The sequence below is a fragment of the Apodemus sylvaticus genome, chromosome 7, assembly GCF_947179515.1.
Source record: "Apodemus sylvaticus chromosome 7, mApoSyl1.1, whole genome shotgun sequence".
Classification (NCBI taxonomy): Eukaryota; Metazoa; Chordata; class Mammalia; order Rodentia; family Muridae; genus Apodemus; species Apodemus sylvaticus.
In genome coordinates, this window is record NC_067478.1 from 74,120,210 (window position 1) to 74,191,640 (window position 71,431).

A 71,431-nucleotide genomic window follows, 5' to 3' on the forward strand; every position below is an offset into this window, starting at 1 on the left:
AGTTTAATTACCATAGATTCTCCTTCCTGTTTCAAGCCTAAATTGAAGCTCATTATATACAATTATTTTTGCTCTTTCTTCCATCTTTGGCTGTACCGTTAGCCATTATGTCTGCTGTTCAGCCTGTCTGGCCATACAACTGAGGATGTCATTTGGTGAGGTGGGCAGTTTAAAGGGAAACAGGGACAAGGAAAAATGTCAGGCTTGCCTGATGTGCTTATTTCACGTTTGGAACAGATGTTACACGGAAATTAGAATATAAAACAAGCATTAGTACCAATGACCAAGTACTCTGAAACAATGTCAGATGATGTTGGATTAAAGTCATCATTCTAACAAAGGCTCCAGATCCTCCTGTAGAGGTATATGAGCTTTAATAATTGTAATTCAATTTAAAAAATAATAGATTTTACACACACACACACACACACACACACACACATTTCTGAGTGGCGGTACATACTTGTAATCATAGCTCTCAGGAGGCTGTGATTTGGTGATCAACAACTTGAGCCCTAAACGGTGTAGACATGAAGATCAGACCTCGCCTTGAAAGAAAAATGTGTTCTTGTTAGAAACAGAGCTAACATAGGACATATTTTTCATCTGTTTCTCCACTACATGAGATTTGAGGTTGGTAGATATATTAGTACTTTTCTTGTTGATGTGACCATCTTATAATGTGACCATTATAAGAAGCAACTTAAGAGAGGGTTTCTTTGGGCTTTCTGGTCTAGGGAAAATGGTCCATCGTGCAGTCGTGGTGGCAGGAGTGAGGCAGATGGTCACACTGCAGCCATAGTCAGGAAGCAGAGAGATGAATGCTACCATTCAATTTACTCTCTTAATTTATTAGAGTAAGTACACTGTAGTTGTTTTCAGAAAAACCAGAAGAGGGCGCCAGATCTCATTACAGATGATTGTGAGCAACCATGTGGTTGCTGGGATTTGAACTCAGGACATTTGGAAGAACAGTTAACCACTCGTAACCACTAAACCATCTCTCCAGCCCCAAAAGATGTCTTATATATTAAATCAAATGGTTTCTCTAGATTTAATACTAAAAATTGACCCTTCTTCATGTTCCAATTTTCTTGTTTGTTTTTTTTCCAGATTCAAGATGATTGGAAGTATGTTGCCATGGTGATTGATCGTATCTTTCTCTGGGTGTTCATCCTGGTGTGCATTTTAGGAACAGCAGGATTATTTCTGCAACCCTTGATGGCCAGAGATGACACATAAACTGTGACCTGTTCGCCAAGGCTTACCCTGTGCTCATGCAGGGGTACTTTCTCAATAGCACCATACTTTATCTGATCACTGGCTTGGAGTTTCCTATTTCAAGGGTTATTTTCAATTCATCTTTTTTTGTAAAAAACGAAATGTGGGAGAATTATTATGGATAAAAGAACATTTCACTACCCCTGTGATTGAAACGTAACTAGCTACACAATTTTTCGGTTCATAAATATTAAACCCATTAGCTCAGGATCTCTATAGAACTCATTGGTTTGGCCCATAAACTTGTTGAAGTTGTAGATATTCCTGCAGTACCCCATAACTTCCGTTCTTTAGTATCTTTCCAAAGGCCATGCTTCCACTTCAGTATCTGTGTTGCTGCTAACCGCATATACCATACCCTGAGAAATTATACCTGGTCTCACGCTCATTGTTTGCAAACTACTCTAGTCTGCTCAAGTTGCTAATTCAGAAAAGCATCCCATAGAGCCCTACAAGACTTTAATCCCAGCACTCAAGAAGCAGTCAGAGGCAGGTGCGATCTCTGTGAACTCCAGGCCAGCCTGCTCTAGAGAGTGAGCTCCAGCCCAATCAGGGCTGCATAGTGAGGCCCTGTCTCAAAACAACAAGACCCCCACAAGCTGGACAACTACACACTAAGTTATTTCTCATAGCTTAGCAGCTTAGAAATCAAGGTGCCAGCAAGACTGTCTGGGGAGGAGTCTTCCTCATAAGACATACCTTCCAGTATATCTCCAAGTGGCTGAAAAGGCTAGACTTTCTGGAATCTTTTGTACATTTGTCCAGGCATGCCCTCATGATCTAATAACTTCCCAAACAGTATTGCATGGTAGGTTCACACAGGAGCTGCAGGGAGCCATCTGGACTCTAGGCTGAGCCGTCAGAGCAGGGCTTCACCATTTTAGCACTAGGGTTTGGGCTCCAGAGTCTTGCTGGGGATGGATGTGAGCTCTGTGGACCTCAGCAGACGACGGTTCCCGCCCACTAGAATGTCAGTAGCAAGCCTGTGTGCCTCGGCTGTGAGGGCGCCCAGAATGTAGGACGTTGTCAAAATTGGTTATGCTTGAGAAGCTAGTTGAACAAATTGAATTTCCCATATTACACTTCCGAATCTGAACCACTACTCCTAGAGACAGTTCACAGAGACCATTTGCGTATTCTCACTAGGTTTTCTTCTATGCAAAAATAAAACCTGACCATTGCAATTCACTGTGGATTATATTTCAGCAAGTCAAAAGGAAGAGTGTTCTATGGAATGCGTTGGCTTACAATACCTTAACAGTGATTAGGATGAGACATAAGAGATGAGCTTATATACAAGCTAAGATAGTGAACAGCAATTTACATTCTACTAGACTTTATTAGTGTTCTCTCATACTGTTAAGCACCTGAGATAATAACCTTGAAAGGAGGAGATGTGTACTTGGGCTCATGGTTTCAGTCCACAGCCACCCATGGCTTTTGGGCTTGTGATGAGACAATACACCATGGTGAGGAGCATATGATTCATCAATGGCATTCACCTCAAAGCAGCCTGGAAGCAAAAAGAATGGGGAAGAAGCTGGGCTCCTGTATTGGGCTCCTATATTTCCGAGAAGGACGCGCTCCCAATGACCAAGCTCCTTTCTTCCAAAAGGTTCCACCCCTCCAAGTAACGCCAACAAGCTGATGGCCAAACCTTTGGTCCACTGGCCTTTGGCACTTACTCATAATGTAGCCTGGTTTCCAAAGGCTTATGTGCATTTCATATTTTGTTTTTGCAAGAGTTCTCAAAGTCTTAACTGCTTCAGAATTGTTCCATAGTCCATGTCAAACTCAGTGGAGCTGTAAAAAGATTATAAATGCCCAGGACACATTGACACAAGGTAAACATTTCTGTTCCACAAAGGAGCACAGATGTGTTGAAAGGATCAGATCAAAGCAAGAGTGAAACCAGGCCAGGCCAGGGCAGACATCTGGCCTCTGGCACACACAGTGGCGGTGTATGAAATCCCAAGGGCTCAGACAGTCCCACTCCTACAGACTCACTGACTGTAGCACTGTGCCTGTACTCTAGGGCTGGCTGAACTAACCTCATACAGCATTCCTGGGCAGGCATTCCACAGTCTGTCACCCCTTACTTCCTGGGGTCTCCATTGTAAATTCAGCTTCACCCTTGTTTCTAACACATTGCTAACAAGACAGTTGATAACTTCTGAAATCCGTGTGAAAACCTCCATGACTCCATAACTCCTGCACTTTGCACATCTGTAGAATCAGCATTATGTGTATAGCACAAACTATACAGGACCCCCTGAACCACATCTGCAGTCATCCCTGAGCATCTGCACATGAGGAAGAAGTTTCAGGGGAACATCTTCTAGATTGCCATATGGAAGGAGGCTGTCCTGGCTCTACTTAGGAAGAAAACGTCCGAGTCCTTTGAGCTTACAACAGGCACGAGTCTGATAACTCTTGAGATGGCTTGACAGTATTTTATTATCCTGGTGCCAAGAACTTGACTTCACTTTTAAAGTATATTTTGACTCATTGAGAATTTCATATATCTTGATCATACTCATCCCCTCCTCTCACCTCTTACCTTTTCCCAGACCCACCCTCCCTTCTTGACTCATTCAACTTTGTGTCCTTTAAAAATGATAATAAAAAATACATTTATCAAGACCAACTTGTGCTGCTCAAGCAGCCTTGGGTATATGGCCTCCCACCGGAATGCGGTCCTTACCAGGGGCTACCCCCTCTTAGAGGAACCTAGCTCTTCTCCCAGTGTCTAGCAACAGCCAACAGAAAGTGGTTGGGTACTCTTGTGATGTTTATATACTATTGTACCAGAGGGTGACTCTTACCAGGCAGCCATTATTATAGTTCATAAGGTTCGCAGTCTGTTGGTGGCTACTTTTGTCCTCTGGTAGCATGCATAGCATCTTCTGGCACTATGAAAGCTGTCCAGTAGGGATGAGCCTTCCAGATCAGTACCAGCTTCATTTTTTCATGTTCCATGATTTAAGTATGTGCTACTTCAGAAATAGGGCCTTACCCTCAAGTTGTGGAGGGTGGCCAGACTATTGGTAATAGCATGTCTGGTCTGTTCTGAAGTCCTCATACAACGCCTGTTGATCCATGTTTACACATCCTAGGCTTTCTCTAGCCCATCTCTTCAAACCTTTCCAGATTCTTTCTACAGATCAAATTCAAAGGCTTCAGAGCTACACCATCATTATCATCACAATAACTGCCCTGTTGTGTGGCTGTTTCCTCTAGATTGAAACATTCCCTTCTACTGGGAAGAGGGACGCTCACCAGACTCATGAAACTCACAGGACTTACCAGACTCTCAAGATTCATTCCTGAGTTTATAAAAATAGCAAACAACTGCTGGGAAAGAGGAAACTGCAGGGCTGTTATCTACGGGTTGTAAGAGTTGTTACCCAGGCTAGGGTGGGCTTCCTGTGGTTCTGCTTCCCAAGTCACCCACAGCGCTGGGAGAAACCCCTCCCCTAACAGTCCTATAAGTAGCCACAGTAAACACATTGGTTTTCCAAGCTGAACTTATGCAGAACTGTTTCTTTGTTCTATTCCTACCTTTTAAAAGTCTAGAATAACTAGACGTAGACTCTGCATCAAAAGTCACACCAGAGACTCAGGGTACTAATATTCTATTAGCTTTCTGTTACTATGGGAAAAATACTTGAGATAATTAAGAGAAAGCTTTGTTGTCACTCATGCCTGCCTTAGGCCAGGACCGGTTGGCCCATTGCTTTGAGGTCAGTGTCAATACAGTGTATAACACTGCAACACAAGCGGAGCCAAGTCGGCTTCCTCGTGGTATCTGGGAAGCAAACGGAAGAGCTGGGGCCTCCATACCCCCAAGAGCACACCCCTGGAGACCCAACTTTCCTCTGCTACAGCCTCTCCTCCTAAAGATCTTGCCACCTCCCAAAACCACCATGACCACACTTTCAACAGTGAGCCTTTGAGGAACATTTAACTAAACTACAGTACAGACTTTCACTCACTGTAACAGTAGTAAACACAATAATCACAATAAAATAAAACTTGATAGGGTCCAGCCTGTCTTCCAAAGAATGCTGACTTGAATTTAAGCCATTTCTATATTAATAACTGAGGATGTTGCTAACTTTACAACTAAGAGTTGGGAAGCTTGGGCTGAAGTTTAACTGCTTTACCCATATTATACTGTACTGACTGATATCATACCTTGTAATAGGCTAGTTAGACTATATCTAAAGCATTTTTCTCTAAGATTTGACAATTATAACTGGGGTGAATGATGATTGAGACATTAAAAGATGCGACAGTGTGCTTACATCAACTCAGAAGGGCAATTTTTGTTTGTCTGACTTTTGAGACAAGGGTCTCATACTGTAACCCTACAACTCACAGCAATTCCCCTGCCTCTACCTCCTGAAAGTAGAGATGACAGATATGAGACACCGTATCCAGCCCAGAATGGTTTTTTTCACAGAACTATCAAGACAGAGATGTGGCACCCCATTTTGAGATGGGAATCTGTGCAACTGTAGTATTATTCTGAAATCAGGGAGAAATAATGTACAGAAGTAGCTCACCTAACCGGTTGGAGGATGTGACGCGGGGACTGACGTCATTACAAAGAATATGCCACTACAAGATTATAAAGTCATTTATATGTCTTCAGGTGTTGCCTGTTGTATGTTTTCAGTGGATGATAAGCTGTAAAATTAGTGAACACAGAAGCCATTCCGTATTACCATATGAAGAATAAAGTGGACTTAAGGAGTTTCTAGTTACCATTTTCCACTTATTAAAAATGTCAGTAAAGAATAGCATCATATCAAGTGTGGTTTGAATAGGAATGGCTCTCGTAGACCCACAGATTGAATGCTTGCTTGATCACCATGGAGTGGCACTATTAGGAGTTGTGGTCTTGTTGGAGAAAGTGAGTCACTGGAGGAGGGCTTTGAGGTTTCAGAAGCTCAAGCCAGGTCAGTAGCTCACTCTCTCTTCCTGTTGCCAGCCGATCCAGATGTAGAGTACTCTTGGCTCCAACATCATGTCTGCCTGGATGCTGCCATGCTTCCGCTGTGATAATGGACTAACCCTCAGAACTTGTAAGCCAGCCCCAATTAAGTGTTTTCCTTAATAAGAGTTGCTTGTCGTGGTGTTTCTTCACAGCAAAAGTTATTATTAAACCAAGTTATTGGCTTAGCTCTTATAAAAGTATGATGTATTTTATATCCATGAATACAGAACAGGGCAAAATGGAGCACACCCATAGTCCCAGCTACTCAGGAGGTTTAGGGCCAGACTGGACAGTTTAACAAGACCCATTCTGAAAATTCAAAACCACACAAATATATGCTTTTACTAAATTTGGGGAAAGTTTTAAAAAGTCTTCAAATATAGTTGCATTTTGCAGCACTCCAAAGATGGCCTTCACCACTGGCTGCAGGCTAGTAGGATTTGCCAGGATGCAGATGTTAGGCCTTCCCTAGTACAGGTGGACAATGATGCCCCTCAAGGTTATTACTGCAGTTCTAATGGACAGCGTTAAGCCAATGTCAGAAACGGCTAATCTGTTACAGCCTATATCAAATTGTAAATATTCATGATGGCCTATGTGTCCTAAGAGCTGCATGACTGCTCACTACATCCACAGTGCAATTTCTGGGTTTCACTTAATTGTGTTTCCAATGTGAACTGGAACTAGTATATTGGCCCATTTGTAAATAACAGGAACAAAAAGCCCTAGAGTCCCAATGATTGAAACCAGAAGAAATGTCCATAGAAACATTCGATCAAGAACTTGGGCTATGAATTTCCAATCTTCAACAACCTGTTAAAAAATAAACACATATATAAGGCTGTATTTTAAGATTAAAAAACAGAATTAGAGATAATCATTTGCTATGCCCAGATTTCTAAGACAGACTAGTATAATGTATTAAATTTCATTCTAAATTTAAATTTGGAATTTATATTCATTAAATTCTTTTTTTTTTGCTTTTGTTTTTGTTTTAGATCAGGCTGGCCTTGAACTCAGAAATCCGCCTGCCTCTGCCTCCCAAAGTGCTGGGATTACAGACGTGTGCCACCACCACCCGGCTATTCATTAAATTCTTACCTTTTAAGATTCCATCAATATTTTAAACCCTTATGATAATTCAATTATACTGCCACAGAATACTACAGTCAACAAGTATTAGTTTATTAGAAGTAAATTGGCCACAGTGGTATAAGGATATAGTGCCAGCTCCTTGGAAGGCCGAGGCAGGAGGATCAGAAGTTTGAGGCCAGCACCTTGGAACATTAACAAAGAGTTCGTTCAAAGTCATACCCTGCACATAGCAGTATTTGCTGAAATCCCAGGAGGCTGAAGTGAAAGGATTGATAGTTCAAGGCTAACCTGAGATACATAGTGAAACTGTCTTTAAAAGAGCGGGCGGTAGAGGCTTTGGCATGGTGGTACACGCCTTTAATCCCAAAAGGTGAATTTCTGTAAGTCTGAAGCCAGCCTGGTCTACATATCAAGTTCTAGGCTAGCCAGGACTATAAAGTGACTGTCTCAAAAACAAAAAAAAAAAAAAAAAAAAGGAAGGAAGGAAAGAAGAAGGAAGGGAAAGAGGGAAGGGAAAGGGAAGGAGGAGGGGAAAGAGGGAGGGGAAAGGGAAAGAGGAGGGGAAAGAGGGAGGGGAAAGGGAAGGAGGAGGGGAAAGAGGGAGGGGAAAGGGAAGGAGGAGGGGAAAGAGGGAGGGGAAAGGGAAGGAGGAGGGGAAAGAGGGAGGGGAAAGGGAAGGAGGAGGGGAAAGAGGGAGGGGAAAGGGAAGGAGGAGGGGAAAGAGGGAGGGGAAAGGGAAGGAGGAGGGGAAAGAGGGAGGAAAGGGAAGGAGGAGGGGAAAGAGGGAGGAAAGGGAAGGAGGAGGGGAAAGTGGGAGGAAAGGGAAGGAGGAGGGGAAAGAGGGAGGAAAGGGAAGGAGGAGGGGAAAGAGGGAGGAAAGGGAAGGAGGAGGGGAAAGAGAGAGGAAAGGGAAGGAGGAGGGGAAAGAGAGAGGAAAGGGAAGGAGGAGGGGAAAGAGGGAGGAAAGGGAAGGAGGAGGGGAAAGAGGGAGGAAAGGGAAGGAGGAGGGGAAAGAGGGAGGAAAGGGAAGGAGGAGGGGAAAGAGGGAGGAAAGGGAAGGAGGAGGGGAAAGAGGGAGGAAAGGGAAGGAGGAGGGGAAAGAGGGAGGAAAGGGAAGGAGGAGAGGAAAGAGGGAGGAAAGGGAAGGAGAAGGGGAAAGAGGGAGGAAAGGGAAGGAGGAGGGGAAAGAGGGAGGGGAAAGGGAAGGAGGAGGGGAAAGAGGGAGGGGAAGAGAAGGAGGAGGGGAAAGAGGGAGGGGAAAGGGAAGGAGAGAGGAAAAGAGGGAGGAAAGCAGCAAGGGAGGGAAAGAGGGAGATGTCAAATATTAATTAAAAAATTAGAATTTATATACCTTAGTGGGACCATTAAATGTAAATTCAGTATGATAACATTAATAGTCAAAACTTTAAAGATAGAATACAAATATAATAGAAATTTATTTATAATAGAAATAAAAAACTGAAAATTGGAAATGTATTAAAAAACAGTTCAACACTTTAAATTGGTAAAAACCACATCCAGTTTTTACATTTCAACTATAAATTATCCTTAACAAACCAGTCAAACTTATTTTTATGTAAGGCATTAAACAAATTTTGTCTTAAGCAAATTAGGTACTATTACTGCTTTATAGGAAAACTCTGAAGTATAAAGTAGTGCATGAGAACACCTTACTCCTTCTCTTCATTTTTGTGGTTATTTATTTCACTTTGCTTTGATGAGACACAGTCTCCCTATGAAGCCCATGCTAACCCTGAGCTTGATAAAGTTCACCAAGACAGACTCTAACTTTCAATCCTCCTGCCTCAGCCCCTGAATGGCAGAATTATAGCCATGCACCTTATTCTTTTCAATTATACTAATATTCTTTTGTAAACAAGCTACAAAAAGATGTCTTTATGCAAAGCATCTTGGTTGTACTTTACAGGTCAACTCCGTGGGGTGTTTATACTCGCCACAGACCTCGCGTATGTCGTTCTCTTTCACGACGTGCCTCGTGATGTAGCGAATGCAGTCGAGCGCGGCTTCCAAGGTATTCCGGGACTTAGGCCCACCACCATTCTCGGCTTCCTCTCTCTGAGTGAAGTACCTATCCGTATGACTTCTCATGCAGAGCAGCTTGGGAAGCTTGTGGAGAAATATCTTACGAACCCACGGTGCCATTGCATCGTGTGTGGAGGAAGAGCGGTGGTGGATGTTGATGGCAAAGACAGTCACCATAATGGATAGCGTCACGAAAATCATGGTGAACACCAAGTACTCTCCAATCAGAGGTATGACTTTGGAAGATGAGGGTATAATCTCCTCAATAACCAGAAGGAAGACAGTCAGAGAGACAAGCACCGAAGTGCACAGGCTAATCTTTTCACCTTCGTTTGAAGGGAGATAGAAGACAACCACTGTCAGAAAGGAGAGCCCGATGCAGGGTATAATAAGAAACAAGGTATAGAAGAGAGGCAGCCTCTTGATCATGAAGGAGTAGGTGATGTAGGGGTACCAGCAGCAGCTGTCTGTCCGGTTCCCCTTGCTCCCCATTGCACTCACGATCTCCCACTCTCCATTGTCAAAAAAATCTGTTCTGTCAACATCTTGGTCCTCTAGGATTATATCAACCTGGGACCCATCATACGTCCACGAGCCAAATTTCATGGAACAATTTTGGAGATCAAATGGGAAAAAGGTAACGTCTATAGTGCAAGAACTTTTGTAGTTTGCTGGCTGCGTCCACGTGACAGTACCATTGTACCTGACAACTGTTTTCGTACTGGCCCCTTCAAAACGTCCGTCTGCACTGAAAGAAACACAATAATTGTGCCAAGATCAAACAACCCAAGGACACATTTTACAAGCCTAATATAAAAGGAACCTGTGGGTAATAGTGTGAAATAAGTTTGGAATTGCTGTCTGTCCAGATGCCTGCTCCAGCCATGGAGCTGTGCTGCACGGACATTGTTCTGTCATGTCATTCTGCTGGGACTGAGCCTATTCTTCCCTTTGTTGTCTGAGATGGGCAAATCCACATTTCTCAAAATGTTGAGATTTTAGTAATTGGAAAGATGCCACCTTACATACAAATAGGATCGAGCTATTTATATACTGGGCATGCAGAAAGGCAGAGCCTGAATCCACATTCCTAGACTTCTCTTCCACCAAAATAATAGATGATTTCTACCCTAAAAGGACAGAGTATCTACACCCTGTAGGGCACAGCTGGACTCTCCTGTGCTGTACAGGCACAGCTGCAGGCAGAAGCACCTGATTCCTTCCCAGTACTGCTCTGTATCCTCAAGTCCTGTGGGGTTTGCTGTGCAGCTGTCCAGTGCTGTGCAGGGTACCTATGCGGAGTCCTAAAAGTGTGTGCAGTGCAGCGAGCAGCCGCTGCTCCTGGAGCTGTGTGTGCTGTTCCCCAGCTTCGTCATCCTTTCAGACTAATGTGGAAGCAAAAGGTTTCAAAAGGTTGGTGTTTGCACTGCATTTGCTCTGATGGCACGCCAAAGCTTTTGGGCAAATAGGGCAAAATGCTTTCAGTTACTGAGAGTGAGAATGTGCCAGAAGCTGCCTCGTGTTACCTTACGAGCCTTCTTCATCCTTCTATATCAAGGAACACAGAAGTAAAAGGCTTCAAAAGATCATTTTTTTTTTTGCATAGCATTTTCTCTAAAAGCCTTTGTGCAAGTAAGACAGAGTACTTTAGCAAACTCTCAAACAGAGATGGCAAACAGAGATGGCCCTGGGAGGGGAGGGGAGGGGAGGGGAGGGGAGGGGAGGGGAGGGGAGGGGAATACAGCTGGTAACTGACAATCATCCTCAAAAATGAACCCCAAATTCCTCACCTTGGGAAAATGGATTGCACCATCATGACAACATATTTACATAATATTTAAAAACAGGGTTGACCATAAACTGTAACCTCAACTAAAAAACAAGTCCACCCAAACCCAGAAGTGTGACTTGGATACGGGTAAATAGACATGCCAGTGTCTTGGGGTAAAACCTTACTGTACCATATGAAAACTTTGTGATCAGAGACAAGTGTAACTACCTTAGGCCAAGTAAGACGGGTGGCGCCCAGCACGTAAGCTTGCTGTGAGCACACAGCCAACCACATAAGGTAAAATAACTACAACTGGTATCTCTACCCCTACTTTTCTTTATTCCACACTGGCCACGTCCTTTTTATTTCAGAAATCATATAACACTTTCATGATTTAAAAAAACCCAACACAGCAAAAAAGGCAAAGGATTCACAGCACCCATGCAAAGTCATGTCATTTGATTTCAGACCTAAACAATTTGCAGATGAGAGAGAAAAAAATTACTAGTGCCTAGTAGCAATACAAGTTTTCTTTTGGAAATGGAAAATAATATTTAGAACATAACTTACTTATCAAACAAAACGATGTCTGGGATCCACAGAGAGTCTGAAGGAACACGTATAATTTTTATTCCACCATAGTCATCAGGATTCCATCTTAATTTTACATCTATCCATTCCTTTAAAATGAGAAATTCACCTTCATTTCAATCAATAAAAAAATAAGTTTAAGCTATACTCTTGTCATATCTAGGAACTTCAGGCACGAGTCACTTCTGCTCTAATTCAGTAAACCTTGCCAACTGATTACAACCTGCCCCTCTGAGCCGTGGTCCTGATGGGGCTCAGGTGAGGATCCAGGCTGAAACATTCACACTTCTACTCAGCCCCTCTTCTCCCCACCCCCAGCTGACCATACGCAAAACTTGAAGCCATGGACCAGTTGCTAAGGTCCAGGTTTAGGGTAAACACTCTCCTTCCCAGCTGAACTGCATCCTGAGTTAGTGGAAGGAGAGTAGTGTAAGCTGAATAAACCCTTTCCTCCCCAACTTGCTTATTGGTCATGATGTTTGTGCAGAAATAGAAACCCTGAGACACCCCTCTACTGGAACAGTCTCGTCTCCCAGGTGCCCGTAAGGCTTGCATCATCTCCCCTGAGACTTTGTACGTGCCTTTTCAGTCACATTTTTATGGTTTGGCTGGTTGCTTCTTCTTGCTTACAAGTACAGTCCCCAGCACTCTCCGTGCCTTTCCCTTGGGGCCCTCTCTAAGACTGTTGGTCTCTAAGGCTCTATCGCTCATTTTCTTCCCACTAGGATGCCATTCCCGGGGAGCAGTGAGTTGTCTGCTCCATTACTGAAGTTTCTCCAGCACATATTAGACCCACAAAAAATGTCAACTGAAGCGGACACAGTGGTGTTCCCAGAACTAGGGAGGATAAAGAAGACTGAAGCTATACAAGACCCTGGTTCAAAACAAATATACATACACACATGCACAAGGAGTACAGGAACTCCATCTATTCTCAGGTTTTTCAACCCGACAATCCACAGGGCACACACACTCATGCCCCTCCCTGCTGTAAGGCCTCGCTCCATGCCTGTGTGATTGCTGTACAAACCTGCTTCAACCAGACGTTTGTTGTCATTAGCTGGTTTTTCTCATCCTATTTAAAAAAAAAAAAAGTAAGGTTGCTTATTTCTGTGACAGAGAAATAATTCTTTAAGAGTGTTCACATTTGTGGCAGTTGCTGATATAGTGACAGGTGTCACTGCTAAGCCTGTCCACTTTTCTGAGTCCTGACCCCCCAAAAATGTAACTTCATTTTCTCCTTTCTTGTTCTTCTTTGAATATCAACCGGAATCCCAAGTATGCTTTCCCTGAGATTCTGGCCTTCATGCTGATTCTGTGAAGACCCTGCCCTCTATCTATAGCTGCCCACAGGCCATCACTGCTGACCCTAAGCCAAAAGGCGTGCTTTCCTCTCCATCTCCCTCCTCCCTGCACCTGTTGAGATTTACAGCCGCCCTGCCCTGCTTTTCTCCTACCCTTTCCTGCTCTCTCCCCCTCTCCTCGCTCTCTTCTCTCTCTTCTCTCCCTCTCCCTCTCCCTCTCCCTCTCCCTCTCCCTCTCCCTCTCTAAGTTTAATAATATGGTCCTTAAGCCTTAAAAAAATACAATCAGTACATTTTAATACAAATGTTTCTCTCCACATGGAATGAACATTCTAGACATCCTGTAGTTCAGGTAAACTACCCTAAAGCATACCGCTAGTGATTCTCTTTGGTTTTCAGGGTCTCAGCTACTACATTTCCTCAAATTCAAGAGAGGGTCTAAGATATGAGGATGACACCCCCTTAGCTCTAAAAGGGTAGGAGGGAGTGTGCTACCTGCTGCGCTCAGCCTGCCCACCATTCTTAAAGGAAGGAGAACTCAGACATCTATGTACAAACATGGTGTCATTATAAGAAGACTAGACAGTTTTATGCAAATAGAAATACGAGTAGATTATACGAGAATTTAAGCGAAAAGCAATCAGCAAAATTGTATCAAAACACATTCCAGGGGCTGGAGAGTTGGCTCAGCAGTTTAGAGTATTTGTTGTTCTTGCAAAGGAACTAGGTTCAATTCCCAGTCCCACACAGAGGCTCACCACTCCCTTAGGCACCAGACATGCACGTGATGCACAGAAATGCATGCAGCCAAAGCACTCATACCCATAAAATAAAATAAAGAAATAAAAATTCCAAGTTTGTAAAACAGGCACAAAGAAAAAAAGGCAATAAATAGAACAAATTGGATTTTTTAAAATACAGGGTCTCAGGAGCCCAGGCTGGCCTCAAACTCTGTAGTACAGGATAACCTGGAACTCCTGATTCTCCTGTTTTTACCTCCCAAGTGCTAGGGTTATTAAGTGTGAACCCCCTGCTACCTCAGCTACCAATTGTTAACATTAGTCACCAAATAGATGGTAGAATATGAATCTGTTTATTTTATTTGTACTATTTTTACTCTTTAAAAACTCTCTAAAAATTATGTGTTACTTCTGTAATTATAACATAAAGGCACACTGGTGTTATTTTTAATATAAGTATTTGTTCACTATACTAAAAACAATTGTTGGCATTATCAGAACAAGAAGAAACTAGTTTTTAAAGTGTGACTTTCTTAGGGTAAACACTGAGAAGCAGGAAATTCACCTCTGATGAATGACACATAAAATCTCTCTGGAGATATTGTTTTACTTCTGTGTATCGGTGTCTTACCTGCAAGTATGCATATGTACCATGTGCATGCCTGGTGCCTATAGAGGTCGGAAGAGGGCACCAGATGCCCTGAAACTGGGGTTATCAGTGGTTGTGAACATTACGTAGGTGCTGAGAAGTAATCCTGGGTCCCCTGCAGGAGCCGTCCGAGCTCTTAGACATATCAGTCCCTGATATGTTTGAAGTATGATTTTTTTTCTTGAGATAGGGTTTCTGTGTTTAGCCCTACCTATCCTGGAACATGCTTTGTAGACCAGGCTGACCTTGAACTCAGGAGATCCACCTGCCTCAGCCTCCCTAGTGCTGGGATTAAAGGCATGTGCCACCACTGCCCATTGAAGTGTGATCTTGAAACAATGTTAAGATACTCTCTGGTCCTCAGAATCTATAATCCTATTGTTAGACTACTAGTCAGACCTCCCAGCACAGGCTCACATACATTTAAGGGGAACTTCAATACAAAATGTTTTGATATGTTTTAATTCCATTAAGGATAGACCTTTTACTAGCAAATGAGACAAAACAATTTTTAAACTTCATAACAATGTATACACAGGGTATTACTATGCCTGTGGCATACTAGTAATTGTTTCCTGAAGAGCCTGAGCAAAGGGCTACGTTTGGTCACCTTGGTAACCTTCAGTAGCTGATTCACACCTGGAAAAAAGCTGATTTTCCCTACGTGTGAAGTGGAACAGGTATGTATACTTACCACATCCACTAGCTGAGATATTGCGAGGCCAAACTTGATTTTTATCTTGTCACTCAGGTGTTCCACAGGACGAACCCACCTTTCATAGTCTTCAAATAAATCCCTAAACAAACTGTCTTCATGTTTTGCAGCAGAGGATAGTTCAGGCAACCCTGCACAACAAATTTTTGGGAATTAGTATGCTGGCTGCTCTCCCCCAAATACACATACGTTAAGAAAATCAACATATCAATAATCCAATTAACAGTTGTTATTGTTTTTGGTTTGTTTGTTTGAAACAGGATCTCAAACAAATTTGTTTGTTTGAAATAGGTTGGCCTTGAATTCCCTATGTAACCCAGTATAGCCTTGAACTCCTGATCCTCCTGCCTCCATCTCCTAAGTACTGGGAGTACTGCATCCACCCAGGTACTTTTTAAGATTTCTTTTTATTTTAAATTGTGTGTGTGTGAAGTGTGTGTGTAGGGTGCTCCCTGAATACAGTGCCCAGAGTGGTCAGAGGGGTCAGATTTCTCCTGGAGCTGTTGTTGCAGACAGTTGTAAGCAGTTACTGAAATCAAACCCAGGTATTCTGCAAGAACAGTGTATGCTCTTAACAGAGAAACCATCTCTCCAATTCCCTAATGTGACTTTTAAAATGAAATACTAATGCAAACACTATGGTCAAGTTAGAAGACACTCTGGTTCACATATAATTATTAGTTAAATGAGATTAGTCACTATGAAAATATTCTGAATTGGGGTGGCAAGGGTGAGGGAGGGACTAGGAGGGAAGGAGGGAGGGGAAGCAGCAATAGGGATGTAAAATAAACAAATAACTTAATTAAAAAACTAAAACTAAAAACAAATCAAATAAAACCATATAAAAATGTGAGAAAAAATAAATATCCAGAATTTCTTAGCAACAATTCAGAATACAGAGTAACTTAACATTTAAATACAAGTGGCTGGTTCATTTATTATTTATTTAATTTGTTCCCTAGGGTAGACTACAAGAGCTGTAATGTAGCTTTGGGTCTGTACTGGCTGGGTTTGTGTGTCAACTTGACACAGGCTGGAGTTATCACAGAGAAAGGAGCTTCAGTTGAGGAAGTGCCTCCATGAGACCCAGCTGTGGGGCATTTTCTCAATTAGTGATCAAAGGGGGAGGGCCCATTGTGGGTGGTGCCATCTCTGGGCTGGTAGTCTTGGGTTCTATAAGAGAGCAGGCTGAGCAAGCCAGGGGAAGCAAGCCATTAAGAGACATCCCTCCATGGCCTCTGCGTCAGCTCCTGCTTCCTGAGCTGCTTGAGTTCGAGTCCTGACTTCCTTTAGTGATGAACAGCAATGTGAAAGTGTAAGCTGAATAAACCCTTTCCTCCCCAACTTGTTTCTTGGTCATGATGTTTGTGCAGGAATAGAAACCCTGACTAAGACAGGGTCCAATGCCTCACGATGTCAAAACAAAAAGTAAAGGCTTTCCAACAGTCAGGGATATATAGATAGGGACCAATGTCAAAATTCTAAACAAATAGACTTAATAAATGCTAACTTTGCTTCATTAAAAAAAATCAAACAGACATAATGAAGTAAAGTCCATTGATTAACCAGAAATATAAAGGCCTGTACTTTAGTTAGCCTAACTTTATATATGAAAATATTGAATGAATTATTTAGATGTGTTTGCTATATATTTGTATAAGACTACTTTTGGCCCTAGGTCTTACGGAAGCTCAGCAGTGGGGGGTCCTGGAAACTCTGCTCTCTATTATAAAGAGAATCCCAAGGGCATAATCATAACCTTCCCCCAAATGGCCCTGCCAGTTTCCCTATCGCAGTGATTGGCCTGTCTGAAGTCTGGTTCTGTAGTCTAAAAACTATGAGTGACACCGTTCTCTCCCTCAGTAGTTAAATAGACTTTGTCCCTAAAAATTCTCAAATGCATAAATTCTGTACTTTCTCTGCTATTACCTGCCTAGCACTGAATCTCCCTCCAGAACTAGAGAAATTCTACTAAAAGCAGTCTCTAAGGGCTGTTGAGATGGCTCAGCACTTGTTACTCTTACAGAAGACCTAGCTTCAGTACTCAGTACCCATGTGCCGGCTCACTCCAATTCCAAAGGATCCTGTGCCTCTTTGACTTCCCAGGACACAAGGCACACATGTGGTGCATATACATACATGCAAGCAAAACACTCATAAGCACAAAATACAATAAATGAACCTAAGAAATAATCAAACTGATACAGATGAGATCTCCATTCCTCTGAGCACTGAGCAGGCATTAAAATGTTGTTAAATCAGTTACCATTAGTTAACACTAAGGTCTTACATTGTAAGCACCTCTTCTGCTATCATCGTCTAATAACTAAGCTCACACTGGGGCATGAAGATATCTGAGTTCTAATTAGTTGCCCTCGGACTCTCCCTTGCTCCTCTGGGTCTGATAGATAACCAGATAGCCCTGAACACTCAACAGATGCTTTAAGAAAGCTACTGACTGCAGTTCATCACTCTGGCTCCTGAAGGGGCGACCCTGGGATTGCCTAAACCATTTGTTCCAGATGACTTGCTTCCACAAGCATCAGTGAACCCTAGACCACCTTGCAACCATTTCCAAAGACTCCTACTGTTACTAGAGCAGGGGGCCTTCTGTGACTGATGAGATGGCCTAGGTGGTAAAGGCACTTGCTGCCAAGCATAATGGCCTTGGGTCTTGCATGGTGGAAGAAGGTGGGCTCTCTGATAGTTGTCTTCCTCAGTAGCTCCTTCAAGCACTCTATTCTCCCTGGAAATGGGCACCCTGAATGGTCCCACCAGTGGCCGAGTTGGGGCAGCCAAGCTGGGGCAGCAAAACAGTTCAAGAGTATCCAGAGAAGACGACAGAAACGACAGAAGATGACAGAAATAACAAGAGAACAGAGATCTGAAATGAGTAGATGCCGGGAAGGGCCAGAGAGAACCTGTGGGCTCGGGTTGAAGAAGAGTTCCAGAGCGCTGTCACGTGTTCAGGGCTCAGCCCCCAGGCTGAGAGCTGTGACCACGGCCATGCCAGAGACAAGAGTTCTGATACCTGAAGCCGGGCCGGAACACCTAGAGGATACTGCCTGATACACTCTGCCAAACACTGCCAGAATCAAGCTGCTGGACAGCAGCATCTGAGGAGTTCCTCTGCCTGCCTGAGACTCTATGCAGGTGAGAGAAGAGCCGTGGGGCAGGCGATCGATCAGCTACACAGCCATCTTTGCAGCACTCCTCTTGCTTGCCATGGCTTGGTTCTCAGCAAAGATCCAGGTGAGCTTGCAGGGCTCAGCTTCTGACCTAGACCCCTTCCCATCTCAGAGGCACACGTTCATCCTTCCCCACGCCCTGGCTAAGTCATCCGTTCTTCAGATCTCAGCCAACAGATCTCCCTTGAAAACTTTCTGCCGGTTTACTGGGTTTCTGCAGGGGCTTGTGCTCTCATGCCACTTTTGTTACCCAAAAAAACCCGTTTGCAGTGTCCCGTGCATAGGCCCCCAGTTGGCTCTGACTGAGAAATACAGTTGCCAGTGGCCAATGGCTGGGCAGGGAGACTTTTGGGATTCCAGGCAGAGAGAGAAGGAACAGACGCTGCCATGAAAGGGGCACAGGATGGACCATGCTATGAAGGAATAAGAGGATAAGATGGCTGAAATGTAGGTGCAAAGGGACAGTGGCTCTGTGGGAGGGCTGCCCAGAAGGAAACAGAGCAACAAAGATAAAAATATAGATTTAGAAAGTGTTGACTCATGAATACTGGATATGTGCTAGCCTCAGAGAGGTTTGGAAGTGCCCAACCATTAAGCAAGTTAGACATATTAAAATATAAAGGTTGTGTGTATTTGTCTTTTCGTTCACGAATCCAGAGCTCTTGGGCAGGTGCAGAGCCAGGAGCACAGAGCAGATCATTTACATATTGACCGCTACAGTTCCTCCACATAGAGCCGTGTTCCTCATCTCTACTGCAGCTATGCAGTCTTTTTTGTTTGTTTGTTTGTTTGTTTTTTGAGACAGGGTTTCTCTGTATAGCCCTGGCTGTCCTGGAACTCACAGCTATGCAGTCTTGAATGTTTATGATTAGAGTCCATCTTCCTCGCTGTGTGTTTTTCTCACCCCTCTATCTCCACACTTAATAGCAGAGATGAAGAGTAACCATTCAGTCAGTTCAGTGAACAAACATATAACTGAATAAGTGAGGCAGTACTTATTACCATGAGCTAAACCTCATTTTTCTCTAACGATTTAGAATGTTACCTCTGGTTGTGGAACAACTGGCATGAGAGCTATCTTCATTTTCTCTGAAGCTTACTAGACTCATCTTCTGAAAATTATAGGGACCTTGCCTGACTCAGATTTGAACATAAAGAACAACATAACACACTTGCCGAGAGCTCAAAGCCGAGGCTGGCCGAGGAGCACGCACCTGTAGTCTCAGATGCTCTCAGCAGAACTTCTCAGCCTTCCTAATGCTTCCCAAGATAGTTCATGTGATGACCCCTAATCATAAAATTATTTTCATTGCTACTTCATAACTGTAATTGTGCTGCTGTTATGAACTGTAATGTAAATATCTGATATGCAGAATATCTGGAATGAGACGCCTGTGAAAAGGTTGTGTGATGCCCCCCAAAGGGGTCGTGACCCACAGGTTGACATCTGCTGTTCAAGAGGCTAAGATAGAGGATCACTTCAACCCAAGAGTTTAAAACTATCAAGACCCCTTCTCAAAATCTAAACTTAGAATTTTAAAATATTCAGTCTAGATCCCATTCTGGTCCCTAATATTTACTATGTGACCACATGGCCAGTTACCTAACCTGTCTGCAAATGGATCTCTACACCTGTGAAAACAGGTATAGAACAGTGCCTACCTCAAAAGGCTATTGTGAAGGCTGGAAGTGTGTGTGTGTGAGCGCCTGCACCAGCTTGCTCTTATTCCACAAATAATTGCTACGGTAACAGAAAGCAATAGGCCTCTATGGGCAGTCATCCAAAAACAATGCAATAGAAGCAAGCAGCTCCTGCAGAGCCTTTCTAAAGCCTACCAACATCCAACAAAGAGAGTTTCCAGGCACTCCAAGGCAACAGAACCCTGAAAGATACAGAGGAAAAATGTGTGTGTGGTAAAAGACACTCTTAGTGTGGTACAATGACAAAGCTTTCTCCACGTTCCCTGGGGGTGGGCTGGGGGTGGGGTTGTTCAGGGGGAAGTTTGGTTTGGGGAAGGTTGTCTGGGGAAAGGGTTGCATGGGGAGGGAGTTGTTTTGAGGGGTTCTTTTTTTTTACCTTTGAGTCAGTGTCTTAATCCATAACCTAGGTTAATGTACAATCCTTTCTCTTACTGACTTTACTTCCTGGGTGCTAGAGTCACAGGTATGTGCTAGCACACCTGACTTCAAGTCTAGTCATTAAAATATTAAGTACATTATCAGTGTACTAATTGCCATAAATCACAAATCCCATAAAAAACAGGGAACCAAGTAGTTAAGTTAAGCAGACTTGGAGAAGCACAGAACCACTCCATGCCACAACTCCCCTGAGTCTTTGAAAGTACAAGAAAAACTAAGCTGAACAGCTAACACGGGGAACCATATATGTCATTAACATCTCAAAAGATTCACAGTTTGGTTTTGCACATTCAGTTTTAATTCTGAACATCAACTGTCTCGAGTTGAAGAATTGGAATATGACATTTAAAATTTTCCATAAAACCAGGGATGGCGGCACCCATATGGAATTGTAGCATCCAGGTAGCTAAGGTGGGAACCTCAAGACTTCCAGTCTTGCACAGGCTGCACAGCAGGTTTAAGGTCAGCTTGTGCAGTCCAAAGACAAAAACTCAAAGTCAAGTAGTTTAGTAAAAGTACATTTATTTTCAAAGAACCACTCTTGTTCCTTAATTTTTACTATGGTGAAGAAGAAAGAACAGAACTGTGGAGCTGAAAACCTTCCCTGAAAGCTTGGCATTCCTCCAAACCTCTGACCTCTACAGCTGCAATTTCTAATTTTATATATATATATATGAAATATATATATATGAAATATATATATGGTTTATCTTATTGGCAAAATATAATTGTTAATAATATATGGCAAGAACTCTCAATTCATTATACTAGATGTTCCCTCCCACTCAAGCACCCACTCCCCAGGTTCAGAGAGTTGACCCTAAGGCCTTCTGCCTGCTAGGCAAGTATCTATTACCAAGCCACACCCTCAGCCCTCCTCTTGCTTTCTGAGACAGGCTCTCAATAAGTTACTCTGGCTGAACCTTAACTCACTCTGTAGCCCAGGCAGGACCAGAAACTGTGACCTCCTGCCTATGTTTCTCATTTGGCTGAATCTACAGGCCTGGGCTACTAGGACTGACTACACTGGGCCACTTTTATATATTTTAATTTTTCATTAAAAACATTGATAAAGTGGATGTGGTGATATACACCTTTAACTCCAGAATGAGGGGGGGCTGAGGCAGGAGGATCCTGAGTTCAAGGCTAGGCTGGGCTACATACAATGTAGGACTCTGTGTCTAAATAAATAACATTTTTTAAAATAGATAACCTCTACTTAGCTGTTTTACTCTTGTGTAAATCAAATAAAATTAAATAACTTTCCTTACTATATCAGGTAGTATCTAAGTAATTTAAATATGTATTTATTGTTATTTTTTCTCTATGCTTGCCCAAGTGCTCAGCTGTGAAACATATGCATGCAATGCCTGCAGAGGCCAGAAGAGGGCATCAGTTCCCCCGGAAATCTGAATTACAGACAGCTGTGAGCCACCCTGTGAGTGCAGGAAATCAAATCGCAGTCCTCTGGGCGAGCAATGATCTTAGCCACTGGATCACCTCTCCAGGCCCATGTCTAAGTAATTTGTTAAGACTTACATCTTCCCACTATTGATCCTATATAGCTAAAAAGGCAGTTAAGGACTGTAAAAGCCACTTCTAGGGATGCTTCAGAGTGTTCTCCACTGGCATTTTGCCATGAAGGATTATTATTTTTCTTGTTAAAAAGCAGGAAGGGATTCTTGAAAAAGTCACCAACATGGTCTGCAACTAAATACGGCTACTACCAATCTTTTTCCAACCTACAAATTAAGACTTCTGCTGCAATGGTTAGTTTCTTCCGGAAGTTTTTAAGTCTTCAGCATCTGCCACAACTTGGAAACACCAGAACCCAAGGTTGTACCTACCTCAGTGTATCCACTCAAGAGATCCTGGATGGCTGTGACCAAGGTAGCCTCTGTATTAGGGACAGAACGGAGCACAAGGACACGGCACACCCCCTACTGGGGGATGCAAACTTGTACACGTCATACTTAGAATTCTGTGGCCATGCAGAGGACACCCCACAATAAGAATGGCGCCTTCTGGAATGTGTCCAGTACACAACCTGCAAGCTTAAACAAGGATACAACCTTCTAATCTAAACATAAGATTTCTTCACGTGGCATGACTGACATTTTGAGACCAGTGATCCTTTGCTGTGTGGGAGCTCTCCTGGACCTGTATATGTCAGCTTCTATCCACTAGATACACTGTCTTTATGCAGCAACCATAAGTGCTTTTAGACACTGCCCAATGGGGGGAGGGAAACCAAAAAAGTCCCCTCTCTGAGAATCACTGCTCAAACAGTAGCAAATAAGAAGCAGAGGCCTGACTTGTTTTTTTCTCTGAATGATACTTTCATTATAAAATTACAAAAATAAGGTCTGATCATAGTTACAACTCAAACCTAGAAGTTCATTTAGTAGGGAATCTACCTCTCCTCTCTTTCTGACTCTAGAGTTAATCACTGATAAGTCTGAAGAGTACACACCTTAACTGCAAACACACATGCACATCATGCATGCATAGAAGAACACTTATTTCCCTTTTAAACTTCTTTGGCTTTATTTCTTCCATTTAAAGTATGTTATGGTTACCCATCCATCTCTATTCTTTCCTTGTAAGTACAGAGTGGTCTGCATTATGGTACTCATCATACTTTAAGGTTTCACAGGTGGGCATCTATGCTGTGTTCATTTGGGTGGGTGTTTCCAATGGCAATACTATGTAGCTAACATCCATGAGTATCTGTCTTCCCCATCTTATGCAGGGGCTGACTCTTAGGAGTGGGACTGCTGAGTCAAGGGTACACACGCTTTTAGTTGTGCTAGGTATTGCCAAGAGCCTTCCCTAAACTCTTCACAGGCTACGTAAAAGTGAAATAAATCATGTACCTAAAAAGATTTGTAATGATGAGAGATATACTCTATTCCCGATCCAAAATGAAGGCATCCCCAGAGTTGTTAATCCTCCCCTCTAAGTCTCCTTGTATCTTTTTTTAAGTTAACAAAAAAAAATGACTTTAATACCTTTTTTTTAAAAAAAAAATGCTCCTTACTGCAGACCAAGGAGAGCTATTTTAGGAGCTATCAGAGAGTGCAGGGAACACAAGCATTTAGTTAATTCAGGGACTAAGTAGCACTAACTCAGCACTGTCACTGTGACAAATAAAGCCCGCATGCTTACTAATCATTGTTTCAGTATTACAGATGAGTGCAGGGGGTTGCTTTCTATTGATTTTTAACACAAAATTGCAGGGCACAAGTACACTGCAACTGCTATTACAAAGCTCAGTTCTACATCTTTCCCTGATTCTCAGATCCCGAGGATAGCACGATGTCCTCAGGCAGTGTTAGGTTCAGGCCCAGTCAACAGTCCTCAAGGAGTTCAAAAAGAGGTTAAGCACTTCAAAATCAAATCAGTGCAGAGTTTACTATTTTAATTTGGCATTAGAAATCTTTCAATGAGTAATAAATACGTATTTAAGTGAGTACATTGATGACGTTAGGAAATGAAACATCTAATGGGCGTAAGAAGCTGCAAAGTCTATGTGACCTTCATAAGACTCCGGCAAACCTCTTCCCCTAGAGCCAGGGGTGGGGGTGCCACACCCCCGTAATCCCACACCATGCTGAAGTCAGGGCAATCAAGAGTTGAAGGCCATTCTTACCTACCTAGTTGAGACTGAATCTTTTTTTTAGAATTGTCCAGTTACGAGCAAATGATGACTTAAGGAAATACAGAAAAATGAAGATAAAAACCAGGCATAGTGGCACATGCCTATAGTCCCAGCACTGGGTGGCTGAGTCAGGAATTCTTCAGGAGTTTGCTGTTGCTAGAATTTAAATTTTCATGTGTATGTGTATTTTGCTTACATGTATGTATGTGCACCAAATGAGTGCCAGTAGAGAGCACTGGACCCCTTGGAACCGGAGGATGTGAGCCATCATGTGGGTGCTGGAAATCAAACCCAGGTCCTCTTCGAGGGTAAGTGCCCTTAACCAAAGAGCTGTCTCCAGCCCCAAGACCTTGAGCTTGAGGCCAGCCTCATCGACCCGAGTTCAAGGGCAGCCTAAGCTGCGTAGTCATAGGAGACATTGTTTCAAGAAAGAAACAAGAAAAGGAAAAGGGGGCAGAGAGCTGCTTTGTGTGAACAGGGAATAGTGCTCGTTTTCTTGGCTTCTGTAGTGTTTTCAGATTTTTGTACATCTATGTGTCTGTGTGTGCCACGTTGGGAGTGTGCATACAGAGGCCAGAGGAGAGCACTGAGTTCTCTGGAGTTGGGAGTTTCAAGTGGTTTAACTGCTTCAGGTGGGTTCTGGAAGAGCAGCAGGTACTTTTATTTCCCTCTGGGTAGCCCTGGCTGTCCTGGAACTGCTGTAGATCTGCCTGCCTCTGCCTCCCAGGATTAAATTGTGTGCTACCACAACCCAGAAGCGAGTATTCCTAACCACTAAGCCATCTCTCCTCTCCTGCCCTAGGCTTGCTTGTTTCTTTCTTTCTTTCTTTTTTTTAAAAATCAGACTTATTTATTTTATGTATATGAGTATACTGTCTTCAGACACACCAGAAGAGGGCATCAGATATCATTACAGATGGTTGTGAGCCATCATGTGGTTGCTGGGAATTGAACTCCAGACCACTGAGTCATCTCTCCAGTCCCAAACCCCAGGTTTCTATTAGTTTTATGTCATTTAGGCAAACATTCACTATTTTCATTGGATCCTGAGAATGACAGTAATTGACACGAATGGGGACTTACCTCAATAGCTCTCTTACTTAAAGTGTGTTACTCTTAGCAGTAGTGGCTACATGTAAAAATGACATCAACCTAGGCTACAAGAGACCCTGTCTTAAAAGCAAGCTGGCTGGTGGGCGGTGGTGGCGCACGCCTTTAATCCCAGTACTTGGGAGGCAGAGACAGGCAGATTTCTGAGTTTGAGGCCAGCCTGGTCTACAGAGTGAGTTCCAGGACAGCCAAGGCTACACAGAGAAACCCTGTCTCGAAAAACCAGCACCATCACCACCACCACCACCAAAACCAAACAAGCAGGCAAGCAAACAAAACTACAGCCAATACAGCAGGAATTTCACAAACTTCCCTTGGAAGCTTAGAGACATTTGAGCCTCAGGTCCTGCCTCTGACCTTCTGAACCCCCATATGCCCTTAACAAACCCACAAGGGGTCCCTTCACACAGCAAAGTAGGTGAGGCTTTTCAACAAAACTACAAGTGGGATCCTCATGAGTCAGGGAAGAACAGTTCTGGCCCACAGGAAACTCTGAAAGACTCTGGAGGCATTTTTCATTAGTGTGCTGGTGGTGGTTCACAAATAGAGGTGAGGGATGCTGTGAGCACCCTGGATAGCCAGGACCCTCTCCTACAGGGAAGCTGTTAACATGCTACACAGCCAGGACCCTCTCCTACAGGGAAGCTGTTAACATGCTACACAGCCAGGACCCTCTCCTACAGGGAAGCTGTTAACATGCTACACAGCCAGGACCCTCTCCTACAGGGAAGCTGTTAACATGCTACACAGCCAGGACCCTTTCCTACGGGGAAGCTGTTAACATGCTACACAGCCAGGACCCTTTCCTACAGGGAAGCTGTTAACATGCTACATAGTCAGGACCCTCTCCTACAGGGAAGCTGTTAACATGCTACACAGCCAGGACCCTCTCCTACAGGGAAGCTGTTAACATGCTACACAGCCAGGGCCCTTTCCTACAGGGAAGCTGTTAACATGCTACACAGCCAGGACCCTCTCCTACAGGGAAGCTGTTAACATGCTACACAGCCAGGACCCTTTCCTACAGGGATGTTAACATGATATATGGCCAAGACTCTCCTACAGGGATGTTGTAAACACATTAAATAGCCAGGACCCTTTCCTCCCAACAACAAATACTGCTCAAGTCCAAGGTTTCAGGGGTTGAGAAACTTTCACACAGAAGAAAAGTTCTAATTCAACACATATCACTAACAATCTTTAAGGAGAATTTTTTTAAAGCCAAAAGTTCATAATTTTCTTCTTGTCAGAACAACTGAATTCATATCTCTATTTTTACTATTATTCCTTTCCTTCTCTTCAGACCTGATTTACAAGAAAATAGCATGAGGTCAAAATTAAAGGCATTGGAGAAATTATGCCATGTGGTTTTAAATCATAAAGAAGGGCTGGAGAGATGGCTCAGTGGTTAAGACTGCTGTTCCAGAGGTCCTGAGTTCAGTTCCCAGCAGCTCACAACCATCTGTAATGGGATCTGATGCCCTCTTCTGGTGTGTCTGAAGACAGCTATAGTGTACTCATATACATAAAATAAATAAATCTTTTAAAAAGTAAGTCATAAAGAAAACATTTAAATGAAAATTATAGCTGGGTAGTGGTGGCAAACACCTTTAGTCCCAGCACTCCAAAGGCTGAGGCAGGGAAATCTCTGAGTTTGGGGCCAGCCAGGTCTACAGAGTGAGTTTCAGGGCAGCCAGGGCTATAGAGAAACCCTATCTTAATAAACATATTTTTCCCCCAGAAACAGGGATTGAGTACTTACTGCTCTTCTGGAGGACCTAAGATTGATTCCCGGCACCCACACTGGAAGGCTTACAACTGCCCATGATTCCATCTTCACAGAGCCTGACATCCCTGGCCTCTTTAGGCACTCACACTCATGCACAAATACGCAGGCAGGTAGGCACGTGTGCATACACACACACACACACACAGTAAAAGATTTTAAAAATGATTTACTAATGTTCAACATCCTTAGTCACCAGGGAAATGCAAATCAAAACAACCCCGAGATTTCACCTCATTCAGTCAGAATGGCTAAGATCAAAACCTCAAGAAACAGCAGGTGCTGGTGAGGATGTGGAGAAAGAGGAACACTCTTCCACTACTGGTGGGATTGCAAGCTAGTACAACCACTCTGGAAATCAGTTTGGCGGTAACTCAGAAAATTGGACATTGTGCTACCTGAGGACCCAAGTATACCACTCCTGGGCATATACCCAGAGGATTCTCCAGTATGTAATAAGGACACATGCTCCACTATGTTCATAGCAGTCTTATTTATAATAGCCAGAAGCTGGAAAGAACCCAGATGTCTATGAATAGAGGAATAGATACAGAAAATGTGGTACAGTTACACAATGGAATACTACTAAACTATTAAAAACAACGAATTCATGAAATTATTAGGCAAATGAGTGGAACTGGAAAAATATCATCCTCAGCGAGGTAACCCAATCACAAAAGACATGGTATGCACTCACTGATAAGTGGATATTAGCCCAGAAGCTTGGAATACCCAAGACACAACTCATGACCAAATGAAGCTCAAGAAGAAAAAAGAACAAAGTATGGATACTTTGGTCCTTAAAAGGAGGAACAAAATACCCACAGGAGGAGATACAGAGACAAAGTGTGGAGCAGAGTCTGAGTGAAATTCCATCCAGACTTCAGCATGTCTGCATCTGTTTGCTTATTTAATTTTAAACTAAAAATACCATCTAAAAGAATTTAATCCCAACTGTTACAAGAGAAAAACAATGCTACCAAAAGAAAAATACGCTGAAATTATTGTACTAAAAACTCAGCCGAATTTTTTAAAATTGCTAGGTAGATACTGTAATCACAGAAGCACAGGGACCCACTATTCTGACTACCATATCAGAGTGCCGTCAGCAGGTACTTTTTATAAACTCAGGCGCGAGCACGAGTGAAACACAACTGTAATCCTAGCAGTTAGGAAGTGGAGGCGAGATGGGTTCAAGGCCATCCTGGACTACACATCCAGTTGAGGCCAACCTGGGCTACATGAAACACATTTCAGTGAATCAATAACTACTTGGGTACAGCTGCACTGTCCAGTGAATTGTGACCCTACCCTCCAGCTGTTCACACCCTAGGTCAGAAGGCACATTCTACATTTTCAAGAAAACAATGATTTTCTTTTTATAAGACAAGCCCTTTTTAGCCCAAATTGACTGGGAACTTTAAAAAGGTTTTGTTGGTGTCAAGTCACCGTGGATGGTGACCGGTTTTATGGAAACATTTTCATTGAATATGTCATGTACCTTGGCTACACGCATCTCCAAGTCCTTTTGCTCCCCCATCCCTCGACACCTCCCCACCCCCGCTAGCCCCTTACTTTTCCCAGTCTCAACTATCTTTTCATGTCTGTCTCTCTCTCACACATGGTTTTATGCAGCTTTTATCTACACAAAATTTAGAATCTAAGATGAGAGAGAGAGAAAATGATATTTGTCTGAGTACTCTTCAATAAGCTCTCCAGTTGCATTCATTTCCCTGCAAATGACACAATTTCATTAGTTTTTAAGGCTGAAAAAGATCCATTGTGTGTATTACATTTTCTTTATCCATTCGTCTGTTGACTGAACGCAGGCTGATTATTCCATGACTGAGCTACTGTGAGCAGTGCTGGGATGAACCCGGATGTGCAAGTATTAAGGTGCTATGCTGATGGAGAGTCCTGCAGGTATATACTTAGGAGTAGTGTATCCAGGTAATACAGAAGTTCTATTAGTTTTCTTGAGAAATGGCCACACCGATTTCCATAGTCACTGGACTAATTTACATTTCCATAAAGGTTCCTCTACTCTTCCTGACAACATTTTTAAAGTGGTGTGTGTGTGTCCGCGCACGCGCACAGGTACTTGTGGAAGTCAGAAGAAACGATCATATCCTTTAGAGTTGGGGGTGGTTGTGAGCCCATCAGTATGAGTGCTGGAAACCAAACTATGGTCCTTTGCAAGCACTCTTACCTCCTGAGCCATCTCTCTGGTTTCCAGCATTCATTATTTTCTTAGTGGCTTCCTTTCTAAATAGAAAGGATATCAATGTAGTTTTAATCTGTATTTCCCTGGTGGCTAGGGATGGGAGACATTTTTTTTTGTGCTATTTGTTATTTCATCTTTTGACAAGTCTCTGATGGGCACTAGCCCATTTAACAACAGATTGAGTTTTTTATTTAGGGTTTTTTAAAAGTTCTTTTAATAATGTAGGTATTAATCTTCTATGAGATGAATAGCTAGCAAAACTTGTCTTCAATTCTCTATAGCCTTGAACTCCTCTTACCTCTGCCTCCCAAGTGTCATGGGTTGGCCTGATGCTGTTCATATTCTCATGTTGATGTCAGTTCCACAGAAGGCTTGCCCCCAATAAGCAAACCATCAGATACTCAGGTGAAGCCATGTGAACCTTCTCTTCATTTTAATTTTGGTCAGTAAAAGGCTAGAGCCTGTGATTGGGCACTGGAGGGGAAAGGTGGGACTGGAGGCTTGAGAGGGTAGCAGGTAGAGAGGGAAAGAGAAGCTGGAGGAAGAGGAGGAGAGAGGACAGAGGAAGAGGAGGAGAAGCCACAATGGACCAGAGCTACATGGCTGGGAGAAACCACAAGTAACAAGGGGTCTCAATAGCTGGGGGAAAGTTAGAATAGTACTAGATCTGTCCAGTCCAGGCATATAGCTTGTAATTAAAATATCTAGATTGTGTGTCTTTGGTACAGACTGAACCTTGGTACAGACCACATGTGGTCCTTTCTGTGGAACCCCTCAGCACCGCCTTCTGGCTCATTCCCATTCCTTTGTAGGTTCCATTCACTGGAGACTCCAACTCCTGATACAGATCCTCCTATCCCTTTCATCCCTGTCTCTCCAGACATATTCTTTGTCTTACTGCAATCTCCGTGAAGGAACCCTTTATGCCACCACACCTCAAATCCCCTGGAGACCGTTGCTTGGCATGGGACAGGATCCCCTAAGCTTTTTTCCCAGAGCCCTCTCAGACTTTTTTTCTTTCTTTGTTTTTTTTTTTTTTTTTTTTTTTTTTTTTTTGTTGTTGTTTTTCCCCGAGACAGGGTTTCTCTGTGTAGCCCTGGCTGTCCTGGAACTCACTCTGTAGACCAGGCTGGCCTCAAACTCAGAAATCTGCCTGCCTCTGCCTCCCAAGTGCTGGGATTAAAGGCGTGCACCACCACCACCACCACCACCACCCGGCTCAGCCTTTTCTTCTAAGCCATCTCTATTCCTCTCTAACACCCACCAGCCTGGAGAAGCACTCTCTACCAGGGAACCCACTGCCACCATACTTTCCTAAGTTCCAGAAAGGGCAGTGGTGGAACACATCTTTAATCCCAGCACTTGGGAGGCAGAGGCAGGCAGATCTCTGAGTTCCAGATCAGCCTGGTCCAAGGAGTGCTAATTCTAGTACAGCCAGGGCTGCATAGGGAAACCATGTCTCAGAGGATGGGCACGGGCAGGTGGGGTTGGACAAGTTCCAGAGAGAGCAATAGAAACCAAGGAAGGGAACACCCAACTAACAAAGACAATGCCAGATATCCATCCAGTCCTAGAGTCATCTCAATCATCATAACTCCATACATATATGAAAAAAATCTAAATGGACTTTCCAAATAATGAAAAGTTACATCTAGCTGAGTCATTGGCCAAAGCGATATCATGGAAACCCACAAACATCTCAGTCTATTGTCGAGGCTTCTGGTTGTTTCCCACAAACTGATAGTGAGGCTCTATCGCTGAAGTCAACACTTATATACCTCATAGAGCTCAGAGAAGTCAAGCTGGCGTCTATCTAGAGCCTTCATCCCCACTGGCTGATGTTCATGGTGCTCATGATCATGGAAGATATTCTACTACAAACTGCAGTCTCCAACAGTGACGTGCCTATATGACGTGCTGGTGCAGTGGTAGCACAAACACTGCAGGAGTGACTAACCATTCGCTAACTGGATCTAAGACTGACTACACAAGACAGAACCCATGCCTGACACTGCTCTGGTGGCCCAGAACCTGACACTGGATAGGACACAGGCCTAGAAGAAAACAAATATCATTGTTCCACTAAAAGGACAAAGTAATAAATGACTCCTAATGACATTCTGCTATATTAACAGATCAGTGTCTTGCTCAGCCACCATCAGAGAAGCTACCTTCTGCAGTAGATGGGAACCAACAGAGACCACAGCTGGGAAATGTGTGCAGAGAGAGATATTTTGGAACACTTAGTCTGATATAGGATGTGTTTATTAAACCACTCTCCTAATGGCTCAGGGAAACGATACAGAAGCAGCGGTGGGAAGACTGAGCGAGCTGGAGGAATGGACTGTCTCCACCTTCCAGGGTCTTTCTTCCATGTCTGGTAGTTCCCATGTGTGAGCTTACGCCTGGCCTTCTGTTGCCTGATTAAAATATGAGGTTAGTTAAGAATAGCGACTAAAGGCAAAGCCCCAGTCAGACTCTCCAAGTTCAAATCTAGATTCTCTCATTCATTAGCTGCAGCCTAGACCAAATCATATAAATTACTTGTATGTCGACCTCATCGTCTGATGAATTAAGCTCTAAAAAGGCTGGGAATTGTGTTTATAGTCATTTTGCCAGCACCTAAGACACTGATTTGTCCTGAGTGAATCCTGCAGGGTGAGCTGATGGAAATAACATTGCGCACACTGCGGGTTGTTTCGCGGGAGTTAAAAGCACACAAAGCCAGAGCACTGAATAAATGCTCAATAAATGTCAATACTTTCTTTAAAAATAGAGAACGATAAAAGTGAAGTTGAAGGCCACATGAGTATATGTCTATGAATTATTTTACCTTTCTTTGACTGAAGAGCATATACTAAGATAAAGTCTCAACCATTTAAAATGCTGCACAGCTAAGAACTATACCTAACTAATGACTGTTTAATTTCCATAAATGTCCTCATCTTGGGTCAGTTCAGAGACCTATATTATCTTAATGTACTAGTAAATTATATTTCATGGCAGACAAAATTGCCTTCCAGGCTAGTTTCCACAGCTCTGTGACCTTCAGTTAGCCAAATAGATATGGCTGCTGGCTGACGAGACGAGAATTTTTTTTTTGTTCTGGGAATTGGCTCATAGGAAACCGTTAGAGTTATGGTGAGAATCTAAGATGAATATGAGAACAATAAAACATAAATATAAAATCAGTTCTCTCCCAAACCTCAGGAGCACCTCCGCTTTGTCATCTTAAAGGGGGAGAGATAAGGAGTCAGCAAAGTTGAATATGCCAAAAATTAAAAAATTAAAAAATTAAAAACCACAGCCAGTTCCTAGGGCTCTTAACTCCACTGAGAATTCAAAGGTAGTAGAACACAAAAGCATATTAACATTTATTTGCAAGTGTGCAAGAGTGTCACTCCGCATCACTGTTTTCATCAAGACAGTCATTTAGAATGCACAGAACTTTAAGTTTGGAGCTGTACAGGGGAATATTTAATGACCTTTTCTTTCAAGTGAGAAAATATTCAGGGTAACATTATTATTCCATCCACTTATTTATAAACATCTACTGTCTCCTATAATAAACCAGGTATTAAGGACACAAAGATAAACAGAAAAGCGGAGGTGCCCCTGAGGTTTGGGAAATGGCTCAGCTTGTCCAGTGTTTGCTGCACAAGCACAAAGACCTATAACCCACAGCAAAATGTAAAAGGCCTGGCAAGGAGGCCTCTCAGTCTGTAAAAACTGCCTTAGTATCCCAACACTAGGAAGGCAGAGACAGGCAGAATTCAGCAGGAGTGCTGACACTTATTTAGCCTATCCTAATCCACCTGCCCCAGGTCACAGTGAGAGACTGCCACAAACAACAACAAACAAACAAATTGGACAGCAGCCCACCCCCCCAACAACACCCCTTGCTGACCTCTGCACTCTACCAGCACCTGCACATACCCACACACAAAGGAATTGTAGATCTTAAGGAGCTCACGTAGGGTTATTATTAAAGAAGTCCCACCGAGTGGGAACAGAAAGGAGTAGGTCATCAACTCTGGTTAAAACACCAAGACCAGCAAAAGAGTTAGCTATTTACACCACAGAAGACTCGGCAACAATGATTTATCTTAAAACAGAAACCTTTTCAAATTCCCAGCTCCATAAAAAAAGAGGCAGGGATACCATTTTCTAGGCTGTCAGGCACTGCCTGGCGTTTTAGATGCACTAGTCAGTCAATCCTGCAAACGGATGGGAAGTAAGCAGTGCTGTTCTCATCTTTCAAGGGACGAAAGCGGCGGAGAGAATTCTATCCTAAAACACTACACATTGGAGACACAATGTGAGAGAAGGACATCCCATTCTTTCTCTAAACTTAACACTCTGCAAAGATTTCGTCGCTTCAGTAGACCCATCCTGTAATCGGGAATTCTAGTCCTCGAAGTTACCACTTCCTAAAGAAAATCAGGACTCACAGTTTAAGAACCTTACAGAAAGAAAGGCAAGCAAAGGTCCTCCAGGTTTTCTCTTCTCATTAAAACCCAGCTTCAGGTGCAGCTGCCCTCCACTAAAAGGAGCCGCACCTTCTCTAGAATAGGACACACCACAGGTGCTCCAGAGATAGTAACATTTCTTTTCTTTTTTCTTCCCCCACCCCCCAAATACTTAAAGGGCTGACTAAAATATGCTAAAGCACTGGAAAGTCAAAGTACTAGCTAGTTTTGTTTGTTTCTATCCCAACTAACAACATCTGAAACGCTAACTGGGGGAGGGAGACTGGGATCGGGATCGGGGTGGTACGCGCGAGCTGGGTTCCAAAGGAAAGTGGAACCAAGAAATAAGTCATGAGTCCAGAAGCCTGGGGATGTGAAGTGCCTAGCATTTCTTCAGCAAACATTTGCTTCTTCTAGCAAAGATGCTTCAGGAGTGAGGAAGGAGACAGTAGGTTCTAAAGTCTCAAAGGTGAGCATTAAGCCCAAAGTCTCCACACCGAGAACCAGCCACCAAGTGGGAAGCCCGATGACCGCGGCAAGCTCTTGGAAAGTTATACCGAGGCACGCCCTACACCAACCACCCAACGGTGACAGCCACACAACGCCAAAACCGGCCTTTTCTTTGCATTTGGGTGCTAACCTGGAACCTCATCCGAATTTTTCAGAAGAAAGGGAACCGGAGAGGAGACCCGCTGCGCGGCCCCGCGACTCGCAGCCCCGCCCCGGCTCACCTCCCCGCGCGACCCGCGCCGCCCCGGCCGGCCGCCAGCGCCCCGCCAGCAGCTGCACCATCAAGAGCAGGCGCAGCGCGCGCCGCCGCGACCCCCGCGCCGCCATCGCCCGCCCGCCGACGGCTGCCTCGCGGATTACGCCGGGCCCTGAGGGACCGAGCACGCGGGCCGCCGAACTCCGCTCGTTCCTCAGGAGCGCTCGCCTCTCCCTCTTCAGCTTCCAAACGAAGCCCACCTCAACGCTCTGTGGAAGGCCCGCGGAGCGCGAGGGCGGAGCCGCGGCGCTTGGCCCCGCCCCAATGGCCCTCAGCCCCGCCCCCGGAGCCCACACCCTGTTCTTCTAGGCTCCGCTCCGGGTCCAGCCCCAACAACTCGTAGCTCCGCCTTTCCCACATCTGGCGCTGCTTTGTCAACCCTTCTTGGCCTTCTGCAAGAATTGTGACAGGTGCGAAGACTGTCCTGACTTTTGTTTTGGTAAGGTTTTGTTTCCTTTGGTACTGTAAACTCTGGATTCCCACGTGAGTCAACAAGACTGGCCTCCCTACTGCCGCCTCTCAAGCCCCTGTTGTAGATGCTAAGTGATCCGTATCAAAAGACTGTATTCGAGATCTGCAAGACCATCCTCATCAAATCACCCTTCCTTTGTGCGTCTATTTCCTCTCCCTTGTAAATGAGATGGATAAACAAGAGGACTCTGAAGGACAGCTGTGACTGACAGCTCTGACATTCATTCAAGTCATCCGCGAAAATGATAGGCAATTGCTTTCAGAGTAGACCATGCTGCCTGTGCCGCCTATCACTTGGCATTGTAAATATTAGTGCCTTCGACTGCCACAGTTCCCTTACAACTTTGATGGAGATCGATGCTGACTGGGTCGCAAATCCCTCTAGACTCTCCACTGGATCTCATTGTTTCTGTTCATAATTGATTAGAAAGCTTCATTTGGTTGAAGAGATTCAGGCAAATTATCTTTAAACTTCAGTGGCAAAGCATGCCAGACTTTTCACAGAAAAAATTATGGAGTTGGCACCTCTACAAATCATTATAGGCAGAAATTTCACTCCAACCTTCAGACTGCATAAATCTGTTAAAAGTGAGACCTGGTTGCAAAGAATCTTAAAGGCAAAATTCATTTAAGACTTTCCCCCCCTGGATCGAAGTGTATCCAGAGAAATGGAAACAATGTTTAAATGAGCTAGTGTATTTAAGCAGGCAAGTGAAGGAACCAGAGAGTAAAAGATGTGCATGGTGTTCACAAGGCCAGTTGTTAATTACACCTCTGCACAGGAATGAGACATATATACCTTGAAGAATTTATCGGACTTACAGCCGCTCATACTGTTTGTCCTAGCCAGTGTTTGGATAGCTTTAGAGTGTTGTTCTACTTTTACAGCTAAGGGATTTGGAGACTGGAGTTGAATAATTGCTGAAGGTCACGATACCTGTCAGTGGTAAAGCTAGGTAAATGGTTGTTAATTCAGCCTCAGTGAGCATAATTAGAACTTGGATTGCTCGGGAGTGTTACATCTACAATCACGGGAGTACAGTTACCTACATCATCTCTGCACCACCATTGCCAGTTAAGCAGAAGCTGTGGCCTGTAATGTCTTGGGCACTTCCAAACCTGGGCAAATAATCTCAGTTCACAATGCGTTCGTCTTGGATGCTTTCCTCTCTAGAATGATGTGCTGATCCTTCACATTTGCCAGCTGTGTAGCTGCACCTAAATTGTTGACAGGCATCTCCACATTGCTAGGACACACTGGCTGACCAATAGACAATGAAGACTATTGAGCAGCCACTGCCAAAATTCTCCTGACACAGCATCTACCCACTAAATGTCTAACATTTAGTTAAAGGAACTATTGTGTAGTTTATTTTTATCTTGTATTGCCTTTGCTTTTATTTATGTCTATGTCTGTGTGGGGGTATGCGTATGTGCATATGGCATCCTGAGGAGGCGAGTGTTGGGTCCCTTGGAGCTGCAGTTACAGGCAGTTGTGAGCTGGGAATGGGGTTTGGTGCTGGGAATTGAACTGTAGTCCTCTGGAAGACAGCGAGTGTTCTTAAGACCTGAGCTTGGAACCCAGAGTCCTTATAAAAAGCTGGTGTGACTGCATAAGCACTCCTAGAGCTGTGTGTGGTGGAGTCAGGGGAGTGGTCGAGGCTCTCTGGCCTCTAGCCCTAAGTCTAGCTTCAGTGAGAGCCTCTGTCTCAAAGGAAAGGGGTGAGTGACATAGCAGGACAGCTGATAGCCTTCTCTGGCCTCTGAACTCTCAAGCATGTGAATATATACTCATGTGCATATACCCAAGCCCCAGAAAAGAAATCAAGTAGAATTTAATAATGATCTTACCTACCTGGCTGAGTATGGAGATATAATATGTATTTTAAATATACAAGTTAGTTAACTCTCCAGCAGCAACATTAGGAAGGTACTTTTATTGCCCCCATTTTGTCTTGACTGCCTCTCCTTCCCCTTGCGTGCTCCTCCCTTTCAGAAGCCCATTGGCTTCAGTAATCTTTTCCTTTTTCCTATGTTGATACCACCTGCGTGCTGGGCGGAGCAGTGCATGACTGCAACCTTAGCACTCAGGAGAGGATGAGGCAAAGTCATCATGGGTTCCATACTAGCCTATGTTGCACAAAGAGACTGTCACACACACACACACACACACACACACACACACACACAAGACCAAGTCAATAAATCCATTCTTATAAAGACAGTGCCCAAATGCATGCTCAGATGTTAATCTTACCTCTAGGCTCTAGTGAGCCTGACAATGAACTTGAAATCATTAATGTTAAACACCACTTATTATATCCTAAATTATTCCTTCCTGTTAGCATTCCCATTACTATCCAACAAATTGCTCACACTCAGAATCTGGAAACCACCCCAGTGTCCCCGCCCCCAGCTTACTTACTGAGTTCTCAACCTTAAATGCAGATGGCAGCACCAGGAACATCTGAGAAACTGAATCTTACATTCTTGCTGTGACTTTTAGAACTATCCCATTGCCTTAAATAATTCTGCACCACCACCTCACCTATTCTCAGGTTTAAAGACACTGGCTCCTTCACTCAACAGAACAAGCAATTTGGTTCTATCAGGGGACTTTCACACATGCCATTAACTTTGCCTGGACCTTTCCCTGTTTTGCCTAATTCCTAGTGCAGCTTCTGCCACCCCTTGAAAGACAAGCCAACCTATGTCGAGTCTTCTACTCACTCTGGTTGTCTCCATCATGATCCCATTTCCCATCCTTCACTACTGTGTGAGTCAGACTGCCATCCTTGGGGTAGAGAGAGAAAGAAAGAAGGAAAGAAAGGAAGGAAGGAAGGAAGGAAGAAAGAAAGAGAGAGAGAGAAAGAAAAAAGAAAGAGAAAGGGAGAAAAAGAAAGGAAGGAAGGAAGGAAGGAAGGAAAAAAGGAAGAAAGAAAGAGAGAGAAAGAAGAAAGGGAGAGAAAGAAAGGAAGGAAAGAAGGAAGGGAGGGAGGGAGGAAGGAAGGAAGGTGTCTTAGTTAGGGTTTTACTGCTGTGAACAGATACCATGACCAAGGCAACCCTCATAATGAACAACATTTAATTGGGCTGGCTTACATCTTTAGAGGTTCAGTCCATTATCATCAAGGCAGGAGCATGACAGAGTCCAGGCAGGCATGGCACTGGAGGAACTGAGAGTTCTATATCTTCATCTGAAGGCCACCAGGAGAAGACTATCCCCCATGTGGTTAGGAGGAGGGTCTCAAAGCCCATCCACACAGTAACACGCTTCCACAAACAAGGCCACACCTACTCCAATAAGGCCACACTTCCCAATAGTGCCACCCCCTGGGCCAAGCATATTCAAACCACCACAAAAAGAAACCAGCTTTGACTCATGGATCTCAGAGGCTTTTTTTCTTGGTCACTTGTCTACACTGCTTTAGGTCTGTGGCAGCATAGCACACAACGATGGAAGCAGGTGGTGGGAGAAAACTGCTGAGCTCATGGTGATTACAAACAGAAAGAGAGGAAGGGGCCAGGATCCCAACAGAAATACCCACAGTTGGTTAGTTCCTTTAATTGGGCTCCTCCTCTTAAAAGTTCCATACCTCCCAAGAACACCATCAGGTAGAGACCAAGTTTTCAACATAAGAGTCTTTGATGGACATTTAGGATCCAAACCCTAGCAACCTTGTTTGTTACAATTTGTAATTCTCTCTAAATGCTGAGAGTCTGATTTCCCCTGATTTCTCCTGATAGGCAGCAGCTGTGCCTGGCTTATTCCATAGTATTTTGAACACATGCTAGATGCCCCCAATGTTTATTGGATGAATAAATGAATGCTAATGTGTTAATCCACTATTCAGGGCTGGTGAACTAGAATGTAGTAGCAATTCTGATCCAGGTGACCTGACTTCCAAAGCTATGTTTTTGTTAAAGCAAAGTTTTGTCTTTCCTGTAAGTCCTGTTAGTAACCTTTAACATAGTCCCTTAAAACATGCTCAATGAGAAGTAAAATTTGAAGAGTATGTGGTTCTGCACCCAAAGGCTCAGTAGGTAGTAGCTATAATTATTTATGTGACAATTATTTTCAGATGTGCTTTTATTCTTACCAAATCCCCCAAGCAAAGGGAATTTGGTGTTCTGGAGTTAACACATAGTGCATGAAAAGGGAATTAAGAAGCTAAAAAATTAATACAAGAAGTCAAAAATAAGCATTCTCATCTGCTGCTGGTGTGACCTAGTGAGCTGTCGTGTCTACTGATGCTCTTCTCAGCTTCTCCTCTCAGTAACGGGGTCATCTGAGCTAAATTCAGAGCTGAGCAGTGGCCTCAAACCTTCCATTCATTCATTGCTTTCATTACAGCTTGGTGATAAATTTTGCTGTGAGCCTTTAAAATGAAAACCAAGCTGAAAAGTTAATTAAAGATAAAAATGGATTCTGTCAACTTTATTGCTGAAAGTAAATGATTTGTCACAGATTAGAGAAACGAAATCAAGAACCGATAGGATATTAAACTTCAACCTCTCAAAACAAACGCTGTAAGAAGCGAAGGTCCCTTTCAAGGGTTATTTCAGTATTACGATCAAAATGTAAGATTGCAAACATAGATTCATGTACAGAGCTTGGTTATATTTATCCTTGATGCATGTGTGTGTTCAGTACATATGAAAATCAGAGGACAACTTATGAGAGTCAGTTCTCTCTTTCCAACACATGGGTCCCTGGGATCAAACTTAAACTTTTATTAGATTGCAATAGCTATATTTGTGTTTAATTAAACATGATACATAAATATGTAATATATTCATATAATAAGTATATATTTAAATTAAGTAACTTCACTTAAATATATATTTACATATAAACCATACATGAAACTCAGCTATCCTAATAGAATAATCACATAGTACAGTGTGTCAAAGATTTGACTGCTAGTAGAAGAATAACAGTTAACAAGCAAATGATAATTCACTTAGAAAATAGAATATTATCCAGAACAAAGCTCTCATTTAAAATGAAGACACTGGGGTGGAGGGATGGTGAAGTGGGTAAAGTATCTACTGTGTAAGCTTGAGGAACTGAGTTCAGATTTCCTGCACCCACACAAGCAGCTGTACTGGGCAGGAGGGACAGGCGGGTCCCTGGGGCTTATTAGCCAGTTTGGCCAAAATGCAGAGCTTGACATGGTGATAGACTATGTCCACAAAAGAGACTGGAGAGAGATAGAGGAAAGCCACCTGACTAGAACCTCTGCCTCCATTGTATAGTGAGCACACAGATGGGTTTACACATCACACACACATACACACACACACACACACACACACACACACATACACACACACACACACACACACACACACACACACGGTGAAGATATTATTCCCATGTTAAGAGGGAACAATATAATATTCGCATGTGTCATGAGCAAACTATATCAGTTAATGTCCTCATGCTCTCACAGGGCTCAGACAAAGGGCAACTGCAGCAAAGATTCTGTTAGGTCCAGAATGCCCGGGAAGGTGTGGCTGCAGGCGGCCCTAGGCAGCAGCGGGCCCTGCCCCCTGCTCCTTGCTGCCTTCCCTTTCAGCAGATCAGGAGGCAGAGAGATGAATGTTGGCCCTCATCCTGCTTTCTCCTTTTCTCCATTTTTTTTTGTTTTTTGTTTTTTTTGGTTTTTTTTTGTTTTTTGTTTTTTGTTTTGTTTTGTTTTGTTCTGGCTTCCAGTCCCTGGAATGGTGCCAGCCACATTCAGGGTGAGTCTTTTCTCCTCTGTTAAACTGTGTGGAAACTGTGTTCTCAGGGATGTCTCCCAGGTGATTGTAAGTCTCGGCAGGCTGAGAAGGAAGAGTTAAAGTCACACTGTGTGGTAATACTTCCAGGGAAGTCAAGATGCAACAACACCCAAAGCCTCTGCTTCCTAAACACGCTCTGAATCTCCCCCTGTCACCCACTCCTCTAATTGATTTAGCCAGGGTTCCCCTTCTCATCAGCTTCATTTCCGGTTGGATGGTAATTAGCATCCAAAGGCGAAAGCCCCCTAGGGAGCTAGCGGTGATGAGTGGCATTTATCACGCCAGAGAACTGATTATCTTTAATCTAATTCAGCCACCTGATCCAACGATCTTAAAATTGGAAATCATTTGGTAATTCCTAGTCCCACAGCTGCCTCACGAAGACAGGATCTTTTCTTGGTCTTCTAATAACAAACCGAATTAATTTGAGGTATTTGCCATTCTTTTTTTGAAAACCGAAATTTTCTTGAAGTCACTTATATGGAGAGAGCTATTTTTTATCTTTGCTTGGCTTTGGTCTTCTCTGTCGGTGAAGCAGGGTCAAAATCACTTCACACACATACACGCACACACATGTGCACACACATGTGCGTGTACACACACAGACAATTTATATCTGTCTGTTATGTATCTACTCACCCATCTATCTTTCGAATACTCTGTGGGATAATAGGTTGGAGAACACAGAACTTCCTTGGAGTATTAGGAACCGTGCAGCTATTACTGGTGTCAGACAAACTTGAGTCTGAACCTTCCCTCTCTGGCTGCTCATTCACTCAGAAGACATTTGAGGATGAACTGTCTGACAAATTCTATGGAGGACACAAACATAAAACAGAGATTACAATAAAAATAAAATAAAATAAAAAGCCTCTCTGACAAGGTGACCTGGGCTAGAGCTGTAGAGGGGGGGAGGGGATTGCTGGCATGCAGACTCCAGATGGAGCGAAGGAAGAACCGTGATATGAGGGAGGCATAGGGAGGAATCCTGTGATACACGGTTGCAGGTTCCAGACAGAATGAACTCCAGTCTGAGGACAACTGTGAACAGGGAATGGTTGAGGTTTAAATGGAAGACTGTATAATTTGGAGGCCGGTCCTTGGTCCTTCTCTTGTTCCTGTGATAAAATATCTGATCAAAGCAACTTAGAGAGGGAAGGACATTCGGAAGACATGAAGGAAGCCACGGCAAGCGGCAGGAGTGTGAGGCCCCTAGGTGCGCTGGCCACAGTCCACTTCCCTCCACATCCGGTCCAGAGCCCAAGCCCATGTGATGGTACAACCCACATTTACAGCAGGTTTTCCTACCGCAGTTAAGCTATTAATCCCCTGTGGACATTGCCCAAGATTTGTTTCCATAATGACTCTAAATCCCATGAAGATGACAAGATAAATCATCACACCCTCTTTAAGTGAAATGCAACAATATAAATAAAAAATTTCATGTGAAATTGGATATTTAAGTAAAATAAAAAGAACTCAACAAATCAGAAAACCTTGGTATGTTGGTTTGTTTTATTTTTATAAAGACAGGTTATCACCATGTAGCCATGGCTGTTCTGAAACTTGTTCTATAGATCAGGCTGGCCTTTAACTCAGAGATTTGACAGCCTCTACTTCCAAAGTGTTAAGATTAAAGGTGTGTGCCACCATGCCCAACATTAAAAAAAATTAAAAACTTTTAAAATACTGACATACATCACAATATCCAGGAAATTAAGGTTTGACTAATGGCCTGACACATCATATAGTTCTTGTCCCTACATTTCTTGGCATCGATGAGAATTGAATTCTTGGCTTATAGTTTTTCCCACCTGCCACAGACTAGGTTCCAACTCCATCCATGTCTGGCTTTGTTCTCTTTCACCATTTGTAAATGTCCAGGGATAGGGCCCAGAGATGGTGTGCTTGTAGTGATATATATATATATATATATATATATATATATATATATATATATATATATATATATGAGTGTGTGTTTAGTGTGTGTGTACACCTTCCATTTAGTATGTGTGTGTGTGTGTGTGTGTGTGTATGTGTGTGTGTGTAGCAATCAGAGAACAGCTTTGTAGAATTACTTCTCTTCTTCTAGCTTTATGTTGGTTCCAGAGATACTGGCCATCAGGTTTGTCTGCCCATTGCTTCTGTCCACTGAGCCATTTAGATGCCTTCCATGACACAAGATCAGTCCTTTCATCTTCTTGATACGGTCACCAAGAGTTTGAGGGAGGTTGGTGTCTTGGAGCTAACCTTACATGGAGATGAACAATAACCTTACCACACATGAAATCAGCTATGAATAAATATAACCTTTTCACCATGGCCACTCCAGTACCTTCCTAATGAAGAACTTTCCTAAAGAAGTATATAAATAGTACACTTATCAATTGTAGTTAAAATGTTTGGGAGGCTGAAGAAATGATGGCTCAGTGGTTGACTTCATATTGCTCTTGCAGAGAACCAAAGTTCAGTTCCCAGCACCCTTGTTGGGTGGTTCCCAGCTGCCTCTAACGTCAATAGATCTGACTCCCTCTTCTGGACTCCACAGGCCTCTGAACTCTCATAATCACATACTCTCACATATCCCCAGATACAAAATTAAAAATAAAAATAAATTGCTGAGCGGGGCTGGAGAGATGGTTCAGCAGTTAAGAGCACTGACTGCTCTTCCAGAGGTCCTGAGTTCAATTCCCAGCAACCACACTGTGGCTCATAACCATCTGTAATGGGATCCGATGCCCACATCTGGTGTGTCTGAAAACAGCTACAGTGTACTCATATACATAAAATAAGTAAATAAATCTTTAAAAAAAATAAAAAATAAAAAAAAATAAATCGCTGAGCAGTAGTGGTGCACCCTAGAGGCAGAGGCAGGTGGATCACTCTGAGTTCGAGGGCAGCCAGGTCTACAGAGTTAGATTCAGGGAATCCAAGGCTGCACAAAGAAACCCGGTCTAAGGAAATAAATAAACAAGCATCTAAAAAATATTTTATTTTATTTTTAAGAGCTAAGGGCTCACTGTCTTGTCCAGGTTGGTGGTGAATTTCTGGGCTCAAGAGAACCGCCAGGTTTACAGTTCGGACTGGTAGACATCACCACACTAGGCTCCGAGGACTCCATTAAATTCATGAAAAGCACATGAACATAAGAATACACTCTGAGTGTTCTTTCCAGGCCGCGGAAAGGCTGAGCTTTGGCTTCATCATCACAGTAAACGTGTCCAGTTTCCTAACGGATGGCCAGTGTAGTGTGTAAGACATATATAAATGTTCTGCCCTATGTTTTAAGACCATCATTCTAGCAGTTAAAGAATGAAGGGTGGAACCGGATGGTGGTGGCGCGCCGCCTGTAATCCCAGCACTTGGGAGGCAGAGGCAGGGGGATTTCTGAGTTCAAGGGCAGCCTGGTCTACAGAGTGAGTTCTAGGACAGCCAGGGCAATATAGAGAAACCCTGTCTCGGGGAAAAATGGGGTGGAGACTGAGTATGAAATTAAGGGATGATAGTGACAGCTCCTGCTGAAATCGTGTCGCAGGAGTTACTTGGCATAAGCCACTCAATCTTTTTGGCCTTTGGTTTTTCTCAACTGTGAAGTAGAACTGTATGCAGACACTGGGCACTCGGCAGGCTGTCAGTAGCTGAACGCTGGGATTTTAATTCCTCGTTTGCAAGGCGGTGTGAGAATGAGCACTATGGATTTTGAAATGATTGACACATGCTGTTCACTCAGCAAACAACGCCTGGCAGCTTCTGCACGCTGTAGAGAAATGGGGCTCCCACAGGAAGCACAGGGAAAGAGCAGAAGTGTAGCCAGCATTTGCTGCTTTGTGGGTTCTTCTTTCCTTCTCCCCCTTCACCCCTTTTCTTCCACCCTAGATAGGGGAGAAAAAAGGATAGAAAGGAAAGGGGTGTCGTCACCATTAGACTACTTCCTACTGATTAGGGGTATGGAGTTCCTTGATCTTTGCAGTCAGGATATATCTAGTTTCTTCTTTTTCTTTCTTCTTTGCCCACAACTATTTAACAAACTGCAATCAATGGCAACCAACCGACAACTCACCCACCCACCATCGGCCCACCAACAGCCTCCCCCTACACAGCAACCAACCAATACAACTCTCACCTCACCAGGCCCTAGCATTTATACACCCTCTGAAGAGTTCCCAGAATTCTGAACATCACACAACTGCAAAAACTATCTGGAGATGGCAAAATCACACCCTGACCAGAGCACAAGGCAAAACATAGCCAGCTGCTGTGGACAATCTGAAGCAGCCCCAGACCCCACACCTGGGATTAAGATGAAAACATATTCTTATAATATTCCTGTGTTTTTTAAAGAACCCAAAACTCCAAATTTGTCACTGCAAGTAAACAAGAGAAAATGTCCTTTAAATTCTCCTTCAAAACTAACTTTACAGTCAGGTATGGTGGCACACACACACACACACACACACATCTTTAACCCTAGCACTCTGGAGGCAGAGTTCAAGGCTACTTTGGTCTAAATAACAAGTTCCAGGCCAGCCAGGGCTATATAGTAGTATATATAGTAATATATATATATACACACATATATATTAGTGTATATATATATAGTATATATAGTAATATATATATATAGTAGTATATAACACTGTCTCAAAAAGAGAACTATATTTTAAATGGTTTGTCTACAATTAGCTGAAGGTTACCAGTATACTTACTTGTTGTGGTAAGAAACTGAGTCACTGAGATAAGTTAACAGTGGGCATCCTTAGGCAAGATGTCATGGGTGATTGAAATTTTACTTGTTTGTGTATTTTCCAAAACAATTATGTCTTGTGGTTGAAATCAGAAAAAAAAAGTTACTTATTCCATTCTTCAAGACTTAGTAGACACATTCCCTTGAAGTCTCCTAGCTGCCTGATTCTGCAGTTTTCAGAGAAACGTTGTTGCATAAGGTTCTGCCTCTGAACTACACCTCCAGCTATGCAAGGTTCTTAGGTGTAGAATCAAAGACTTGGCTTCTCCAGGTGCCACATATACAGGAACTTGGAGAAAGGAAAGGATTCCTTCTTCCAGTGTGAAAAGAGGTGAGAATCTCTTCCAGATCTGAGAACTACTTCAGAAACTAACAAAAACTTAGGCACTCAAATAACCAGCCCATTCCCCAATTTTATTGGGCTATTTTAGAAACAATCAGGGAACACAAACTCATTTTATAAACTCTAACCCTAATATAAATGTAGGGTAGATTTAAAAAAAGAACAAGTCAGGCTGGACATGGTGGTGCACACCTTTAATACCAGCACTTGGGAAGCAAGGCTAGCCTGGTCTACAAAATGAGTTCCAGGACACCCAGAACTTCATAGGAAGAAGAGACTTTCCCTCAAATAAGCCAACACTCCAAGATGGACTTGTGAGCGTGTGAAGATGCCTTCACTGGGCCTGATGCTGTGATTCACATGGTGGTAGGAAAATGTCACTCCCTTCCACAACTTGTCCTCTGAGCGCCACATGTTCACTGTGACACACACACACATGTGCCAAACACTCACAATACAAATTAAAATGTAATGGAAATATTATTAATATTAATACCTGAGAGGCATTTTCTCTCCCTTGGTGACACAGATGAGGGGCAGACTCTACCTGATTAAAAGTAGATAAAGGCAGGTTTATTAGGAGGCAGCTCTCGGTGGGTTCACTGACCTTAGAGGTGGAGGTCAGGGAAGTCACACAGCCAGGCTGAAGCAAGCGGGTTTTACAGAGCTTAGCTGAGGGTTAGTGGCATGCCCACTAGGAGCTGGGATGGTGTCCATACATGGTCAAAAACCGAGCCCCTGGGCGAGCACTCCTGGGTGGGTTGCTGGAAGTGGGGACACAAGGAGTGATGACAGGCTAACATGGAGTTTTCTCAGGGGTGGGAGTGGGGATTCTCTGTGCAGGAGAGGTTGGGGAAAGGAGGGCAGACAGGGTCTCCCAGCTTGTGCAGGGGCTGAGCAGGGCATGACTCCTCCCACGAATAGTCTCCTAAATAAATAACATACATGTCTACATAAAAACCTGTACATGACTCCATTTATATGAACTATCTAGAACAGACACATTTGAGGAGACAGACAGTAGGTTAATATGTGGTCTGGGTGGGCAGCGACTTGGACAGTTTCTTTCTGCAGTGAGGAAAACATTCTGAAGTTGGCTATGGTAATTATTACTCAGTTCTGTGAATATAGCAAAAGCGACCGAGATATACACTTTTAAAAGTCAGGATGTCCCCTCTCCAATGGCCTTGAGCTCATTATATGATGTAGGCCAGCTGAGAGCTCCTGGTCCTTCCACGTCTGTCTCCCAAATGCAGGAATTATAGTTGTGTGTGCTGCTCTCTGTGTTATTCAGTGCTGGAAAGAAACCCAGGGAAGTTCAAGCTTAGCAAACCACCTGAGCTACAGCCCTAGCCAAAGCGTGCTCGTAGATATGCTTTACATTTGTTCATGTGTACGTCTGTGTACACCGTGTACATGCGTACACCGTGCGTATGGAGGTCAGAGGAGAACTTGTGTCACTTCTCTGCTTCCAGCATGCAGGATCCAGGGACTGAGCAGGTGTTCAGGCTTGATAGCAAATGTCTTCACACACTGAAATGTCCCTTCATCAGTTCATAACCCAGAATTCAAAAAGTATGATTATAACCACATGTGGCAGTGAACACCTTTAATCATAGCACTGGGGAAACAAAGGCAGATAGAACTCTGTGAGTTGGCGGCCAGTCTGATCTATATAAAGAGTTTCAGAAAAGCCAGGGATATAAACCCCTCCACTCATATATATATGTGTGTGTGTGTGTGTGTGTGTGTGTGTGTAGAGAGAGAGAGAGACCCTATCACACACACACACACACACACACACACACACGTTTTTTGCAGAGGACATGGATTCAGTTCCTAGAAACTACATGGTGACACACAACCAATTGTAACTCCAGTTCCAAGGCAGTTACGGTTTTACTGCTGTGAACAGACACCAAGACCAAAGCAACTGCTATAAGGACAACATTTAATTGGGACTGGCTTACAGGTTCAGAGGGTCAGTCCATTATCACCAAGGCAAGGAACATGGCAGCATCCAGGCAGGAATGGTAAAGAAGGAGCTCAGAGTTCTACATATTTATCTGAAGGCTGCTAGCAGAATGCTGACTTCAAGGTAGCTAGCATGAGGGTCTTAAAGCCCACATCCACTGTGACACACCTACTCCAACAAGGCCACTTCTTCTAACAGTGCCACTCCTTGGACTGAATGTATACAAACTATCACAGGATCCAACACCTTCTTCTGACCTTCTAGGGCCCAGGCACATATATGGTCCACATACATACAAGCAGGCAATGTATCAATAAAATATTAAACAAACAAAAATATGATTGTCACATAAGCAACTCTAATTAAACCATGTGTCTTAGTGAGGGTTTATTGTTGTGAAGAGACACCATGACCAAGGCAACTCTTACTATGGACAACATTTAATTGGGGCTGGCTTACAGGTTCTGAGTTTCAGTTCATTATCAAGGTGGGCAGCATCAAGGCAGACATGGGACTGGAGAAGCTGAGAGTTCTACATCTCCGTCCAAAGGAAGCCAGGAAAAGACAGTCTTCCAGGCAGCTAGAAGGAGGGTCTGAAAGCCCACCCCAGTAGTGATACACTTACTCCAACAAGGCTACACCTCCTCCAAAAGGCCACACCTTCTAATAGTGCCACTCCCTGGACCAAGCACATTCAAACCACCACGCCTTAGTCTTAGTTACTTTTCTATTGCTATTAAAATGTTCTGACTAAAACAACTTTTTAAAATGAATTTTGTAAGCTTAGATATTTTTTGAGATTTATTTATTTATTTTATGTATATGAGTACACTGTAGCTGTACAGATGTTTGTGAACCTTCATGTGGTTGCTGGGAATTGAATTTAGGACCCCACTTGCTCCGGTTATCTTTGCTCACTGAGTTCCTGCTCGCTCAGGCCCAAAGATTTATTTATTATTATAAATAAGTACACTGCAGCTGTCTTCAGACACACCAGAAGAGGCCTCCTGATTACAGATGGTTGTGAGCCACCATGTGGTTGCTTGGATTTGAACTCAGGACCTTCGGAAGAGCAGTCAGTGCTCTTAACCACTGAACCATCCCTCCAGCTCATGACTAAAGCAATTTATAAGAGAAAGTATTTAATTGGGCTTATGCTTTTACAGGGTTAGAGTCCATGATGACAGAGCAAAGTCATGGCAGCAGGAACAGCTGAGAGCTCACATCTTGATCTGCAAGCCGGGGGCCAAGAGAGTGCCCTAAGGTGTACAGAGCCATACTGGGGCAGTCATGCACATGGTAGGAACTTGACATTGGTCAAGGACAATCCCTGGCTTTGGGCAGGAATCTGCCATTAGGACAATAGGGAAGTAGGTTAAAGCAGGAATTTTTATCCTAGGGTGGAGAAGCTCAGTGAAGGTTAAGCACAATGTTCCTCCAGGTCTAGGAATTCATGAATTAAGCAGGTGACCCACCCAGCTGCCAGAGCAGTCAAGGACCTCCAAGAGAAGCTAGACAACTTCCACCGGAACTCAGCCCGGAGTCTGGGGGGAAGGGTTTGCCCAAACTGTTAAAAGGTCTGACCGCCATTAAAGTTTCCGGCCTTGATCAGTGAAATATTGTCTTGGCCCTCCTTCTTTTCACCCCTTCCCCATCCATCCCTCAGCATCTGTTCCAGCAACCCAGTTCGTAATAGCTGCAGGCAGCTATGGAATACAACACTGAGGGAGCAGGTCTTTTGTAACCTCAAAGCCCACTCACTCTCAGTGACATACCTCCTAAAGACCACACCTTCTACTCTTTCCCAAGAAGTTCCATCAACTATTCAAACCTATGAGCCTATGAGCTGTTTTCGTTCAAACCATCCTATTATACACTCTGGCCCCCACAGGCTCATGGCCACATCATAATGCAAAATGCATATAGCTCAACTTCGAAGGTACTTATATTCTGTCATAGTCTCAAGGTTTTTAAAGTCCAAAGTCTGTTCTGAGACTCAAGGTAACCTCTTAGCTGTAAATCCCTATAAAATTAAAGGCAAATTCCATACTGACAACATACTGGCACAGAACATATATTACCATTCCAAAAGGGGAGAATTGGAACATGGTGAGGAAATACTGGGCAAAATTAAGAGCGAAACTCAGCAAGGCAAACTCCAAAGATACAGTTCCATTATCTGATGTCAAAGTGCTTAGATGCCTCTTTCTCTCTGGTTTTGCTTCAGCAACATCTCTCTTTTGGGCTGGGTCAACTCTGTGCAGCTCTCCTAGGTAGGCATCTCACAGTTCTGGCATCTCCAGCATCCTGGGGGCTCCAAAGCAATCCAGCCCCACTCAAAAGCCTTGTAGAGCCTCTTGACCTCTCAGGGTCTACTGTGCCACACATTACTTGGTGGATTCAACCGTTCTCCTTAACTATGAAGGAAGACTCCGCAACCCCTCCACTCATGTATCCTGCATAACTCCAAAGCCACCGGGGTGACAACTGCTAAGTTTGGCTACCAACTTCGGATGAATCTTGACACCCTTAAGTCACATTTGTAGCAGCTTTGATTTGCCTTGCTTTTTCAGGAGCTGGAAATTCCTTACAATTTTCATGAGCTGGAAGCTTATCTGGGTGGAGTCTTGCCCTGAGAACACCCCACCTTAGTCCACTGTGGATCAGGCCTTTCCTTGATCTCCTTATCTTTTTCAGCATAAGCCTTGGCTCCAATAGCAAGTTTTCCTGGTGTTCTTTATCTTCAAACTGCTCATCTTGTAATTATTTTTGCCCCATTTGCTCTCTTTCATTGTAGACCTGCATAAGAGTGATCACTAATAACCACACAACAGAGTCAATATTAGGCTGTGTTGAAAACTCCTCTGCCAAAGAAATTAGTCTATTATTTTTCAATCTGCCTCAGGCAGATTCTTATGGTAAAAGAAGAAACTACCCACATTCTTTGTTAAAATACCACAAGAATAAACTCTAGCCCAATTGCTAATATTGTTTCTGTCTTACAGTTTTACTGCTGTGAACAGACACCATGACCAAGGCAACTCTTATAAAGTCATTATTTAATTGGAGCTGGCTTACAGGTTCAGAGGTTCAGTCCATAATCATTAAGACAGGAGCATGGTAGCATCCAGGCAGGCATGGATGAGAGCTGAGAGTTCTACATCTTCATCTGAAGGCTGCTAGTGGAAGACTGACTTCCAGGCAGCTAGGATGAGGGTATTAAAGCCCATGCCTACAGTGACACACCTATTCCAACAAGGCCACACCTTCAAATAGTGCCACTCCCTGGGCAAGCATATTCAAACTATGATGGTTGCCCTCTGAAACTTCTCTTGAGCTGGGCCCGTGCAGTCCACATTGCTCTCAGCAACACCGTCTTCCAAGCTCCTTTTAGGATGGCCCACTGAGTTCGGCTTACAACATTGAGCTGCTTTCCTAGTCCAAAATCCCAACATCTTTAATACTCCTCCAAAAAGCCAGAATGGCCAGGCTGTGAAGCAATAGCCCAGTTCCTGGTAGCAGCTTCTGTCACAGTTACTAATCTGTTGCTGTGAAGACACTATGACCAAAGCAACTTAAGAAGTGTTTAATTTGAGGCTTATAGTTTCAGGGGGTTAGAGTCCATGACAGAGCAAAGGCATGGCGGCAGGAGCACCTGAGTGCTCACATCTTGCTCTTCAAGCATGAGGCATAGAGAGCACACTAGCGGTGGGGAAACTCTGTTAAACTTCAAAGCTCAGCCTCCAGTGACACACCTCCTCCAGCAAGTTCACACCCCCTAAGCCTTCCCAAACAGTTCCACCAATTGAGGACCAAGTATTCAAACACATGAGCCTGTCTGGGATCTGGGAGCATTCTCATTCAAACCACCACAAACCGAGTGGGTCAACCACACAAAAGACACATGAAAGTAGAAAGAGGACCTCTTAGGGGAAAGAACAGCATCAGATGACGTAAGGGAAGAGAGCGATGAGTGAAAAGGAGTCAAATTCATTATATACACGTGTGCCAGCTGATTTTATGTCAACCTGGCACAGGCTGAAGTCATCTGAGATAAGAGGACCTCAATTAAGAAAATGCCTCCATAAGATCAGACTGTAGGCAAGCTTGTAGGACATTGTCTTAATTAGTGATTGATAGGAGTGGGCCCCGCCCACTGTGGCTGGTGGTCCTGGGTTCTATAAAGAAGCAGGTTGAGCAAGACAGGAAGAGCAAACCAGTAAGCAGCACTCTACCATGGCTCCTCCAACAACTCTTGTCTCCAGGTTCCTGCCCTGCTTGAGTTCCAGTCCTGACTTCCTCTGATGATGAACAGGGATATGGAAGTGTAAGTCAAATAAACCCTTTCCTCCCCAACTTGCTTTTTTGTCATGGGTTTCAGCACAGCAATTAAAACCTCTAAGAGAGCCCAGCAGTGGTGGTACACGCCTTTAATCCCAGCACTTGGGAGGCAGAGGCAGGTGGATTTCTGAGTTCAAGGCCAGCCTAGTCTACAGAGTGAGTTCCAGGACAGCCAGGGCTACACAGAGAAACCCTGTCTTGAAAAACCAGAAAAACAAAACAAAAACCTCTAAGAAACCATGTATGAAACTGTCAAAAAGACAGGGTGTTTTTGTTTTTGTTTTTGGTTTGGTTTTTTGGATTTGGTTTTTGCTTTGAAGTTTCATGAGGTCCCATTTATCAATTGTTGATCTTAGAGCCTGAGCCATTAGTGTTCTGTTTAAAATTTCCCCTGTGCCAATATATTTGAGGCTATTTCCCATGCTACAACTCACAGATCATATGAAGTTTAACAAGAAGGAACGTCCAAGTGAGATGCTTCAATCCCACTTAGAAGGGGAAACAAAATAATCATGGGAGGAAGAAGAAGGGAAGGATCTATGTGGGAAAGGGGAGGGGTAAAGGGGGCAGGATCGGGTATTGGGGGGGGGGCGACGACAGGAGAGAAGTCCAGAGGGCCAGGGGAATGGATGGAATATGCAGCTGTGGAGGGTGGGAGGTAGAAGCTCCAGAAAGTCCCAGAAACCTGGGATGTGAGAGGCTCCCAGGACTCAATGGGGATGACCTTAGCTGAATCATGGGGAGAGGGAACCTGAAGAGACCACCTCCAGTAGATGCAGATACTTACAGCCAACCAACCATTGGACTGAGGTCGGGGATGCCTCTGGCAGAGTTAGAGGAAGGATTGAAGGAGCTGAAGAGGATGACAACCCCACAAGAAGATCAACAGAATCAACTAATCCAGAACCCTGGGAGCTCCCAGAGACTAAGCCACCAACCAAAGAGCATACATGAGCTGGTCTGAGACCTCTGGCACATATGCAGCAGAGGACTGCCTTGTCTGGCCTCGGTAGAAGATGCACCTAATCCTATAGAGACTTGATGCCCCAGGTAAGGGGGATGCTGGGGGAGGGAGAAGGGGGATGGGTGAGCACCCTTTCAGAGGCAAAGGGGAGGGGGTTGGGGTGAAGAACTCTGGGTTGGGGAACCAGGAAGGGGAGCAACATTTGGAATATAAATGAATGAAATAATTTAATTAAACAATTAAAATGCAAAAACTAAAATAGGAAAATACTTGTAACATAGATGACAAAGGGCTATCTTAAAAAAACATGCAAATGGTGCCCACTCCACAGCAGACATCCTAATACTGGCATAAGAGAAGATAAGCACAGCCCTGCACAAGCATGACATGCAAATCTGTCAGGCCTTATGTACTTCCAGAAGGAAAATGTGCTTTGTATACACAACAGACCTTCTTCAGCCATACAGGAAAATCATGGCCTATGCAGAAAAATGGATGGAATGGAACTGGAGAGGCTTAGGTTAAACAAACTAAACCAGACTCAGAACACACCTTCAGGATGTTTTCTCTCATATGTAGAATTTAGAAGAAGAGAGAGAGAGAGAGAGAGAGAGAGAGAGAGAGAGAGAGAGAGAGAGAGAGAGAGAGAGAGAGAGAGAGAGAGAGTTCCTGAGACTGAAGACTAGAAACTGAGGGCCTAGTACTCATCCACCTATACCCCATTACCAAAAGTTAATTAGAAATGTACATGTTTAATAACTTACGTTTTCCCCAGTGTGAGTTTTTTCTTTTAAGATTTATATTTTATTTTACGTGGATATGTGACTGAATGTATATATGTGAACCACTTGTGTGCTATGGCCACAGAAACCAGGAGTCAGACCGTGAACTATGGGCTCTAAGCCACCCACGTGGGTGCTGGGAACAGAACCTGGGTCCCGGCAAGAGCAACAATCGGTCTTAAACACTCAGCCATCATCTCTCCAGACCAAGAGGATGTTTTTCTCAAATTTTTCTCCCTCTCCCTTTCCCTCTCCCTCTCTTTCTCTTCCCCTCTCTCCCTACCTCCCTCCCCTCCCTCTTTCTCTCTTTCTCTTCCCCTCTCTCCTCCTCCCTCCCTCCCCTCCTTCTCTCTCTCTTCTGCTAAAACAAATGCTCTGGAACTTTCAAAGTGCTAGACTGTAGAGATTCCAGAAACTTATTTCTGATTAAGAAAAACAGCAGATGAAATCATGCACAGGAGCACACAATTTACCACCACACTGCTATTTTTAAAAGCATGATCTGAAGCTCTCTAAAGTGGAAGAAAAACTTTTGATTTTAAAGTTTGACTCAGAAATTTAAACCAGCTTTCTCTTTGGGTTCTTAATTGTTTCTGTCAGAGGTTGCAGAGGTGGTGATACCCTGAGAACCATCCAGTTCAGCCCAGATGAGAGAATTCAGTGGTTTCTATTGGTGAAGGGTGCCTGTTAGGATAAGGGCAGCTAAGGCTATAATTGGGATGCATCAGACAGCATCCTGGAACCAGAAAGCCCTGCAACCAGGATAAAAATATGCCACAGAGCAGCTGAAAGAAGGCTGGGTGGGATTCTAGGCTAGCTGATCCCAAAGCAGGAAAAAGCAATTGGCCATTGCAGGGTAGCCTCAGCTGCCCCTGTAACCTTTAACCTCCCAGTGTAAAAATCAGAGAGAGTATGCTGAAAGCCTCTCATTGTCCTGCCAAGACTCTAAAGACTAGTTCTTAGTGTGGTAGTGAGGTACCCAGGGTTCTCTTATCTGCTAGTCTCTGAGGTATCCTTGCTTTGGGGTGTGAAAGGGACAGTGAGGACATGGAAAACCTACTGGCTTTACTAACCTAAATGGAAAAGGGTTTTTCAGATATTTGCACAGCGTGTCAAGAAGGGGTACTGTTTATCCATGTCTCAGTGCTCGTTACCTTGATCGCATCAGTTCCTGCAAGAAAACAAAAGTCCTTTCTCTGGGATGTATTCCAGGAGAAGGACAATATGACAGCCACTGAGGAGTGTTATGGAGAAAATCAGCAGGGCACGGGGCTTAGAGCACACACAGCAGATTGTTCTTCTGTAGGAGCCAAATGAGAAAACATTTAATCAAAAGAGAGATAGATACCCAGGGGAAGGACGTTCCCAAGGCAGAGAATCTGGCAAGTCTATGAACAAGCGATGAGGGTTTGATGGGTCCAAGGATAGCCAGAAGATCGTTTAGATGAATGTGGGAAGGAGGCATAGGGAGAAAAGGCAGCAGAGGGGCCAGAGTATAGGGTACTTTCCTAGGTTAGTGTGAAGAACTGGACTTTACAGAGGCAGCTAACTATGGGGAAAGAAAATCAGTCCAGGGCCACTGACGATCAAGTGCAAGTGAGAGATCATGGTGTCTCAGTCCAGACCAGTCCTGAGCCCACAGGGGTAACAGGTAGGCTCTGGACATAAGCTGGAGATCTGGCCAAGGCAATGTACGGATTCACTTCTCTACCCACTTTACTATCGAGTGTAACACGATTGAAACGGGATCATTTAAGAATGTATAGTCAATCCTAGTAAGATTTGGGGGCTTGTCTACACACAAACATGTACTTGTAGTCCCAGAATTATTACTCAATGATGGCTAGTTTTATGTCAACTTGACACAAGATCATCATTTGAAAGGGGGAAACCCCAACAGAGAAAATGCTACCATAAGATCAGGCTGTAGGACGCCTCTTGGACATTTTCTTAGTGGTTGACGTGGGAGGAGTCTATTGTGGGTGGTGGTACCCTGGACTGGTGGTTCTGTAAGAGAATCAGGCTGAGAGAACCACAGGGGACAAGCCAGGAAGCAGCACTCCTCCATGGCCTCCACATCATCAGCTCCTGTCTCTAAGTTCCCGCACTGATTTCCTTCAGCGATGGACTGTTACCTGAAAGTGTAATCTGAAGTAAATAAACCCTTTCCTCCATAAGCTGCTTTTGGTCATGGTGTTTTGTCATCAAAATAGAAAACTAGCTAAGACAGTGCTTTCACTGTTCTTTGCTTGTTTTGAGTACTCGGGGCTTATCTTCCCGGGGAAGGGCTAGCCAGGTGGCCCTTGACCTTCTTGCGCCAGCTCTCTTACTGAGCATACCTCCTATCTTGCATCTTGCTTTCACGCATAAGTGCTGTTGCTGGTTTGCAGTTGAAAACCCATCTCCAGGCCCAGGGCTTGCTCACCACCACTCCTGAGCATGGGAAAGCTGTAATGTGCCTTGAGGAAGAAATGCGCCCCTAACGCTGTAGGTTGGAGCTTTTGACAGTGTACACTGCACACACCTGCTGTTATCTCAGGACTTAGAAAAACATATCAGGGTTGTGAGCTCCAGGCTAGCCTAAGCTACACAGAAAAGCTCTTAAAAAACAAAACAAGCAACAAAGGGTGTCTCTTTTTTAGCAGAAACATGCATAAAACAGGTATGAACAGATGAATACACTGTATTTGATTTTTGCTAACAGGCCCAAAAGTGAGAATAAGCTGTATAAACAATACAGCAAATATTTCAGAGAAGACACTAAGACAACTTGGAGGCTCGGCAGACAGCTCAAAGGAACCAGGTTCCTCTGGGGGAGAAAAATGGGATCCTTTATTTGACAGACATCAGCCAAGGAAACTGGCTCTTATCCCTCTACCATGAAATAACCCACTTTCTAAGTCATGCCAATGTCTGGGTCCCCTGCCAAATACTGAGCTAATAGCTATGGAGTCTAGCATTGTGCCCAAGTTTGAAAAACTGTCAGGTGATTGTAGTGTATAAAGCTTACCTCTAAAACTTTAGCAAGCCTAAGAATCCCAACTGACTTTCTATTGAAACAGGGTGGGGATGCAGCCTTTTTTTTTTTTTTTTTTTTTTTGGTTTTCAGGATTTGATTTTTTCTGAGACAGGGTTTCTCTGTATAGCCCTGGCTGGCTGTCCTGGAACTTACTCTGTAGATCAGGCTGGCCTCAAACTCAGAAATCCACCTGCCTCTGCCTCCCAGAGTGCTGGGATTACAGGCGTGCACCACTACTCCCCAGCAGGATGCATCTTTATGCCCAAGATTCTCAGTTCCAGCGCCCTGGGATGGAGGTGGATGTCAGCTCATGACCAACAGGGTAAGCCTGGGCTTCAACTGCAGACAGTAGGTCTGGGGTGTGATGCCGCGGTTCCTACTCCTGTAATGGTTGATGGTGGTCCACAGACCACCTAACAACTCCTCTCCCCTACTCTGTCCTGCCACAGAACCCCAAGTGGACAGGCTGAGCACTCGGACTCCCTTCAGCCTTGCTGGAGCTGCCCTATGTCTCCTCCTCAGCTCTGACTCCCCCAGTAGGATCTGCGGCTCCTGACTGTGGGCAGCCCCAGTCTTCACACACACACACACAAATTCTGGCCTTGCTCAATCTGTTTAGTCTCAAACCAATCCGGGAGATGGCTGACAATCCGCCCATTTTTGTGAAATCAGGGTATTTCAAGTGTAAGCCACTGCATACATACCTCACAAGGCAGCAATGGTCACCCTAGCAACCCCAGTACCTTTCGTTCACTCCCATTTAATTATGTATGTCTGGGTGGGTGTGCATACAACCACAGATGCCAGTGGCACTGCACCCCTAGGAGGCCAAGCTGCGGCTGTGACCCGCCCAATATGGGCACTGGGAACTGAGCTCAGGTTCTCCGAGAGAGCAGTGCATTCTAGTTGCTGAGCCTTCTCTCCAGCTCCAGCTGTGCTATCTTCACAATTATTGCCACAGAGAAAATATCCCTTCACCAGAACCAATCTTTCCAAGTTTTATTCCAAAAATTATGTGTTGAGATTAAGATGTTTATAAAGATGTCCATCATTACAATAAAGTAGCCAACTGGACAGACATGGACCCAATTCAGTATGTAATGTCCTATTTCCCCGATGGCCAAGGTAAGGAAGAAAATACAAGAAAACACTTCCAGGGTGGAAGGCCAGGACAGCTCCTAAGTGTTGGTGCCTCTAAGGACTTAATAGATCCGTGATTCCGTCTATTTATCCTTTTCTCTCTGTTCCTTTTCTTTCTTCTCCCGCTCGGCTTTGGCTTCTTCCTCTTCGTGTTTCTTGATCAACTGTTCCACTTCCTTTTGCTTAAGGACTCTGATCACCGTCTTCCCGCTCTCTCTTGTTAGCGTGGCGATTTCCACTAGAACACAGACACACGTTTGTATCAGAGGCAGGACTCGCAGATGGCCGCGGCTCACTGTTCTCTTTACCTGAGTCGTGCTCTGCCATGGCTTACACTTTATGATGCAGCTACAGTTTTATGGGAACAGAATACCTGTGATAGCCTGTTTTTTACCTAAAGGTCTTTTCTTCACCCAACAACTTTCTTAGCAATCATTTATGTCACCCTCAAGTCTGGTCAGCAGTTGTTCTAACTGACCCACAAAGGAATCCTAAACAAAGCAACACTCCTTTGTGGACTTTTCTAATTTCTTCTGAAAACAATGACCTAAAAAAGCAGCTTCCACCAGGCACGGTGGTGTGCACCTAGCATCCCAGTCTCTGGGAGGCACAGGCAAGGGAAAGGCAATGCTAGTTTGAGGCCAGCTTTGGTCTAACAGTGAGTTAAAGGCAGGAGTTTTATCCAGGCTCAGGTCCTTCAGATTGCCCTGTGGTGTAGGAAGGCAGCTCTACAGCTCACCCAGGCTCATCTTAGTCAAGACATGGAGTCCCTAGTGTCCCCTAAGCGGCAGCTTCAATGAACTAAAACACATCAAAACCCAGACTGTGGCTACTCAGTAAGTTTCTCAGGTAAGACAGTGGGACGATGCAGGGTTACCTTTTTCAGCTGACAGTTTGCTGACATCCATTGTCTTATTTAGCACCTTGACAGCCAGGGCTAGTGCTGACTTCAGAGTCATTTCTCCTTCTTTGTAGTCTTGCTTCAACATTGACACAGCTGCCTGAAAAACAAAACATCAACAGTTTCCTTCCAACCTGCGCACGTGGAGAGAGCACAGGTTGGTTAGAAGAAGAACTAAGGCCTGAATGCATGCTGACAGTGAAAGCAGTACAGCCACTGTTGACAGCAGGGAAGGTGGCACGAACGGATGGGGCAGAGAACAGGGATGGAGACTCAGGGTCTACGTGACCTTTAAACAGGGCCTTGGTCTCATAAGACTTGTCCTTAAGAGTTCCGCAACTTATAATGGAACACTAGTCCGTAGCTACAGACAGCATCAACAAACTACCAAGACACAGCACTAGACACAGGCATTCCCTTCACACTGAGGGGGTTATGAAGCTGTTAGATGCTGTGGTAGATACTCTACCACGCACCACTATTTAGCAGTACCATCTTCTTGGCCTTTCACTACATTAAAATGTCACGGAAGTACTCACCGCACTGTTGTTTCCAATGCACGTGGCTTTCCATCCCCCGTAGTTCCCACTTGGGTCGCTCTGATAGAGCTGAAAGCCGTAGTGCTTATCCCAGCCGATATACAGCAAAGAGACACCAAAGGGGCGCTTGCCTGTAACAAAGAAAAAGAACCAATCACTTCAAGTCTAAACCCTACGATCTCACTCTAGAGCTGTCAGTGGGCGTGGCCAAGCCTCTGAGAAGTAAAGCAAGCATAAATGGTTTGCATTCTGGCCACACAGATAAGCTCAGTCACAAATGCCAACTCTGTTTCTAGGAGCTGGACTCAGGCTGGGCTGGACGTGAGGACACAGAAGGCCAGTGCTCAATTTTATCAATATGTAAAAAGAGTCTGTTTCCAGACTTGCAAATGTTACTTTGGCCTTGAAGCAACGGTTGATAAAGCTGCCAGCTGACATGCGGAAGTAGATTTGCTCATGAAGCAGGCATTATCTGCACCCAGCGTGCAGGAGGCTGTGGCGGGACAGCACGCAGTGAGCGCCAGGAGTTCAGGCTAAACTGTGAATGTCACAAACCAGTGTGGAGCGTAAGAGACTTCAGGGTGCTCAGCCCTAAACAGGACATCCAGAGCACCCCTCCAACACCCATGAGGAAGAAGAAGGGACAGAGAGACTGTAAGAGCCAGAGGAGCTGGATGACAGGAAAGTGTTGGGCCATGCACATGAGCTCACAGCAGCTGTGACAACATCTATAAGAACAGCAGCAGACAAACTAGCCCAGAGGGGAGGGTGCTTGATGTCTAGCACCAGAGGCTGCTGGGAGGGAAAGATATTTCTTATGGGGGTGACCTTTGGTCATGTGACAGTGCTCTAGCACAGGTCCCACACCCAAGAGTATTTAAATAGCACAATCTGAACTGAAGGAGTTAAAAGGGGAAAGGGGAAGGGAAGGAAAGAACAGGAAGCTAAATGGGCTGAGAGGTAGAGGAAAGATATGGAAAGAAATGTGGGTGAATATTATCGGGGAAAACAAACAAACAAACAATAAATAAATGAAGTATTTAAAAAAAATCCAAAACCAAAAAAAAACTAACAACAAAAAAATAACAACCTCAACAAACCTTAATGCAGAACAAAACAAAGCTACAAGTTTATTCTTCATAAAATGTTTTCAGTTTTCAGAATATTTAAAAAAACTCAGTACCTCCAAACTGTGTATACGCCTGTTTGATATCACACAGTGCAGTAACCAACTGCTCACAGGGAATCGGCTCCTGATACTGTAATAAGTACCTAGGGTAAAGAGATTGACATATTAGACAGGCTTCTCTAAAATATATACGATGCAAGAAGATGCTCTCTGAAGAGAATATTCATAATGGGGAAAAGTCATTTGTAATTTGAAAGAATGGAGGGGGCAAGAACATCGCCCATCCTAATACTCTTATGTGTACACACTGTGGTATAAGTTCGATTAGGAAGAATACACTCTTCAAGTAATGGATTTTTTAAATGATTTTAAATTTTACCAAAAGAGAAAGCTTTCCTTGGAGACATGCCGAGCATTAAACTCCTTCCGTCCTTACCTTTGAGCAATGAGCCTTAGTTCATTAGTCAGAACGTTAGCATCAGATGTTATGCCTGCCACACTGCAAGCCATGTCCCTAGAAGGGGGAAAAAGCCACCGTAAGCACGGAAGATGCTTGTTAGAGAATTTCTAAGTGTTATAAAGCACCTAAATCTACTAGGGATAACAGCTTTGCCTCACAGGACTACTCTGAGGAAAAAAGACTACAGGAGCTAGTTACCTAGTGCCATTCAGCATAAATGATAAACAAATTCAGTCTGAACTATTCAACAGATATATTATTGCTCTCTGGAAACAAGAAATATCAAGTAAAGAAGCCAGACCTCTCCCACACTTTATGGTCTAGCTCTCCATGCCAGGCCTGACAGGTGTTGGGGTGAGGGGGCACAAGGGTGGGAAGTTCACAAGTTGCCTAGGCATACACCCCCTTCTGCCTGTTCCCCAAAGCCTCCCCTGGCTCTCTACGGCCTAGACATCCACTCTGACTACACCTACACAAGTCCACAAGTTGCTGAGTAGAGACTAACATGACCTATGTTAAGTTAGTACCACAAGCCCGGGAGAGGTGCGAGGCCCATGCAGGGAGGGCTGTTAACACAGAACCCGACTGCCTTATAAATACCTACACTTCTACTCTCAGACAAAAGCGGATAGCAGCTTTTATCAGAGAAGCCTCAACTTGCAATGAATGCTTTAAGTGCAGACACATGGCTACCATGACGCGGAAAATAAATGACAGTGTGGGCAGCAGTCACTGAGAGCAAGCACTCCCTCTAAGGTCTGTGAACACTGGGAAAGGGGCTGTCAACTACTTCAGAGGAAACAGGGTAAGGGCTGCCAAGCACATTCCCTAGATCTGACAAGTGAAGCCACGAATTCACAACTGGTTTGGGCAGACAAGACTAGCCCTGTCAGTAAGTAACAAGAGCAGCTCATAGGACCCTACCCTCATACGGGACCTATTGGTTACTGATAGACTCTGGGAATGACGCGCTGCCCTTGGTTATGCACACACGGCTGAGCCCACAAGACTCCAACAGACAGCTCTCAACCTATGGTCACACAGATGGCCCTGGTAATGTCAGTGAATCAAAACAGACAAACATAAGATTTGTGGGGAGAAGGGTAGAAGATGTAAAGGCAGGATAGGTTGAGAGTGGTCAGTATGTTCGGTGAGCATGTCCAAAACTGTAATAAATAATTAACTAGGCCCCAATGCCAAGTCTTCAGCAGGCCTACCACTGAGGCAAAGTCTCCATAGAGCACAGCCAGTCTTCCATCAACAACCAAGTTCCACAGCCAGTTCCAAGTACTCAAACTGATCAGAATCAGACTGTACTCTGTGGCTGAACTGTACCAGATTTCCAAGAGCCTTGTTCTTTGGTAAAGAGTCAGTACGATTGTACAGAATCCCTGTGTATCATCCTACATAGCATCCTGAGGGCGGCTCTACACTAGGCACAATGCTAGTTTCACTAATTTGTTTCATCAGATTTCCATAACCACTCTGATCCTCAAAAAGTTAGAAACTAGGTATGGCACCACACCTTGTACCAAGGAAATTTAGATTTGAAACCCAATCTGGGTGACCAGAAAGCACATTCATACTTTCATCACTGCACAATGCTATTTTACACCAAGTGTTTAGCTTTGCACTTCAAGTGAATTATACACATAATGAACATACTGAGACCAATGGGCTTCAAGGAGATTTCGAGCAAAATAAAGCAAACGCAAATTTTCACAAGAATAATAATAAACTGCTCATTTCTATTCTACCACCTCACATAGAAGATCCCTCCCTAATATGCAAATCCTGCCTACGCTGACAAGTGCAATAGTTCACACTCTTGCCCATGATCTCACTTACTCATTAAGTTTATAAATTTTCTCAGAAAAAAAGACTTCATCAAGAAGCTTGTGGATGTTGCGCCTCTCCGCTGCAAGCAAAACTCCATCGTTGGCTAAAATTCCCAAACAGGTGCCCGCATGTCCGATAGCCTCCATGGCATATTCCACTTGGTATAAGCGACCTACAAAACAGCGAGAGACCGCGGTTCCTCTGTGTTCTTGCACTGCTGATCTGAGAGAAAGCAGCAGTGACACAGGTAGGTTCACATCAACAGCCCACATTTACTCGACCACAACACATGATGTAATCAACCTGGTGACAAGTTACCTCCAAGTTCAAAAAGAATGAAGTTAACTCCAAAATGTGTATAGCTAAACGCCACACTAGACCTCAACACTAAAAATACACTACTTAAAGTAACAACGACGACGACAGCAAAACACCCCAACTTTTTTTGAAGCAGGATAAATCTTCTAATTTACCTTCTGGAGAAAATATTGTGGTCCTGGAGTCATATCTTCGAGACTGCAAAGGAAAGAGAGAGATGAAGCTTGCTCACTGGGAGTAAGCCAACTTCCGGAAGCCCATGCATCACACGCAGTGACATCCGGGTGATGATTTTAGTGGGGAGAAGGAAGATCCCATTCAACTCCCTCTACCCCTTCCTTTTCATGTCAGGCTGTTAGCTTCAAACAAGATGTAATTTTCACCAGGCAAAAGTTAGGAAATGGGTCATGAACTCACCATGGCTTCTGAACTTTATGTGATTCCTACGAAAAGAAAACACGATCATTAAAATAAAAACCAAAATTCTAAGTGTCTTCTACTGTTTGTACCATTTGATCCACACCATCACTCAGCTAACACGGTCTGCACCACCGCTGGGAACTATACAGATGTTGGGACACCACAATAAAGGTAAACCAGGGCGTCCTGAAGAGCTCAGAATGTAGCAGCCTGATGTGACATAGACTGTAAAGCAACACGGAGGAGGCATTGAGGGTGGGGAGGGAAAGCGGAAAGGCCAGCAAGTAAGTTTTTAGGAAACCATTACAGATCACAAGAGTAAACTAAAGACGGGAGAGGCAAAAACAAGTTGAAAAGCCTCACATCGAAGAAGAACTGGGAAGGGGTGAAGGGAAGGGCACTCCAAGTAGAGCAGGCTGAGAGAGGTTAACAAAGTGGATAATTCAACAGGTGAGAGACAAATTGCTTTGTCTCCTATATCCTAAATTTGGGGGTGTAGAGGAAGATGGTAAAAACCTGGTCCTCATTTCCGTTTCTTCGAAAGACAGCGATGGAAGCTCTAGCCTTAGGAGCTCTAGCTCTAAGCTGTGCCTTAGTAGAAAAATGGCAGAGTTCAATTCCTATGTTGCTAAATAATGGAATATAAGGATGGCACCGTGGCTGGAAAGCTAAACAGCCATTTGAAGGGTCTGCGCGCCCAGACAGAGCAATCGAAGGGCTGGACTCAAGGACCACAGGAACTGACATTTTAGAAAAGTCGTCAGGCCTAAGGGAGAGCTAACCTGCTGGGAGTCGATTCCAACATGTAGGAGAAACAGAAAGGTGGCCCTGAGCACAGCAGCCAGGAGGCCACGGCGGCTTTTGGATTCGACCGTGAACACAGCTACCTCCACGCCTGGCGCCAGCGCCACAAGATTTGGACTTTCCCCGCAGCTCCACTTTCCCCGAAGTGACTCGCTGGGCCGCAAGCCGCCCCCACCCCTCGCACCGGCCCAGTGGGTCTCAGAGCCCGGGCCGGCCGTCAAGGCCGCGCGGGGATGCCCGACGGCGGCCGGCGGGGGCCAGTCCCGGGCAGGCCGGTCACCGAGGAGGCGGGTGCAAAGTCATCGTGCCCACGGCTCCTCGGCGGCGGCCGCGGGCCTGAGCCGTGGTCTCAACGCAGATGGCCCCCGCCCTGGAGACAGACACCTCGCTTCCGCAGCCCCTAAAGGACTGAGCCTCACCGGAGGACGACGGTGAGGGTGCAGATCAGCGCCGCTTTACTCAGCTGGAGAAAACCAACCCGGATGGCCAAGCATCCGCGGCGAATATGGCTCCCGCGCGTGCGCAGAACTGCGAGGGGGCGGGACGGGACGGAAGGACGCGGAAGTTCTCCCGGTGCCGGGGCGGGGACAGTCTGCCCACGTGGATTGAGCTGAAGTACAACCCTCTCGGTTTTGCTAGGGGGTTGTGTTAGAGGATTGGAGGAAGGAGGGTGGACCCTATACTGCGTGAAACCAGATTCCCGCTTTGCACTCCACTTTCATTTTCTCTTCTGGGCCATTCTAAGGAACGCCAGAGTGGCAACTGTGTAGACAAACCTAATCGTTTATGCTGCCAGCATTGCCCCTTAACAGTTTTTCCTTTGTTTTTCCTCTGAGCCTCATTTTCTCCTTTCTCAGATCCAACTCTTTAATTGGGATAACTTTCATTCTAAATTTAAAAATTTTCTTCATCCATTTCTCCTTTCCAATCGAATCTACTTTCTGTGCCTATGTTGGGGTTTGAAGAGCTAGTGGGTTGACTACACCTGATTTAATATGGTAGTCATTTTAGTCCACTGGACAGGGCCTTTGTCTTCTGTGTAGGCAAAATGATTGGATCTGGGTTTCTTAAGGGGGAAGCTTAGAAATTAGTTGCATGTAGACGGGACCTGGCCTGTAGACCGGACCTGGCCTGTACGCAGGACCTGGTTTGCCCTGCAAACAGGGCTACATAGTGAGTCTGTTTTAAAAATGATGGGGAGAAAAAAAAAGAGAGACCAAAAAGTAAAATATCCATACAGTGCAGTATATATTTAATATCAAACAGAAATTAGTAATATTTGCATTAGGAATTTAGTGGAGAATCTCTCTTAGCAAGAACAATCAAGAGAAACCTGCAGGGTTCCATTGTATAACAGGATAAATACTGATTTGCAATGAGACCCAAGTTTCAGCCCATTTTCTGGTCCCTAGTTTCCTGATTGGCCAAGTTAAGTAAAAACCTTAAATATGAGTATCCTAAGTGTGAATGATCTCATTTGCTGCCCCCCCCCCCCGTGTGTGCGTGTGTGTGTGTGTGTGTGTGTGTGTGTGTGTGTGTGTGTAAAAACAGAAAAGGAGAGGCAGAAGTATGGGATTTTGTAGTGATTAGGAACAAGGGTAATAGCTCAAAGACCTAATTCAAGATCTAAGCCTAGGCTTCCTTCTAAAGCAATAAATCAGCTTTTAAAGGCTCTATTTCTTTATCTTAAAATGGAGATTACTCATCAGAATATCTTTGTGATTCTATTCTGGATTGAATGAGGTAGTGCATGTAAATTAACATCCAATAACCGTTGGATTATAATATATTCTACTGAAAAACTAATGAAGCAGGAAAGACAGAACTGCTCCAGATTTGTTAACCTAAAATCCTGATATGTGAAAGCAGCGGGGCTCACCGGCTGATATGAGAAGTGTAAGAAGCAAGTCACACCAAAATTTTGAGCTTGCATAACCTGGAATATGATCCATTATTTAGTAGCTATTTATTATGCCTCTACCATGTGCCAGAGTCTATGCTAAGAGTCTGTCATAGCCTCTTACAAAACCCTCACAATTGACTCTCTGGGATAAGTACAAATACTATCTTGCTTTAAAAAAGAAAAAAGAAAAGAAAAGAAAATGGAGACACAGAGAAGTTAAAAATAAACTGTATACGTAAATTCAGAGAAATACCTAGTTTGGGAAGTTTAGACAGGTAGATAGGCAGGCAAACATCAGACAAGAGTTATGGTATCAAGGCCTACTCACATAGACTGATAACTACTAACAAGATGTTTAAATGGCTAGGGGTCTAGACCTGAGTCATCTGTAGAAAGCATGAGGTTAAAAAGAAGAACGCAGTGAGTGGGCTTCCCACTACCCAGCTACCAGGTGGCATGGGGCAGGAGTATCATGTGAGCCCAGGATAATCACGTGATGGCTGGATTCCCATATGAACAACACGATGGAATCGAGTCTCAAAACAGAAAAGAAAAAAAAATCCCACCCTCCAGGAATAAGTAAATAGCCACTTAGACTAGAGAGACGTACAAGAAGCCAGTAAGGGAAATACTGAGTAAAACGGAAGCCAAATATGTAATGAGCTGCATTTTCACAGATTCCTATAAAAAGGAAATCATTAGTTGTTGAGAACTAAGAACAGGCAGAATGGTATATAACTATGGTCCCTGCACTGGAGGATGAACAGGAGGATTAAGGGAGCCATGGTGTTTAAGACCAGCCTGAGCAGCTTAGTGAGCCCCTAACTGCTGAGGAGCCTTGCTGGTGTCATGGAGAATGGCCTTGCCTGCATGTCTACATTTGCTTCCATGCACTCGGGTCTGGAGTTCCAGCTGCAGCTACTCTCTCCAACAAGCTTTTCTCAAGACTCTCACTTGTGTTTTTCCTGAGGACTTCACCATAGCTTTCCTCTTGTAGGCATTCATTTTGTAAATGTGTCCAAAGACTTTTCTGTGGGAAAGGCACTATCAATGGGAAAGAAGAGACACACAGACGTAACTTTTTCATGTCTGTGCCGTGGCGATTTACAGGATAGATGACTGTGCAACTATAAGCAGGCCAGAGTGAAATGCCACAAAAAGGACAGAAAAACCTCACTTCTAGAGAGGTGAGATTAAGAAAGAGTTCACAGAGTTAGTGATGTGCAAGCTAGGTATTTAAGTTTCTCATGGTCCATGCCATGGCAACTTACAAGCTAGATGACTGGACAACAATATGCAGGCAAGACAGTGAAATGTCAAAAAAGAAACAAACAAACAAACAAACAAAAAGGACAGGAAGACCTCACTTCTAGAGAGGTGCAATTAAGGAAGCATTTATAGAGTTATCAATGTATAGGCTAGGTATTTAAAATATGTGAATATGTGTGTGATGATAGATGCCTTTAATCCCAACATTTGAGAGGCAGAGGCAATTGGATCTCTGTGAATTTAAGAGTTCCAGGGAAGCCAAGAAAGTTGCCTCAAAAAAAAAAACAACCCAAAAACAAACAAATTAATATAGCTATACATATGTATTCTTTTCAAAGTTTAAAAGTCATTAAGGACTAGAATAGATCTTCAGAGACTGATGACAAATCATGTATCATCATATGTGTTTCTTGTAAAAGGCAGGCAGGACCTGCACAGAGATTTGCTTACTTAGGTGATACTTGTGTGGATTTCCCTGTTTCTGTAGTGCTGAGGTTGAGCCTGGGCCTTGCACACTGGGCAACGGTTCATTGTGTAGTACTTCGTGAGTGTAAAACAACTAAGATTGCTGTAAAAACTAGATCTTCCTTTACCAATTCATATTTAGAATGGATGTGTTTTACCATTTCAGTTTGAACTCTGCACAAAAATCCTTCATACATTTGAGTTTTAATTAACACAAGCTTTTTTACTGGCTTGTGTTCTCTTGCTAATTATGTTACCAAAAATACAGTTTGCAGTGTCCCACACTTAGGACTAAAGGAAGCCTGTCCCCAGTTGGTTTTTGACTGGTCAGTAAAATTACCAGTGGCCAATTGCTGGGTAGAGAAACAGAGGCAGGACTTTTAGGATTCCTAAGAAGGGACAGAGAGAGGAGAAAGAGAAGATTCAGCTACAAGGAGGGCAGAGGAGACAGACCATGCCAGAAGATGTGGAAGGGAGGGACTGCCGACACGTAGGTGCAGTGGCTAAGTGGCCTAGGTGGGCTGCCCAGCAAGGTCCAGGGCAGCAAAGATGAAATAAAGATTTTAGTAAGTAATAACTCAGGAATATCGGAGGAGAATGTGCATTAACCAAGTGCAGTTAGGGAGTGGCCCAGCCATTGACCTGCTTAGGGCATATTGAAAATAAGGCTGTGCATGTGTGTCTTTCATTCCGGAATCCAGAGCATTGGGGTGGATAGCGGCGAGCACATGTGCACCCATTGGGGAGTTTTGAGCATTTAATTTTTACTGCACCAGTCACATGGAGATACCAGATTCGTAGGACTTGGCAGTTTCAAACCAGATTTCTTCTACTGCTTTCTGGCCCATGTCGAACATCTGCTGTAAGTGCTTCCACCCAGTTTTTGCTGTAATCATGAGGTACTCTTTGTTCTCTGGGTACAGCTGGCAGGAGTACGCGGCCATGACAAGAGACTGGCTAAAACGGCTGCACACAAGTAAAAACAAAGCATCCCTCTCTACTGCTGTCAGGGGGATCACACTTTCAAACCCTGCAAGGATGTGACCTCCTACTTGTATAGGGCTTGTGCTTTCAATCATCATGTACATGATGGTGATTGCTGCTTCAAACACATAGTAGCCATAGCTCATGTCACCGAAGTCTAAAATCCCAGAGACTTGATACACAGCATCTCCAGAGGCTGATCTGCTGAGGTCTACTAAGATGTTATGGTCATTAAGATCACCATGATTAATACCTGAAATCAGAAAAATCATGTAAAAAGTTATTTAAAATGCTAACTCATTCTCTTTCTATCTTTCTTTTTAAAGAACAGCCATCTAAATAATTTGATGAACAAGCAGAGATAAAAGAACAAACTCTATTTTCTGAAAATAAAGCCATTTTTCCTTGGGAAAGACACAGGGACTTGTGTGCACAGTTTCTCTTATAGATGTAGATAGCTATACTTCTACAAAAAACACATCTGATGGTAGCTGGTGAACGAGGCTCCAATAATGGAAATCCAATAATGGTAGCGTATAAAACAAACAGAAACAATAAGAAACAATGTAGTAGGAATAATCTAAGACCACCTCCCTGCTGCTTGAGCAGAAAAAAGCCAAACCAAAACTGACACCACGACACACACACACACACACACACACCCGCAGTTTCTAGTTTAAAGGCAATAGAACTGACTGCTTCAGGATACAAGGTTTCTTTCTGTGGAAATGAAATGTTCTTTAGCTGGAAATGCTAGCTGCACAGCCATGTAAGAGCTGGAATTGTACAAATGGACAGATTGCGTCTTCTGTGAATCATATCCCAATAAAGGTGTAAGAAAAGACTAATGGGATGTTTTATCTGCAATTTTTAAAAGGCTAACAACATATTGTTTGATAAATAATGAATATCTCAAAATACAATAAATTTTTCCTTTGATTTTTGAAATGTGGTCTTGCCATGTATCCCAGGCTGGCTTCAAAGACACTGTCTTCCTGTCTCTGCCTTCCAAGTGCTAGGATTGTATCCCATTATCCCTTGGAATAGGTTTTTATAAAGTCTTTAGACAAACAGCTTTCCTCAAAAAAAAAAAAAAACTTTAAATTTGAATATCATGGGGAAAAAAGAACTGGGCATGGTGGTATATACCATGAATCTCAGCACTGGGGAGGCAGGGGCAGATGAGCTGTCTGTGAGCTTGAGGCCAGCCTGGTTTATACAGTGAATCCCAGGCCAGCCAAGGTTACAGAGTGAGACTCTTTCTTAAAACACACACACACACACACACACACACACACACACACACACACACAGATGAAGGAAAGCTGGGGAAAACAGCTGGAACAATAATGAGTACAGACCATTACAAATCAAGAGATGCATAATTAATTTTATGTTTGGAGTCCAAATAAAGGCAAGGAATAAAAACCACGAAAAAAAAATCATGAATTAAGCACCTATTTCAAGAAGCTTCTAAAAAGCAAACAGAAAACATTTGAAAAAAATAGATGATATGAGTAATGTAAGATACAATAAAGAGGGCGTTGGAAAGGGGCTTCTCCAAAGGATGAGCCCGTGTTAGGAGCCAGTGAGAAAATATGAGAAGTGCTAATGATATCCATTCAGAACAAAAGGACACATATCACTAAAGACCTCATCAGTATGAAAACATGAATAAAGACAGATGGAGAGCTGGCTCCCGGGCAAGGGCACTGGCTGCTCTCCCAGTGGACTCAGGCTTTAATACAAGCAACCACGAGGTGGCTCACAACTGGTTATAACTCCAGTTCTAGAGGATCCACTACTACCTTCTTCTGGTCTCTTCGGGCATTACATGAATATGGTACACAGACATACATGTAAATAAAACACTTATAACATACAAAGTAAAAAAAAGTCTCAAAGAGTACATAATAATAAATGATAAAATTTTTTTAACAGATATGTTAAAAACTTAACAGTTATAAGAACAAAATTTTAGATGAATTAGATAATTTTCTATAAAATACAGCTCATTAAATATTGCAAAAATCTAAATAGTCCTATATATATTAAAGAAAATAAATTGCTATTTTTTAAAGATTTATTTATTATTATAGCTAAGTACACTGTAGCTATCTCCAGACACACCAGAAGAGGGCGTCAGATCTCTTTTATGGATGGTTGTGAGCAATCATGTGGTTGCTAGGATTTGAATTCAGGACCTTCAGAAGAGTAGTCAGTGCTCTTAACCACTGAACCATCTCTCCAGCCTCCTAAATTGCTAATTTTAATAATTTCTGGGGCTTTTTGTTTGA

At 43.8% G+C, this 71,431-nt stretch overlaps 4 protein-coding genes across 6 annotated transcripts in view; 1 reads left to right on the forward strand and 3 right to left on the reverse strand.

The window, feature by feature from the left end:
• Chrna3 (cholinergic receptor nicotinic alpha 3 subunit) overlaps nt 1-1,242 on the forward strand; it is a 12,981-nt gene extending 11,739 nt beyond the window's left edge. Inside the window, exon 6 of the mRNA XM_052188299.1 lies at nt 1,114-1,242. Coding sequence (XP_052044259.1) covers nt 1,114-1,242 — 129 coding nt within the window. The remainder of the gene's footprint in view (nt 1-1,113) is intronic.
• A 4,812-nt stretch (nt 1,243-6,054) lies between these two features.
• Nucleotides 6,055-28,615, reverse strand: Chrna5 (cholinergic receptor nicotinic alpha 5 subunit). Its single transcript, XM_052189352.1, has 6 exons — nt 28,525-28,615; nt 15,171-15,322; nt 12,814-12,858; nt 11,763-11,872; nt 9,341-10,169; nt 6,055-7,096 (listed from the first exon to the last, which is right to left on the reverse strand). Exons 1-6 carry the CDS (start codon nt 28,613-28,615, stop codon nt 6,935-6,937), a joined length of 1,389 nt encoding a protein of 462 aa, XP_052045312.1. The 3' UTR covers nt 6,055-6,934.
• Nucleotides 28,616-57,947: 29,332 nt separating this feature from the next.
• Nucleotides 57,948-65,040, reverse strand: Psma4 (proteasome 20S subunit alpha 4). Of its 2 annotated transcripts, none has more exons than XM_052188309.1 (9): nt 64,933-65,040; nt 63,707-63,732; nt 63,445-63,487; nt 62,981-63,143; nt 61,109-61,186; nt 60,727-60,815; nt 59,544-59,674; nt 58,981-59,104; nt 57,948-58,341 (listed from the first exon to the last, which is right to left on the reverse strand). In XM_052188309.1, the coding sequence occupies exons 2-9, from the start codon at nt 63,707-63,709 to the stop codon at nt 58,187-58,189; spliced, it is 786 nt and encodes a 261-aa protein (XP_052044269.1). In that variant the 5' UTR covers nt 63,710-63,732; nt 64,933-65,040; the 3' UTR covers nt 57,948-58,186. The 2 variants fall into 2 exon arrangements, with proteins under 2 accessions (XP_052044269.1, XP_052044270.1); XM_052188310.1 differs by lacking the exon at nt 64,933-65,040 and adding an exon at nt 64,492-64,669.
• Nucleotides 65,041-66,971: 1,931 nt separating this feature from the next.
• Hykk (hydroxylysine kinase) overlaps nt 66,972-71,431 on the reverse strand; it is a 24,372-nt gene continuing 19,912 nt past the window's right edge. For both annotated transcript variants that reach the window (XM_052188304.1, XM_052188305.1), the window contains one exon: nt 66,972-69,387. In XM_052188304.1, the coding sequence (XP_052044264.1) occupies nt 68,927-69,387 (461 nt within the window). In that variant the 3' untranslated portion in view covers nt 66,972-68,926. The remainder of the gene's footprint in view (nt 69,388-71,431) is intronic.

Excerpts from the sequence above, each read along its gene's own strand:
- Psma4 (XM_052188309.1), bottom strand. Across the intron at positions 59,105-59,543 it reads GCATTGGAAACAACAGTGCG|GCAGCTGTGTCAATGTTGAA; the intron begins GTGAGTACTTCC and ends TTTGTTTTTCAG. Across the intron at positions 58,342-58,980 it reads CAAACTGTCAGCTGAAAAAG|TGGAAATCGCCACGCTAACA; the intron begins GTAACCCTGCAT and ends TCTGTGTTCTAG.
- Chrna5 (XM_052189352.1), bottom strand. The coding sequence starts at position 28,615 with ATGGGGGAGCAAAAGGACTTGGAGATGCGTGTAGCCAAGGTACATGAC. Across the intron at positions 11,873-12,813 it reads CAAACGTCTGGTTGAAGCAG|GAATGGATAGATGTAAAATT; the intron begins GTTTGTACAGCA and ends CTCATTTTAAAG. Across the intron at positions 7,097-9,340 it reads AAGAGAACGACATACGCGAG|GTTGTTGAAGATTGGAAATT; the intron begins GTCTGTGGCGAG and ends ATTTTTTAACAG.